The sequence below is a fragment of the Capricornis sumatraensis genome, chromosome 2 (assembly GCF_032405125.1).
Source record: "Capricornis sumatraensis isolate serow.1 chromosome 2, serow.2, whole genome shotgun sequence".
In the NCBI taxonomy this organism is placed as follows: Eukaryota; Metazoa; Chordata; class Mammalia; order Artiodactyla; family Bovidae; genus Capricornis; species Capricornis sumatraensis.
Window position 1 is genome coordinate 103,572,007 of NC_091070.1, and position 71,569 is coordinate 103,643,575.

At 43.2% G+C, this 71,569-nt stretch overlaps 2 protein-coding genes across 2 annotated transcripts; one reads left to right on the forward strand and one right to left on the reverse strand.

Moving 5' to 3' along the window:
- The first annotated feature begins 13,392 nt into the window (after nt 1–13,392).
- On the forward strand, nt 13,393–28,748 carry TADA1 (transcriptional adaptor 1). Its single transcript, XM_068965012.1, has 8 exons — nt 13,393–13,512; nt 18,674–18,765; nt 19,010–19,075; nt 22,137–22,234; nt 23,697–23,906; nt 25,138–25,289; nt 27,049–27,211; nt 27,654–28,748. The coding sequence occupies exons 1-8, from the start codon at nt 13,439–13,441 to the stop codon at nt 27,804–27,806; spliced, it is 1,008 nt and encodes a 335-aa protein (XP_068821113.1). The 5' UTR covers nt 13,393–13,438; the 3' UTR covers nt 27,807–28,748.
- A 1,805-nt stretch (nt 28,749–30,553) lies between these two features.
- Nucleotides 30,554–45,374, reverse strand: POGK (pogo transposable element derived with KRAB domain). The gene is made up of 5 exons (XM_068965689.1): nt 45,243–45,374; nt 39,650–39,776; nt 38,790–38,888; nt 35,739–37,222; nt 30,554–32,406 (listed from the first exon to the last, which is right to left on the reverse strand). The coding sequence occupies exons 1-4, from the start codon at nt 45,372–45,374 to the stop codon at nt 35,751–35,753; spliced, it is 1,830 nt and encodes a 609-aa protein (XP_068821790.1). The 3' UTR covers nt 30,554–32,406; nt 35,739–35,750.
- Nucleotides 45,375–71,569: the final 26,195 nt, after the last annotated feature.

Consider the following 71,569-nt stretch of genomic DNA (forward strand, 5'->3'; position numbering starts at 1 on the left):
TTGGAAGTGGTCAAACAGGAGATGGCAAGAGTGAATGTCGATATTCTAGCAATCAGTGAACTAAAATGGACTGGAATGCGTGAATTTAACTCAGATCGCCATTATATCTACTACTGTGGGCAGGAATCCCTTAGAAGAACTGGAGTAGCCATCATGGTCAACAAGAGAGTCTGAAATGCAGGACTTGGATGTAATCTCAAAAACGACAGAATGATCTCTGTTCGAGAATGGATCTCTGATCCAAGGCAAACCATTCAATATCACAGTAATCCAAGTCTATGCCCCAACCAGTAATGCTGAAGAAGCTGAAGTTGAATGGTTCTATGAAGATCTACAAGACCTTCTAGAACTAACACCCATAAAAGATGTCCTTTTCATTATAGGGGACTGGAATGAAAAAGTAGGAAGTCAAGAAACACCAGGAGTAACATGCAAATTTGGCCTTGGAATACAGAATGAAGCAGGGCAAAGGCTAATAGAGTTTTGCCAAAAGAACGCACTGGTCATCGCAAACACCCTCTTCCAACAACACAAGAGAAGACTCTACACATGGACATCACCAGATGGTCAACACCGAAATCAGACTGATTATATACTCTGCAGCAAAAGATGGAGAAGCTCTATACAGTCAGCAAAGATAAGACTGGGAGCTGACTGTGGCTCAGATTATGAATTTCGTGTTGCCAAATTCAGACTTAAACTGAAGAAAGTAGGGAAAACCACTAGATGATTCAGGTACGACCTAAATCAAATCCCTTATGATTATACAGTGGAAGTGAGAAATAGATTTAAGGGACTAGATCTGATAGATAGAGTGATGAACTATGGAATGAGGTTTGTGACATTGTACAGGAGACAGAAATCAAGACCATCCCCATGGAAAAGAAATGGAAAAAAGCAAAATGGCTTTCTGGGGAGGCCTTACAAATAGCTGTGAAAAGAAGAGAAGCAAAAAGCAGAAAAAAGGAAAGATATAAGCATCTGAATGCAGAGTTCCAAAGAATAGCAAGGAGAGATAAGAAAGCCTTCTTCAGTGGTCAATCCAAAGAAATAGAGGAAAACAACAGAATGGGAAAGACTAGAGATCTCTTCAAGAAAATCAGAGATACCAAGGGAATATTTCATGCAAAGATGGGCTAGATAAAGGACAGAAATTGTATGGATCTAAGAGAAGCAGAAGATATTAAGAACAGGTGGCAAGAATACACAGAAGAACTGTACAAAAAAGATCTTCATGACTCAGATAATCATGATGGTGTGATCACTCATCTAGAGCCAGACATCCTGGAATGTGAAGTCAAGTGGGCCTTAGAAATTATCACTACGAAGAAAGCTAGTGGAGGTGATGGAATTCCAGTGGAGCTATTTCAAACCCTGAAAGATGATGCTGTGAAAGTGCTGCACTCAATATGCCAGCAAATTTGGAAAACTCAGCAGTGGCCACAGGACTGGAAAAGGTCAGTTTTCATTCCAATCCCAAAGAAAGGCAATGCCAAAGAACGCTCAAACTACCACACAATTGCACTCATCTCACATGCTAGTAAAGTAATGCTCAAAATTCTCCAAGTCAGGCTTCAGCAATACGTGAACCATGAACTTCCAGATGTTCAAGCTGGTTTTAGAAAAGGCAGAGGAACCAGAGATCAAATTGCTAACATCCGCTGGATTATGGGAAAAGCAAGAGAGTTTCAGAAAAACATCTATTTCTGCTTGATTGACTATGCCAAAGCCTTTGACTGTGTGGATCACAATAAACTGTGGAAAATTCTGAAAGAGATGGGAATACCAGACCACTTGACCTGCCTCTTGAGAAACCTATATACAGGTCAGGAAGCAACTGGACATGGAACAACAGATTGGTTCCAAATAGGAAAAGGAGTACGTCAAGGCTGTATATTGTCACCCTGCTTATTTCACTTCTATGCAGAGTACATCATGAGAAACGCTGGGCTGGAAGAAGCACAAGCTGGAATCAAGATTGCCAGGAGAAATATCAATCACCTCAGATATGCAGATGACACCACCCTTATGGCAGAAAGTGAAGAGGAACTAAAAAGCCTCTTGATGAGAGTGAAAGAGGAGAGTGAAAAAGTTGGCTCAAAGCTCAATATTCAGAAAACTAAGATCATGGCATCCAGTCCCATCACTTCATGGCAAATAGATGGGGAAACAGTGGAAACAGTGTCAGACTTTATTTTTTGGGGCTCCAAAATCACTGCAGATGGTGATTGCGTCCATGAAATTAAAAGACGCTTATTCCTTGGAAGAAAAGTTATGACCATCCTAGACAGCATATTCAAAAGCAGAGACATTACTTTGCCAACAAAAGTCCGTCTAATGGTTTTTCCAGTGGTCATGTATGGATGTGAGAGTTGGACTGTCAAGAAAGCTGAGCGCCGAAGAATTGATGCTTTTGAACTGTGGTGTTGAAGACTCTTGAGAGTCCCATGGACTACAAGGAGATCCAACCAGTCCATTCTAAAGGAGATCAGTCCTGGGTGTTCTTTGGAAGGAATGATGCTAAAGCTGAAATTCCAGTAATTTGGCCACCTCATGTGAAAAGTTGACTCATTGGAAAAGACTCTGATGCTGGGAGGGATTGGAGGCAGGAGAAGGGGTCGACAGAGGATGAGATGGCTGGATGACATCACAGACTCGATGGACGTGAGTCTGAGTGAACTGCAGGAGTTGGTGATGGACAGTGAGGCCTGGCATGCTGGATTTATGGGGTCACAGAGTCGGACACGACTGAGCAATTGAACTGAACTGATTGTAAGGATGAAATAAAGCATCACAAAAATATTCTGCACACTATTTGGCAGATATTAAATTCTCAGTGAAGTTAACTTTATTATGGTTATTGTGGCAAAGGGGAGAAGTTCGTGGATTTGGTTCAGTAAGACTTGGGTTTCAGTCTTAACTCTGCCACTCTGTGTAACCGAGGGCAACCTAACTTTCCTAAGCCTGTTTCCTCACTCCTGGCATGGGGGCGGCAGCAGTTCAAACCTCACTGGGTTACAGTTAGACTAAAGGAGGCAGTGTATAACTTCAGCTGGCTTCTAGTAGACAGTCAGTCAAGGACAGCTATTATCATCATTACTGACGAGGAGCTGATGAGAAAGCAATTTCACAGCAGACTTTTTGCTCACTCTGTTCTTCTGGGCTCACGCTCTCAGGGTTGGGTAACCTCTGCTGGACCCCTGTACTGCTCTGCCTTTTTTTTTAAACCACTGCTGTAAGACCTCTTTAGTCCTCAGCTCTCCGATTGTTCCCAAATGTAGCAATTCAACAGTTTATTCCTGTAGGTGACAACATTCCCCAGAATCTAGCAATAATTTTGAGCCTACTGCTGTGAGGAACCTTATGGTGGCCCAATGCCACAGTCACTGTCCACCAGTTAAGCCTGAACTCACCAGAGGTCATTGAGCCCCAGCATCCGTGGAGGGCAAGAGAACTCCCACCTTTGGATGGTCAAGGGGGGTGAGTCCAAAGGCCAGGACTTCCCAGAGCCTCCTAATCTGTAGAGGGAATGCACATAGGTTAGGTGACCACCAGAGCCCTGTTGGCGGCCAGTTGCAGCATCCTGAGTTGTGAGTCCACGATGGGATGCCTGAGGCCCACTGTGCTCACCGTCAGCTGCAGCATCCCCGGGGAAGGATGAGAGCACATCACCCTCTGGTGGCGGCAGAGCACACATCAGCCAGGCCAGGCAGTGCAGTGTGCCCAGGGCTGTCTCTCCTCTGGAAGGCGGGCTGCCCTGCTACGGAGACAGTTCCATGTCCAGACCAGCTCTGAAATCTTGGCTTCTCAGAGACAGTTGCTGTGGTGCTGTGGCGGCACTGCCTGGCCTGCAGAAAGATTCCTCTACTCAAAGCCACGTAACAGTCCCCCACACCTGCTTCCTCCCGGAGGTGGGATCTAAAATCGAGTGGCATGGACCCCAGGACCTCGGCTTCTCTCCAGCTGCCCTTGGGAGCTGGGTGACAGTGCAAGAGGCTCTCCTAGCTGCAGGAGGGCCAGATGTGGGGGACATTCTTTAAACTGTCAGGGAAACAGCAACAATGTGTCCTGCATCTGCAGATATGCAAAGAAGGACGGTGATGTTAGGCAAGAGGGTCCCCATCTGTCTAAAGGAGCCAATCCTGACCCCAAAAACCATTAAGTTAAATTTGAAATTTAAAAAACCTGCCCTCTTCTCCACCAGAGCATATTCAGAGAGTTTCACAAGGAATTTTCTCAAACTTTCAGAGAACAAAGAAGCCTCACTCCCCTGTTAAAACATTATTTCAGGGACTAGAAACAGTAGGAAGACTTCCAATTCATGTCATGATGCAATATTTATTTCCAAAGACAGTACTCAAAAGTTTTAGATTGATATTACTTATGACCATAGATGCAAAAATCCTAAACAAAATATTCTCAAATATAGCAGTATATTTTAAAAATGCATCACAATCAAGGAGGACTTATCCCAGAAATACAAGAGTGCTTTAGTATCAGATAAAAATCTGAGTGTAATTCACCATATCAAAAATTAAAAGAGAAACACAAAACAATTCCCTGAATAGATGCAGAAATGCATTTATACATTCAGTGATAATCACGGTAAAAGTTTCAGCAAACTAGGAGTAGAGGGTATTTTTCTAAATATACAGCAAATATCATACTTACTGGTGAAATGCGAGGAGTGCCCTGAAAGCCAGGTGCAAGGCCAAGACGGCCACGAGCGGCACCGTCTGTTGTGGCTGTTTAGTCGTATGTCACGTGCAACCCTGTTGCAACCCCATAGACTGCAGCCCACCAGACTTCTTTGTCCATGGGGTTCTCCCCGCAAAAATACTGCAGTGGGTTGCCATTTTTTCTCCAGGGGATCTTCCCAACCCAGGGATTGAACCTGTGTCTCCTGCATTGGCAGGGCAACTCTTCACCACTGAGCTACCAGGGAAGCTATCATTACTCTGTTAGAGGATCTGGCCTTGAGCTGTTCCATATGGCCGTCACGAGCTACAGGTGGTTTTTCAAATTTAAATTTAACGGAGTCTCATTAGCCATATTTCAAGTGATAAACAGCCATATGTGGCTACCATATTGGACAACCTAGCTATGTAGAAAGTTCTATTTGCTAGTCATAGTCTAGCCAATATAACAAAACCAAGAAAATGAAATGAGAGGTCTACAGATTAGAAAGAAAAAAGAAGTTTCCCTTATCTGCAGACAATGCGATTGTCTACACAGGCCATCTAAGAAAACTATTAGAACCCACAGATAAACTACTAGATTTAACAAGAGTTTAGCAGTGTTACTTGGAGAAGGAAATGGCAACCCACTCCAGTATTCTTGCCTGGAAAATCCCATGGACAGAGGATTTCGAACATAATAAAGGAAAGAAGTAACAGACACAAAAGGTATCTTTACAAGAGCATCAACAACTTTTAAAGAAATTAGGCATAAAGCTAACAAAAGATATGCAAGACAGAGCTCCTTGCTCTGGAGGAAGCCCTGGCTCCCAGCAGCCTTGCTGCATCTGACAGGAGTAAAGAGTGGGCTCAGGACTTCCAGCAAGATAGGATGTTTGGTACAACTGCAGCTGTAACTTCAGTTAGCAAATCACCTGCTGGATTTCAAACACTGAGCCCTGGGCAAAACTTCTTAGACTGACTTATCAGGTTCCATCCCTGGAGGCTGGCTTTTCAGGGCGACAGCAGAGAGCAGCTCATCTTTCTGGTGCAGCACTGCGGCTTTCCCTCCTTCCAGAGGGTGCTGAGTGGAGCCTAATCCCCACCTAGCATAGTCTCCCTATGATATTAGCAACTCCAGGGACAGCGTTTCAGTCTGGAATCCCCACCTGTTCCCAGTGCCAAAGAAGTCTCCAGAGCTCAACCGCTGCTGCTGCTGCTGCTAAGTCGCTTCAGTTGTGTTCGACTCTGTGCGACCCCATAGACGGCAGCCCACCAGGCTCCCCCGTCCCTGGGATTCTCCAGGCAAGAACACTGGAGTGGGTTGCCATTTCCTTCTCCAATGCATGAAAGTGAAAAGTGAAAGGGAAGTTGCTCAGTCGTGTCCGACTCTTAGCAACCCCATGGACTGCAGCCTACCAGGCTCTTCCATCCATGGGATTTTCCAGGCAAGAGTACTGGAGTGGGGTGCCATTGCCTTCTCCGAGCTCAACCTCTATCACTACACAAAAATATTTTTTAGCATCTTGGAGAAGTTCTTATCTACAAGAAGCCAGGCCAAAGGCTTCAGCCAAGTTTTCCAAATTTCAGTTTGGCTAGCTGCTTACAAAGGTTTGAAGGTATTCTTTTTCAACCTACACAGTTTAGTAATTTACGTTCTGAAAAAAATATAAAGTGTGAGCCCACAAATAACTCTGATGTTATGCCCAGGACTAACTTCGTCCTTAATAGAAGCTCTATTTCATTACAGACTGCAGCATTCTTACTATCATAGGATCAGGGGGTCTTCACTGTCAGGCTCCCAGAGTGAGAAAAGGCAACATCCTGAGATTCCCTTGAAGGCACAGGAATATCCCAAGGAGACCTATGGAACTGTGCTCAAGCTTGGCTGCCCCTTTGTGTTCTCAGAAGCTAATTAGTGGTCCAGCTCTGCCATGTAGTGGTCCCTCTTAGCTGAAAGGTAAACCCTATCACTATTCTCAGTTGACTGTCCTAATTCTAAATCTTCTTTTAGTTGCAACAGCACTTATACTTTTGCTCAAACTCCTTTAACTGGGGAAAGAAAAATTTCTCAGATAATTTAAAAAGAGATTTTAAAAGTTAGACTAAGCTAACATTTATAGTTATTTAGATTTTATAATGTCAAGTACTGTACAGTTGATTGGCTTATAACTATCTTCTAGCTACTTTATAGATCATGCCTCTTCTTTCTAGTCCTTAGATGTTTGTTCCTCTATTGTAAGACCCACTAACTCTGGGGAAAATGCTTTAATCAAGTTAATTACAACCCGGATAGTACCAAAAGACATTGTAAAAACAGTGCTCCCTTCTCAGTACTCTAAGGGATTTCTGAGGTGTCTTTTATCAATATAATCTCTGGATGCCTTCTATTTCTCAGAGTCCTGGAACTTTAATCTCCAGGAGCTCCTGAGAAAAGGAAAGAGAAACTACAGTTAAATTCCTGTAGTACTGTTATGGACTGAATATATGCCTCCCCCCACCCCATTGTGGCTATGTTTAGTTATGAGGCCTCTAAGGAAGTAACTGAGGTTAAATGAACTCATAAAGATGAAGCCCTTATCCAATAGATTAGTTTCCTTAGAAGCAGAGACACTAGAGTGTGCGCACACACACACACTCTCTCTCCTCTGCCCCTTTGTTCCTCAATTCTCCTTTTTCCAAACATATCCTGAGGACAGGCCCCGTGAGGACATTAGAGAGGCGGTGGCCGTCCTTAAGCCAGGCGAGAGCCCCCACCTGAAGCCAGACTTGCTGGCACCATAATCATGGGCTTCCAGCCTCTCCGAGAGGCCTGTGAGGAAAACAAATTACATTACTTAAACCACCCAGTCTGTGATATTTGGTTATAGCAGCCTGAGCAAACTAAGTACCTATGAAACTTCAGAGGATTTTAAGCTGGGGCCCATGGATAGTACTTTGTTTCAATAAAACTTTTAATTGTAAACCTATGTAGCTTATGCATTTAGAAGTATTACTCCGAGAAGGGCTCAACAGACACTCACCAGAGGTCCATGGCACAAAATAAAGGTTAAGAACTTTGCTATATTATTCAGCTAGACATAAAATAAATATAGGTAGAGTCAGTGTGACATGCCTCTCAAGTGTCTTCCAACATAAATTTTACTAGGACCTGATATATTCTAGTCTGTAACCTTTAACTATGTTAAAATCTGTAGATCAATATTGATGAGGAAGAATATTACACAGAATTTTCTAAAAATTTTATTTTTCTACCAGACACATATGTTGAGTGTGAGCCTCAATGTTCTATAGTATAACTGTATATATAGGTACTATATGTGTGTACCATATGTACCAGAGTATACTATGTAATAGGGGCTTCCCAGGTAGTTCAGTGGAAAAGAATCCATCTGCCAATGCAGGAGCCACAGGTGATGTGGGTTTGATCCCTGGGTTGTGAAGATCCCCTGGAGAAGGAAATGGAAAGGACCCACTCCAGTGTTCTTGCCTGGAGAATGCTATGGACATAGAAGCCTGGCAGGCAATAGTCCCTGGAGCTGCAAAGAGTTGGACAAGACTGAGCTACTGAGCATGAATCATACTGTAGTATTAATAAGTATTACAAATTACTGTGAACATGAGGGCAATTTCAACAGGGCAACTAAAATATTATCAATAATATCTTAAAGCTAAACTGTAAAAGTCCTCCCAGTAAAGCAGAGCTGCTGACATCTGAAATGGAAAGAACTCACACGTTTGCAGACAGTGCTTTGAGAAGAAAGCTAAAGAATCAATGCCAATGAGTAGACTATCAAATGGATAGTCTATCAAATATTTATGCTGCATTAGGCGCTAGCCAGAATAAAGAGGTGGTTGTTGTTCAGTCGCTAAGTCATGTCCGACTGTTTGCAACTCCAGGAACTGAAGCATGCCAGGCTTCCCTGTGCTTCACTATTTCCCTGAGTTTGCTCAAACTGATGTCCATTGAGTCAGTGATGCCATCCAGCCATCTCATCCTCTGTCGTCCCCTTCTCCTCCTGCTTTCAGTCTTTTCCAGCATCAGGGTCTTTTCCAGTGAGTTGGCTCTTCACATCAGGTGGCCAAAGTATTGGAGCTTCAGCCTCAGCATCAGTCCTTCTAATGAATATTCAGGGTTGATTTCCTTTAGGATTGACTGGTTTGATCTCCTTGCAGTCCAAGGGACTCTCGAGAGTCTTCTCCAGCATCACAGTTTGAAAGTATCAATTCTTTGGTGCTCAGCCTTCTTTATGGTCCAACTCTCACAACCATATGTGACTACTTGAAAAACCATAGCTTTGACTATACAGACCTTGCTGGCAAAGTGATGTCTCTGCTTTTTAATACACTAAGTTTATTATAGCTTTCCTTGTAAGGAGCAAGCGTCTTTTACTTTTGTGGCTGCAGTCACCATCCTCATTGATTTTGAAGCCCAAGAAAATGAAATCTGACACTGTTTCCACATTTTCCCCATCTATTTGCCATAAAGTGATAGGACCAGATGCCATGATATTCATTTTTTTGCATGTTGAGTTTTAAAGAAGAAAGAGGAATCAGTGGTTTTATATATATGTCTAAGAAGTGAAAGAAAGTGAAGTCGCTCAGTCGTGTCCAACTCTTTGCGACCCCATGGACTGTAGCCTACCAGGCTTCTCCGTCGATGGGATTCTCCAGGCAAGAATACTGGAGTGGGTTACCATTTCCTTCTCCAGGGGATCTTCCCAACCCAGGGATCAAACCCAGGTCTCCCGCATTGGAAGCAGATGCTTTAACCTCTGAGCCACCAGGGAAAAAACCTAAATATCCTACCTGGGAGAAACCATAATCACCATCAATATCATCATCTCTAGAGCTGAGACATCTCACAACTCCATCAACATCCCATCCTGCTGCCAAAAAAACAAACCAGGACTTTACAAAATACAGAATTGGGAAGAATTACGAAAGCAGAGGCCAAACTTTGATGGATTTGTAAGTGAAATAGCCATGAAAATGGCCTTTTTGAAGGATTTTCCTTTGCATTATAGTCGTACACAATCATATTTATAATTTATGTAATTAGATTTTGAAAGATGTTGCATTAAAAACAGGCAATATATCAATAATACTACCAATCTTCAACAGTTCATCCTACTAATATGCAAAAATATGGATAACGTAAACACAGGACATTCTTATTTTATCTTGTCTGTTCCCAATAGCCTATTGAGTTGACTTTACTAGTTACTCTTACACTAGCCAGCAATTGGGAGAGAGAAAACTGCTATAGAATAATACATTAAAAAATATTTTTAAAACTAAATCTATTTGTGGAATTATTTACATTTTATAAAAGATTTTCACATTCTCTGAAGCTATTTAATCAGTTCAGTTCAGTCAGTTCAGTCGCTCAGTTGTGTCCGACTCTGTGACCCCATAAACTGCAGCACGCCAGGCTTCCCTGTCCATCACCAACTCCCAGAGTCTGCTCAAACTCATGTCTATTGAGTCGGTGATGTCATCTAACCATCTCATCCTCTGCTGTCCCCTTCTCCTCCTGCCTTCAATTTTTCTCAGCATCAGGCTCTTTTCCAATGAGTCAGTTCTTTGCATCAAGCGGCCAAAGTATTGGAGTTTCAGCTTCAGCATCAGTCCTTCTAATGAATATTCAGGACTGATTTCCTTAACGATGGACTGGTTGGATCTCCTTGCAGTCCAAGGGACTCTCAAGAGTCTCTTCCAAAACCACAGTTCAAAAGCATCAATTCTTCCGCACTCAGCTTTCTTTATAGTCCAACTCTCAAATCCATACATGATTACTGGAAAAACCATAGCTTTGACTAGATGGACCTTTGTTGGCAAAGTAATGTCTCTGTTTTTTAATATGCTGTCTAGGTTGGTCATAATTTTTCTACCAAGGAGCAAGTGTCTTTTAATTTTGTGGCTGCAGTCACTATCTGCAGTGATTTTGGAGCCCCCCAAAATAAAGTCTGTCATTGTTTCCATTGTTTCCCCATCTATTTGCCATGAAGTGATGGGACCAGATACCATGATCTTAGTTTTCTGAATGTAGAGTTTTAAACCAACTTTTTCTCTCCTCTTTTGCTTTCATCAAGTGGTCCTTTAGTTCTTCGCTTTCTGCCATTTAATGAAAGAAAAGTGAAAGTGAAAGTCGCTCAGTAGTGACTCTTGGACTGTGTCCATGGAATTCTCCAGGCCAGAATACTGTAGTGGGTAGCCTTTCCCTTCTCCAGGGGATCTTCCCAACCCAGGGATTGAACTCAGGTCTCCTGCATTGCAGGTGGATTCTTTATCAGCTGAGCCACAAGGAAAGGCCAAGAACACTGGAGTGGGCAGCCTATCCCTTCTCCAGCAGATCTTCTGACCCAGGAATGGAACCAAGGTCTCCTGCATTGCAGGCGGATTCTTTACCAACTGAGCTATCAAGGAAGCCCTGCCATTTAATAATTGTCTGTATAAGGTATGCATTTTTTACCAGTATTGCTATAACTAAAAAAAAATTTTATTGGAGTATGACTGTTTAGTTTCTGCTGTACAACATGAATCAGCTTTCTGTGTACACATAGACCCTCCCTCTTGGGCTTCCCTCCCAATCCCCACCCCAGTCCCACCTCTCTAGGTCATCACAGAGCACTGAGCTGAGCTCCTTGTGCTATACAGCAGCCTCCCAGGAGCTGTTTTACACATGGTAGTGTACATGTTATTGGTACTCTCCCAACTCAGCCCACTCTCCCCGTCCCGACTGTGTCCACGTGCCCACTCTCTACATCTATGACTTTATCCTGCCCTGTAGATAGGTTCACCTGTACCATTTTCCTAGATTCCATATATATGCGTTGATACATGTGTTTTTCTTTTAATTCAAAGACTGAAAATTAGTTTAAGGTAAACTATCAAATTACAAATGGTTTTAGTATTCATTTCTATTAAGTATGTGTTTTGGTTAGATGTCTTTGGTTTGTTATATTGTCTAACACTACAGTTTGAATGGACATTTACCTGAATAACTATACTGAAATGAATGCTAATAGGTGTGCAAAATGATGAGAGAGGATGGACTGTTTAACTGAGCTAGACGTGTAGAGGTATGCATGTTTCCAAGTATCGATTCCAAGAGACGAGTCATTTTGTTAGTGGACAGGTAGATGGGATAACCACACAGCCAGGGACTGTTCTTGACAGATATACCCAAACATCTGTGCCCCTTCCTAGTTCTGCTGAAGGGGCCCTTTAATATTTGAACCTGACTGTAAAAAATGTAGGCAGTCAATCATAGGTCTCAAGACTAGCAGAGGGGAGATATAAAAGGACTGAGACACAGGGTTTGTTACAGAAAGTCAAATAACCAGAATGTGAAGTAGATACTACGGGTGATGAAATCAGGCCTGTGGGTGCGTGAGGGGACAGGTAGGCTGAATCCAGGTCACAAGAAAATTTTAATGCCAGGTTAGGGGGACTGGAATTTGGTCAGTAATCAGTGGGGAGCCTTGAAAAGCATACATGGATAACTAGTTTTTTAAAAGTCAAAATTTCTCTAGAGTTTTATGACACAGGTAGGAAGCCTTTAACTGTCCAGTTCATCTTTGTATCCCCAGCACCCAAAAGAGAGCCAGGTGCATAACAGAAACTCATTGTCTACTTGCTGAAGGAAAGAAGAAGCTTTAAGGAACATCCATGGAGAAATTACACAAGATTTAAAAGCCATTTAGGATTATTTCAAACTTGGGGGAGGCAATTTGACAATATGTATCAAGACTCTTAAATACTCCTATCATTTAACCCAGTAATTCTATTTATGGGACTCTGTTTTAAAGTAATAATCCTAAATGAGGGAAAGCTTTATGCATAAGGTTTATTACAACACTGTTTTTTAAAGAAGAAATGGAAATAGTCTAAGAATTGGGAAACAAGTTATTGTGTGCCTTTCTCCTGTAGGGTATTTAATATGCTGTCAATAAAATTACGATAATAAAGACGATGTGATATAAGAGGAAAACACATATATTATTATATTAAGTAAATATAACGAAAACCCCACCAAGACGCAAAATTGAAGATAGGGTATGATTATAAATTATGGGAAGGGGGAAAGAGTTTGTCTGGGGGTGGTAACATTTTTTTTCTTTTATCCTTCTGTGTATTTTCCCTACTTGTCCTCATTATTTCGTTCACTTATCAAATATTTATTGACAGTCCACTATGTGTCAGGTACTGCTCTAGGAATTAGGGGAAACAGCAGTGAATAAAATACAAATCCTGTCCTCACGAACTTACATGTTAGTTGGAGAAGCCAGAAAATTAACAAGTCAATTAAATGAGTGGTCGGCAAAAAAATAAGGCAACGAAAGAGAATAAAATCAACATCATTTACCTTTTCACTTGGAGGGAGGAGATACTCATGCAGGTAAAAAGAGCGAATTAGAGACTCGAGCAGCGCTAAGACTGAGGGCCCAGGAGGCGCCAGCCCAGCAGGCGGCGCTGCAGTCCCGCGGCGGCGGCGGGACGGTGGAGCGCGAGGAGGCGGGGCACGCGACGCGAGGGGCGGGGGCTGGAGGACCGCGGAAACGCCGAGTTCGGCTCAGCGCTTTCCCTTCAGCAAGGCGGGCGGAGCTGAAAACCGAACACAGGTCTTCCGAGCTCCTGGGGGCGGGGCAGACGGGAGCGGGCGGCGTCGCCGCAGCCCAAGCCTTCGCGGAGTTGTTTTTTCGGTTGCTGGTCGCTGCGGCCGAGAGGTGTGAGGTCGGGCTGGTACGTGGGGAGCAATGGCGACCTTTGTGAGCGAGCTGGAGGCGGCGAAGAAGAACTTGAGCGAGGCCCTGGGGGACAACGTGAAGCAGTAAGAACTCCCCAGAAGCAGCCTCCGCGTCTCTGCGCGGGCGCTCCCCCGGCCTCTGGCTGCCCACCCATCGTGCAGTGACTCCACGCGGCCCTGGGCCTGTGCGCCCCTCGCGTCGTGGGCTGTGGGGCCTGTGGGTTTTTCCGGCTGGGGCCGGCGGGCAGCCCCGACGCACCCGGCTGGAGAGGCCGCCCTCCTCGGTTTGCTCGGGACCCGGGCGGGCGCCTTCCCCCGAGGCTCTGTCCTGGGTGGGGCGAGCAAGGCGTCCTCCACGCCTTCACGCCCAAGGGCCTGTTGGGCGGCTGCGGCAGGGGCGCGGGAGTGCGGGACGCGTGTGGCTGAGCAGCGGCCTAGTCCCACCCGGCACGTCTCTAGGCGCCCGGCTCCCGGAGGGCTCCGTGGAGGCGGAGGCTTATTGAGCTCAGGTGTTGCGCGGGAACTGTGGGTAAGACAGAGAAAGCCGTTTCGGAAGGCAGACAGACCCTCCGTGAAGTAGTCACTGAACACTGCTGCAGTTACAGTGATGATAGCAGTAGCGAACATTTATTGAACACCTTTTAAGCGCTCTAGATGTACTATCTCATCTAATCCTCGCAACAGAGATCTGAGGTAGGTACAGTTATCACTCCCGTTTGATAGATGAGAGGACAGAGATCTTAACTCTTCAAAAGTCATGGCAGTATTGCGGTCCTCGTGTCTAATTTCTCGCTCTGAAACCTTACCGGGGGTTGCAAAGGATCCCAGAAGCTCCCAGAGACTTTCACCCAGGTTATAGCAGGGGACCGAGTACATAGTTGGGTCAGAATCGCCGAAATGGCTGAGTGTAAAATCAGTAATTCAGACAAAGCCAAAGTCATAGGAGGAACCCTCCAAAGTACCAGGACAAATTTGGAAGTTTTCAAAACAGTATGATTACATTTTAATTTTTCTAAAATATTAGAAGCCAGTTTTAAACGTTTAAGACTATAATGCCTGTGTTGTTGCTGCCGGATGATTTGTGTGATATTCGGTACATTTTGCAGTACTCAGTAGGCATTCACTTTGAAATGTTTCTAGAGGTGCGAGGTGTTTGGGGGATACTTTCTTTTTCTCCACTCTCTCTCCTTATCTTTTAATTTTTTTTTATTATCACTGAATTGAAGTTACTTAACTTGGATGTCATACATGAGTTTTGGTTTTTCCTTCTTGTGAAATTTTGATGTGGCAGTCTACTTTTTGTCTTACCAAGATACACAGAATTCCCATGTAAGACTTCTTGGAACACTGATGGACTAAATGGAATAACTAAAACCAAAATATAGTTTTTAAAGATTATTTTAGTATTAGGAACAATAATAAATCAAACTAGAAACACTGGAATTAAATTTTAATATGTTATTTTGGGCATAATTATTTAATTTTTTATAAACATTGACTCCCAAAGATAAAATATTTTTACCTGAAGTTATAGTTTAATATGCATGTTGACTTTCTTTCTCTTTCCTTGCTTGCTTAATTAAAAATCCTTAATTATTTTAATGAGTAAAATAGCCTTTACTGTCATTAATTACTGTAGCTTATTTTTGTAATACCGCTGAAATTTACACTTTTTAAGCACAATAGACTTGTCACTCTTATATTTATGATGCTTACAAATATTTGAAAGTGAATGTTTTCATGCAGCAGTAAACTTGGCTCCTGTGTGTAATTGACTAATTAGATGCGATGATGCTCTCTGTGAAGCCACACTTGTCACACAGGTCACCAGAAATGTTGAAATTAGTGTTTCCTATTTGGTCTTTAAAGATCAATGTTGGCTATCAGATGTTGGTCAAATACAGATGCCGAAGCTAAATTTGGTGCATCTGTAGCTCAATCTCCATTAAGAATGCAATCAAAATGTACCTTTGTGTTAGGTAGAGTTAGTGGTACAGTGTTTTTCCTTATTAATGTTTTCCATTGTCTTTTTTCCCTTCTGCTCCTTAAAAAGTGCTTCTTGGTTGAGCAGTCTGTCCTACAATATTTTCTCACATATCCTACTTGAGTAGTTTGTCTTGGTTTGTACAGCCTGACCATTTAAATGCGGTTCTTGTTTGTAGGTAAAATATATCAGGTGTATAAGGATCTCAGGCACGAGTTGTTTCCTATTTTATGCTGTTGTCCTAATGTCCTTTATGTCAGGTTGTCTGCCCATGTCAGCTTCTAGAAAGACAGGAGCTTTGCTAACTTACTCACTTTGTATAGTACTCAGTAGAGTGTTGGGTTCAAATGAGTGCTTTGTTTTTTGGATGATTTAGCCATATATTATTTAATTTTCCCCAGGTTTCTGCAGTGCTTCCTAGTCCGATCCATTTATACTCATCACCCATTATCCTAGAGGCTGGCTTACTTTGTTTTCCTTATTTTTAAGGAAAACAATCAGTTGTCCATGGCTATACAACGAGTTAATACAGGGACCAGGATTGGAAGTGAGTCTTCAACATGATAGGTAGCCAGTGCTGGCTATTTGGGCTATAAAGTTTGAAAAGATAGCATCAGGTTGGCAGAGTCTTGCCTTAGTTCACTTCAAATATGAAGTATTTGAAAGTATCCTTTCTTGTAAAATAGGAACACAGAGTTTTTGAATAATGAAGTTTTTCTCATGTTACTCTCCTCTTTTGTTGTATAGAATGGGATAGGAAAGACTTGCTTTTCTATGGCACTTTATTTCATTTTAAATTGTTCTTGTCTTTAAAAAGGCAGAGGAATCATGTAAGTGTTTCCTATTGAGAAGGTTTTATTGACTAATGAATTTGACTCAGGTGAAATGTTGTGCCAGGTTCTAGAACTAAACTTGTTTTGCTGCTGAATGAAATGGGTCTTGGGAAACTTTAGGGCTCCATTAAAGTTATGAATTTTCTCCAGTGGGGTTGGGGTGGGGAGTACAGGAACTCAAAAAATTACATATATATAGTTATACAGACTTAAACTGATCGGTGTATAGGACAGCAGGAGAAACTGCCATGGGTATAATGATGACAGTGAGAGCATTAAACTGTCTTGTTTAGCACTCTGTTGTTAGAAACTCAAATGAGCATTAGAAAGTAGCTAATCGTGAATTGAAAGGTACTGTAAAAACATGTGCTAAGTAATTATTAGTCCTGTTTCATGAATGAGGAATAGCTTTCTTAAGCATCAAAACAAGGGGTGTGGATGTGAAAAATCAAGTACTTTACTCCTATTTTTAATAATGTTGTTAAGGTATAAAAGATTGGATCCTTTTTTTCCTACCAGTTAACTAGTAATTTTTATGAGTAGTGGTTGGTTTTCACTTTAAAAAACCGCACTCCTCAATCTATAAAACACAGAAACTTTAAAATATAAATCTTTCTTAAAATTGAGGTATAAATGACAGCTTTTCATTAGTTTCAGGGGTACCACATTAATGATTCAGTATTTGTATATATTTTGTAGTGTGGTACCACAATAGGTCTAGTTCATGTCTCTCATCATACATAGTTAAAAAATTATTTTTTTCTTGTGATGAGAACTTTTAATGCATTATTGATTAGGGGGGTTTTGTAGAAACTAACACCTGTGACCATCTATTTGTTATGTAAGTGAATATTGAAACACTCTGGTCAATAATATTCAGGTTAACAAAAGACTTATTACGTCTTTGAGCAGTAAGTTGTTAAGATCTACTCTCCGCAGCTTTCAAATAAACAATATTTGACAACTTTAATAATATTTTAAAATAATTTTAAGTGTATTTTCTGGAGAGTAGGTCCTTTAGAAAGGCAACAGTGAGGAAGGAAAGGTACAGCTATGGTTTTTAGCTGGTTGACTTATAGGTCAGATTCTGTGACTACTGCTCAGTCCATTTTAGGGAGGACTTTCCTCTTTTGACGGTATTCTGGCTCCTTAGGAGCTTAAACAACTGATTTATTTTCTCACCATTCCAGAGTCTAGAAGTCTGACATCGGGGTGTGAGCAGGGTTGTTATTTTCTGAGGCCTCTCCCTTTGGCTATTGCCTGCTGTCTCTTGTCTGTATCCTAATCCCTTCTTATAAGGACACCAGTCTCATTGGGTTAGGGCCTACCCTGATTCCTCCAGTTCAGTTCAGTCGCTCGGTCATGTCTGACTCTTTGGGACCCCATGGACTACAGCACGCCAGGCTTTCCTGTCCCATCACCGGCTCCCGAAGCTTACTCAAATTTATGTCCATTGAGTCGGTGATGCCATCCAACCGTTTTATCCTCTGTCTTCCCCTTCTCCTCCTGACTTCAATCTTTATCAGCATCAGGGTCTTTTCCAATAAGTCAGTTCTTTGCATCAGGTGGCTAAATTATTGGAGCTTCAGCTTCAGCATCAGTCCTTCTAATGAATATTCAGGACTGATTTCCTTTAGGATGGACTGGTTGGATCTCCTTGCAGTCCAGGGGACTCTCAAGAGTCTTCTTCAACCCCACAGTTCAAAAGCATCAATTCTTCGGTGCTCAGCTTTCTTTATAGTCCATCTCACATCCATATATGACCACTGGAAAAACCATAACCTTGACTAGATGGACCTTTGTTGGCAAAGTAATGTCTCTGCTTTTTAATATGCTGTTTAGGTTGGTCATAGCTTTTCTACCAAGGAGCAAGCGTCCTTTAATTTCATGGCTGCAGTCACTATCTGCAGTGACTTTGAAGCTCCCCAAAATAAAGTCTGTCACTGTTTCCATTGTTTTCCCATCTATTTGCCATGAAGTGATGGGACCAGATGCCATGATCTTAGTTTTCTGAATGTTGAGCTTTAAGCCAGCTTTTTCACTCCCCTCTTTCAGTTTCATTAAGAGGTTCTTTAATTCTTCTTCACTTTCTACCATAAGGGTGGTGTCATCTGCATATCTGAGGTTATTGATATTTCTCCTGGCAATCTTGATTCCAGCTTGTGCTTCATCCAGTCCAGCGTTTCTCATGATGTACTCTGCATTTAAATTAAATAAGCAGGTTACTTAATTACCTCTTTGAAGGCCCTGTCATGTTCTGTCGTACTAGGGGTTAGGGAGTCAACATATGAATTTGGGGGGAAACACAACTCAGTCCATAACATTAGGGAATGCAAAATTTCCTTCTTTTCTGGGAGTTGGGGGAGATAAAGTGAACTTGGGGAAGAAGCAAAACCTGAGGTTCTTAATATTGCTTCTGCCTCTGCAGATACTGGGCTAACTTAAAGTTGTGGTTCAAGCAGAAGATCAGCAAAGAAGAGTTTGACCTTGAAGCTCATAGACTTCTCACACAGGATAATGGTAAAATAATCTGGGGACTTATTTTACTGTTCTGAAGTTTTCCCAGATCTGCAATAGATTAAGTTAAAATTTTTTTTTGTTTTAGTAGTATGTAAGGTCATTTAAATAATGTGGATATTTAAAAGTAAATGTAAAGAATGGCAGAGTAGGGGATATCCAAAGTCTTTAGAAACTAGACTAAAACAGTGGTTTCGTATGTTGTGAATGTCGTATGCTTGACTTGTGGCCATCTTCCCTCTTCCAGTCCACTCTCACAACGATTTCCTCCTGGCCATTCTCACGCGGTGTCAGATTTTGGTGTCTACACCAGGTAAGGGAGTGCAGGTAACCTCTAGGGATGTCAGTCAGCAGAGCCACAAACTCGGGTGTACTCCCAGGCTCTCGCTGCCTCTAACAGACGTGTTTGCAAATGAAATGTTCTTAGAAGACAGATTTTATTATAAAGTGCTGATTCTTTTATAGGACCTTTTTAAAGCAGGTAATTTCACTGTCCTTACATTGACTTTTGGGCTTTACTGGGTTTCAGTTACTTAAGTAAACCAGAGGTGAGGAGGCGAGTAGTTAGTCAGGAGGAAGAAGCTGAGGAGAGTGAAGAGAGGGCAGTTGGTGGTTAGAAGAGGTTCACCAGAGATGCATAGAGGGTAAACCAGGTGAGGAGAAACCACAGCATGTGTTGAGAACTTGGGTTTTCCTGATCTTAATTCAGTGAGACATTAGCACCTGGAAGGTTAAGTGCGTCAGCCTGTGTTTGGCAAACTATTGGTGAAGAACAAAGGTAGTGAATAGCACCATGGTAGGGAGGTACATGGAAGCCACATCTGTCACTTCAGCCTAAGAAAATGGGTACAGACAATGATTTTTTGCCCCTAGTTTTTTGGAGGTTTAAGTGGTACAAGTCACCTCTTTCAATCTTATTTTAATCAGTCAGTCAAAACCAAATAAATACATTAAAAATTGGCCTCATGGTAAAGCTTATCCTGGGTTCTTGTATTTACAGGTACTATTGGTTTTTGTTGTTGCTTTTAAAGGGCCTGTGGTAATTCTGATGGTCATTTATTAAAAGCCCATGGTTATCTAGAGAAAGTGGAGTCACTCGGTTGTGTCCGACTCCTTGCAACCCCATGGACTGTAGTAGCCTACCAGGCTCCTCCGTCCATTGGATTTTCCAGGCAAGACTACTAGAGTGGCTGCCATTTCCTTCTCCAGGGGTTCCCCCAACCCAGGGATCGAACCCAGGTCTCCTACGTTGCAGACAGGCACTTTACCATCTGAGCCACCAGGGAAGCCTCTTTTATCTAGACATGGCTAGTATTTTGTATCATCTCCCTCTGCTAAGCTCTGTTGTAAGATGGAGAATTCAGATAAGATATCTTAAAGGCCTGTTCTTCACACTCAAGAGAAGTTACCTTGCTGGGAAGAGTGGTAAAGAGCATTTGTTTATGGAGACTGGTGTTAGAGCAGGGAGGCTGCTCTCCACCCCTCACCATACCCCTTGCTGCACATTGTCCGCTATGCCTGATGTTTTATGTAATTTAAATAGAAGTGGACTTTTGCCTGTTAGATCATAAAGATAATCCACTGTATTGTTTAAAATTTAATTTGATCAGAAAAGCCAACATTTTGTGAGGCTGGATCTTACTTTTTTTGCCACACACCCAAAAGATTCAGTGGGACGATTGGAATTAAAAACTTTGGTTGATAGGCGTCAGGAGACTTGGGTTCAAGTTTAAGTTTTGCCACTAGCTTAGGTGATATATTTAATTATTGAATGTTGAGAGCATCCATGAGACCGTAATATCTACCCTACATGGTTATAAAAAAGCAGGTGAAAGAACGTGTAAAATTTCTCTTAGAAATAAAAAATGCCAAAATAATATGAAGTGATATTAATGTAGATGGCTGATTTTAATTAAAGCCTTTGATACTCTTGAATGTTTGTTGTTGGTTGTTTAAAAATAAATGAAGATACATTGGAATTTAAGAGATTATTTCTCCATCAAACACCCCAAATATCTTTCCTTAAAATATTTGTTGGCAACAAAGAGATGATTTCTACTAAAAGTACAATATAGAAATATAATTTTTGTGTGTGTTGATAATTGTGGTCAAATTGCTTACTATTTCTCGAAGCCAGGCAAGAAAGATGGTTTTAATGATATTATTTGTTGACTGCTAACAGCTGTGTCCTAGATACTTTCTGTGCATTGTCTTTTTTCTTAAAATTCTTTGGGATATTTTTTTCAAGTGTATATAACTTTGATTTTTTTGTTTGTTTAGCTTGGTCTTTCTTACCATGTTACAGATGTCTATCAAATGTCTGATGATTTGTGTTTAAGAATGAAGCATAAAACTGCCTGGAGATGCCCTTTAGAGTGACAGGAAGCCAGTGTTACAGTGGGGCTGTGCTTGAGGGTGCCAGCACCCATGCCAGCCACCTCAGTAAAGCCAAGAAGTTTTGTTTTGCTTTAACTAGAGAAGAGTTCTCCGTCCTCCTGTGGCGTATGCCCCCCTGTGCACAGGGGTGAGCGGGGCTGCTTGCGTGGGGCCAGGAACAACTGTCCAGTGAACTCGGAAGGGCCTGTACTTGGCTTGGTGCTGTACTCGTGTTGTCTTGAAGTTCTTAACTTTTGATCAGGGGACGCATCTTTTTTGTGTTGTACTGAGTTCAGTCCTGGATGTGAGGGAAGGCATTTGTATGGATGACTTTTCAACATAGATACTCCATTAATCTTGTTTGTAGCTGTATTCTCCCTCCTGCTTTCCACTGGACTCAACTACAAATTCAGATTCTATATGGATGTCTACTGGTCAGGTTAACTTAGTTCCATCTATTCACCAAGCTTGCCTAGCTTAGGCCGTAGCTTCCATGTGTCCACTTTGTAAGTTGGCTCCTTTTTAGCCTATCCTTGGAATTTGGTGAGATCTCATCTTGGTCTGCCACTCATTTTCCTCTTAGTCTCTGTTGTGGACATGTCATTTACTTTTTCCTACTGTTGTTTTTAGTAGGGTCTTGGAAGAGAGAAGAGACAAATAGATGTGATCTGTTTGCTGTCTTGAACTAGAAAACTCTGTCCTCTTTTCATAATGTTACTGCTACTATTAAGCAAACAAGCACCCTATAGACAGTTAAAAACGTGAAAAACAAATTTGTCTTCCTAAAAGAACAATTTTGGTTACAGCTAGGAAAAAAAAGTGATTTGAGAGAATTTGAAGTTTTTTAGAGAAGCAGAAAGACATCTGAATTTAAGCATTTATTGTTTATTTTCATCATTTGAGCATCTCATACTTCTTTAACCCAAAGGGTAAACAGAACTCAGCAGTTATCAGTTGTCGTTCTTTTCTCTTATGATTGTTATTTTTCTGTCTCACAGAGGGTGCTGGATCTTTACCCTGGACAGGGGGTTCTGCAGCCAAACCTGGAAAACCAAAGGGAAAGAAAAAGCTTTCTTCTGTTCGTCAGAAATTTGATGTAGGTTGTTCTTCAGTAAATCTTGGTAATGACTGATTTAAGAACTGTTGTGATGGAACTGGCTTTAGTTTTTTAATGAATATTACAATTCTGGTAGGAAAGTTGAAAAAAGGTGAACAGAAAAACACGTTATTTGGGGAGGAAAAGATGTTATTGAATTTGAAATTGGGACTCAATCTTTGAAACCCTCTTTACCAAAGTGTCTGAATTTTTATAATTCTGGTTTGTTACTGCATAATTATTAATGTGTTGTCATTAGTATATAATAATTTTTCAGTGATTCAAGGACTATACCTGTGTTTTTTTTTCTCTAAAATATCTTTGGGAATGAATAATGTTACCCAGATTGAAGACTTCTGTTTCAAGGGTCCAGGAGGCCTAGAGGCCTCCAGCAAGATCCTGGTGATGCCCTGGTAAACCTTGAGCCTTCTGGGGATCCTCAGAGAAATCTTGAAGGCATTGGACTATGAAATTTGTAAACATTTCAGAATAACTTGCTTTTTCAGGTTTATATCCAGGGAACAAAGTTTCCCTATCCCTTTTATAGATTTGATTGGGTACTTTATTGATTAATATCAACAAACATTTATTTACTTCTACTTTTTGCTCCATGTTTTATATCAATAATATTAGATCTGGAGGGCATCAGCATCTCCAGAGAGGCATACTTGCTTTAAAAAAGCATGTTTGATATGAAATAGTTCTGTACTTGGAAAATGGAAAAGCAACTTGCTTTTATAATACAGACTTCAAACAGGACAAGCCATATTTGCTACAAAATCTTGTGAGCTGGACTTAACCAAAAGCTACAGAGGCGTATCTCCTACTGATGAGGGAGAATATAAATGTGCTCTAAGCATCTCCCAGAGCAAGGCTGGGGTTTTATAAGTGGAAAAGATTGGGAAAGGCTATTTTTTTAAAAAACTAATGACTGTCTTAAAAAGATTCCGTGTTGAGAATTGTTAGTGGAATATAATGTAACTGAAGAGTTACACTAGCCTACATTATCTTGGAATATTTGTTATTAGATCTGTTATGTTGGTAACAGAAATTACCAGTCTTCTGAAACATTCACTGTATATTTCTGCGTTCAGAATCTGCTTGCTTACCAGTGTACTTAAAATGTTTTGACTTGTTTGAAAATAGTTTTATATCTTCTCCTTCTCCCCATTTGTTATTTTTAGCACAGAGCCATATATTCTGTGATTTCTAAGGAATTAATTAAATAGGATAAACTACTGTGCATACTATTGCTATTCCCCTAAACTCATATCTTCATTATAGATATGTAATGGTTGTGAATCTGTGATTATTTGCGCATGAGTTCCTGTTTTTTTAACTTGTGGTTTAGTTTTGATGGCATTAATTTGTAGGATCGCAGGTCCAATTCATTGGTTACTCTTGTTTGCGTCTTATTACTTGCCATGTAATGAATAATTTTGAAAAGTTTTCTTACCTATAGCATAGATTCCAGCCTCAGAATCCCCTCTCAGGAGCCCAGCAGTTTGTGGCAAAGGATCCCCAGGATGATGATGACTTGAAACTTTGTTCCCACACAATGATGCTTCCTACTCGGGGTCAGCTTGAAGGGAGAATGATAGTGACTGCCTACGAACACGGGCTGGACAACGTCACCGAGGAGGCTGTCTCAGCTGTGGTCTATGCGGTGGAGGTTGGTTTGCTGGTGTCAAAAACACTCCTATCGATTGAATGTGACAGGCTTGTGTGTGTTATTCAGAGTTAGTACTGCAAGAAAAGAGCTAAAATGTAACTCTGATTTCAGAATTGCCTTGCTGAAATGGTTTTCTCTTGAGGGGAGAAACATCACAATCCAAACAGTTGCCTTCAGTTAACAGACTCAGCTTTTCAAAAGGTTACGAGTGGCATAACACTTTTGATGTTTAACTTGTTAACAAGGGGACAGTTTTTAAGCAAAAAATTGAGATTGAGAATCCTAAAGATTAGAATCACTTGACTTTGCTGTGGCACAGCATTTGAAGAGCATTATTAGGCGTGGTGTCCAAACTGCGGGATTCTGTCTTAGCACACCCTTTCATTCATTAATTTCACTCATTCAGTCACTAGACAAAACGTACACTGGGGTCTACACGGGTACTGACAGGTGACGTTGGGGCTTTCCTTTCGGTTCTCTGAGCCTCTGTTTCCTCGCCTGTACCTCAGAGATTATAATAGCTATCTCATGAAGTTTTAAGCTACAGATGGTACCATGATGTCCTGACGTGAGGTGATCTTACTGGCATAATTGAAATACCATGCCCCCTGGCTCTGCTGTTGATAATGGTAGTCTGGGACTCGTCTGTCTCTGTTTTCACAGACCGTCTCTAACCCTCTCTTAGGCTGTCACAAAGGTGAAGAGATGTCAAGTACCTAATATCTATTTATTTCCTGTATATAGCTGTCTTTTATGTGGCTTTTGAGAGAGCCAGGATTCTATTTATGCAAGGATTTTAGTAACTGGGCACTATAATATATTTCTGATCTTAAAAGATTTTGTACCATTTTCAAACAAGCTTCAAGGTAGTTCGCTACTTTAAAAAATTACTTGTTTTTGTACTTCTATTTAAAGCTATCTGAAAATCATTTTTGAGAGAGAGGAGCCAATTTAGAGGGGTAAAGACTTTAACACATTTCCATAGAGCAGGCTCATCTCAAGTAGAGCTGAATGAAACAGTCACCGCCCTTCACTCTTGGCTAGACCCTGCCGCTCGGGTGTGGCCTGCGGCTTTCTAGTGAGCATTCACTTGGCTTCAGCACTTCCTTGCCGTTCTCACGTCTCCATTCATTAAGTGCCAGTAAACAATTGTTTGGTAAATGGAAGTTTTATGGTTTGCTTTTAAGACAAGTTCATGCTATTTTTCATTTTTTTTTTCTTGTTTTTACAGAATCACCTTAAAGACATACTGACATCAGTTGTGTCAAGAAGAAAAGCTTACCGATTACGTGATGGTCATTTTAAATATGCCTTTGGTAGTAATGTGACCCCACAGCCATACCTGAAAAATAGTGTAGTGGCTTACAACAGCTTAATAGAAAGGTATACGAAGTTTCCTGCGATTTTTGCATCTATCCTTTCTAGTTGGTTATGCTACTCTTACATAATAGACCACTGTTAAATAATTGGTTATTGAGTTTCTGTGAGTCTAGGGTATCTCTGAGAGCAGTACAGTTTTATTTTCTCAAGTTGCTTTCTTATATAACTAGTGAACGCTTTTGGTACTCTGTAGATCAAAAGTAAAGTTGTAGAGTTTGGCCGCGGCGTGTGCTTTAATGCGAGTGGCCCCACTCTCTGAGGGCAGTGCACCTTGAAGGCTCCTGGGGCAGCACCTCCTGGTGGTGGGAGTGGGCCAGCTGTCACTCGGAGATGTGGCCTGTGATTGTTGGGTCAGGGTTGGGTTTCTTGATGGTGGGAGGAGCAGTGGTGGGTGTGTCTCCAGATCCTTACCTGGCATTTGTAGCTGGAGCTCACGATGGTGGCCTGGGCTGGGTGTCATCGGTTGCTCTTGGCACCCTCTTGAGCAGATCTGGTCTTTCAGCTCCGATCTCTGGAACCTCTCTGCACTGTGGGCTCCCAGGACCTCTATGCTGTCCTGAAACATCCCCCTGAGATGACCAGGATTATCTTCCCTTTGTTGTCTCTCTTCAGGGAGAAGAGAGGGAGAAAAAAGCATGATTGGGAAGGCTGGCTGGAGTGGTGATGGGGAAGAAGTAACCGGCAGGGAAGGCCGGTGGCACGATTGTGGTGGGGTGTGTGGTGGGAGAGCTGAGCAGGGAGTCGGGGCAGACGGTGCTGACACCGTAGGGAGGGCCTGGTGCTGGCGCTTGTTTCATGGCTCCGCAGACCTCGACACAACTCACAAGGCTCTTTTTGGAGAGCACTGGCTTAAATTGGGTTCACTATTTCAGACTGCCATAGGTGAAGATTTACTTTCTCAACCTCGTTCAAGCATATCTGTTGTCGATTATTTGTTCTCCTTTGTGAGTCATTCGTCTTTAGAGAAAAACAGCCCCTTGTGTTGGGTGAGTGCTGGAGCAGTGTCTGAGCCTGCCAGGCCTCCAGCCGCCCTCTCTCCCTGCCAGCCTGTCTCTGGACGGCTCCTGCCTCATTCTTGGCCACCTGTTTCTCCATCAGGGCTGCGTTTGTCTGGTGCCGAAACCCACGCTCACACTCCACTTGTGCTTTCCTCTGAGTCCCCTCCTTGCTGTTTCACCTCCTCTGTGTTCTCCAGAATGGCATAGCTTATCTTCTGCTGTATTATGATACAAAAATCATGCTTGTCTTGCCAGTTATATCTGGGTTCTATTTGGCGAGCTTGGCAAAATTTGGTGTATTTTCTCTACCCTCCAGTTTTGCCCGTTGCTTCTTTTGTGCTTTATCTTTCCTTGCTTGTTATTTTTTGATCCTGTTGTCTTTCGTTTCCTCTCCAAGTCAGTTTGCAATTTCATTTTCCTTTAGTTAGGCTCTATTATTTTTTTTCCACCTAGAAGCTCTTTAAGGGCAGGAAACAATTTTGACTCTGTATCCTGACTTAACAAATATTTTGACACTTGTGGAGGGAGGAGGGTAAATGCAGTTGCACTGCATTTTATTTCCAGCCTAAGGGATGGGCTGCCTTTAAAAATGAAATTGTAGGTTATTCATATATACACTGGCTGAAAAATAATTGGATTTCTGATTCCTTTTGAGATATGTTTTATAAGAAGTTTTCTAGCAGACCATCCCTATTCTGGGTGTTCAGTGGCTCTGGTTGTTCCCTCTTTCTTACTGGAACGTTTCTGGAACGTTTTGTTTTCAGCCCTCCAGCCCTCTCCGCTCCTTGTGCTGGTCAGAACCCAGCGTCCCACCCGCCCCCCGACGATGCTGAGCAGCAGGCTGCACTCCTGCTGGCGTGCTCGGGGGACACACTGCCCGCATCTTTGCCTCCAGTGAACATGTACGACCTTTTTGAAGCTTTGCAGGTAACCCTTGGCACCTTAAGGTTTATCTGGGTTTATGGATAGGTTCAAAGTTTCTTCAAGTCTACAAAGATATTCTCTAGCTTTTCCATTTCCTGACTTTTGTTTTTCAGTTTTTGTTTGTTATTGAAGCCATTAATACTAGCCTTATTTTCCAATCCTGCTCTCAGGAATTCTTCCTAACTTACCTCCCCCATTCCTCACCTTTCCAGTGAAAGGAAACAAACAAAAAAAAACTTTGTTCCCTTATTTTTCCTTCAGAGCCTTGTTATTTCCTTGTTTTTTTGTTATCTGTTTGGGTTTCATTAAGTTCTGGCTCAAAACTTAACAGGTTTGTGTCTTTTGTGTGAGTGTTTTGTTGATACAAACCTTACTTTCATTTTCTGTGTTGGAAAAATAAGTATACTGAAGTATAATTGGAGACATGCTGATGTTTTTATCCCAGGTACACAGGGAGGTCATTCCTACCCATACCGTGTATGCTCTCAACATTGAAAGGATCATTATGAAACTCTGGCATCCAAATCATGAAGAGCTGCAGCAAGACAAAGTCCATCGCCAGCGCTTGGCAGCCAAGGAGGGGCTTTTGTTCTGCTGAATCAGGACCTGACGGTGTGGGACCCTCAGCAACCTCATTGATTATTGGATTGAATGTTTTGGTGATTCACGTTTCAAGACTTAAGTGTATAGTGTAAATATAATCTTTCCTATGGAAATGAGACAGTACCTTTTGTGTTGCTACTGTGACGCCATTAATATAAATCTGATTTTGATAATGACCCATCTCTCTCTTGTGTATGTGTGTGTGTTCCAGTTATGGGACTAGGCACTGAGAAAGTTCGGTGCCTGGAGTAGCGATGTTTGGGCATCTGAGCCCTAGTATCCTGTGGTCTTCATGTGAGGTGGGTGACATTCTAGAACAAAGAAGCTGTTATAACTTTGTCTCCACAATCAGGAGGTTGTTTGTTTGTTCAGAGACATCACATATTCTGTATCTGGCAAGTCTAAAATTTCTGCTTTTCTCCTGAACTGTTTTTTTTTTTTTTACTGATTTTGACAAAATGTTAAAAATTGGTTATCTTTGTTAGTAATCAGTTTAATATACTTTTTTTGTGTGTGACGAGTTCTAACAGATAGAGTTGCCTATTACAGTTTCATAGAAAATAAGACTTAGAAATGCTTTGCTGTTTGATGAGATAGTCTTTTCTTTAAAAACCAAATCAGAATAATCTCTTAGGATGTAATTAACCTTATAAAATATCTTCTCATAATTCCTTTCTTTTAGAGTTGCTAGGCCCAAAGACTTTGATTGGTAGGTTCATCTGTTCATTATTCCTGTAAACTGTTGTAAGTTCAAGTAAACATACTGGATTTTTACTTGGTTAATTCTCCTGTTCCTGTGAACTATCCTTCCAAATGGCAGTGTTACTACCAAGTTTGTTTCTTAAAAGATACGTGACTTTTTTATTCAAGAGATGTTATAGGTAGATACACTAGAATGTACAGATGGGTTTCAGTTCAGTCAGTTCAGTCGTGTCCGACTCTTTGCGACCCCATATAAATAATATATGTATAGATAAGTATGTGTGGTTCAATATCTGGATCTGTGTATTTGTTTTTGTACTTTAAATGCAACAAATAAATCTTTTGGGAGAAAACTTTTATTAAACATAAGGAATACTGCCTTCAGAAATATGAAGAAACTTGCTTTATGAGATCTTAGCAGAAGCTTTTCAAAAGAATGTATCAGATGAGAAAGATAAAAAACAGGTTCCAATTAAGGTGTGTCATCACTTCCTTTTGTGATATATAGATTAAGACAAAATAGCTTAGTTTCAGTTCTTGGCACAACTCTGAAAAGTCATTTAGAGTTTTAGATAACTCAAGAATTTTTAGGATTTCTAAGAATTTGAACTGATACCTAACTGCGTGTAGTGGATCCATATTATATCTTGAGCCTCAATGCTAAGTATGTACTACATTTCATGTGTTCCATAGATGGAGAGACACCTAGACGTCTTGAACATGCCCTGCTGCTCATTACAAGGGCAGGTTCCCAGTGAAATCTGGTAGCAGTGGACCTCCACAGAGAATTCCTCACTAGCTATGGGACCTGGCCTGAGTCCCTACTCATCTGTTCTCGTGGGACCATAGGGCACCAGAGGACTCCCAAGCCTGGGGCCTCACTCCTAAGGCCCGCTTCCCACGCCAGCTTTCCTCAAGTATCATTTGTACAGTGGAGAGAGGAGGTCAAGCGCATGGCAGGCAGGCGGAAAGAGTGATTGCTACTTAGGATGTTTCAAGATAGACTCTGAAATTCAAATACCCCGGTTCCACGAAACACTGCCTCCAGCGCTAGCTCCATTTTGGGATCCTCAGTGCAGTGCATCTTTTATAATTAGTTTCTTCAGAAATCCTGAGTGCTTCTTACTAGGCATCATTTAGAAAAATAGAGGAAGAAGGCAATTAGAAGTGAGATAATTTGAGGCTTAGAATGAAGCTTATTTTTCCTTTAGAGATTTCAGTCATTCTTTCAGCTATAGGTGTTATTGTTCAAAACCAGATTTGGTAAGGCCCGCTTGTCTACCAGGCAGCAAGTGCTGGTTTAGCACATATTCTTACCACCTTCATCATCCTTCCTGGGATCAGTCAGGCACACAGTTCCTCTAACACTTCTGCCTAAAGTGATTAGCGTGTTGCTGATCAGGTTTCATGAAGTGACTTCTAAATGATTGCTCACTTTGACCATATAAAAATGCCTATGTTTCATTGTGTCTTTGACTTAAACGAGAAATTCCTCCAGTTTGAATAATGGTTTGGAAGTCAGACTTAGATGCTATGGCCAACAGATTGGTTCAGCATTCAGTTCTCATAGCTTAATAAAGGAAAAATATCTAGATTATTATTGGAGTGTAGCCTAATATTTAATTCAATCAACTGGGATGGTAATTAGTAAAAGCACAATATTAAAAGGCATATAGTTTCATCATACTTTCATTTGAAAAAATATTTATCAAAACAGGACCAAGTTTTTTATTCATCAACCTGCTAGCATGTTTCCATTCTTTTAATATCCCTTTATGGATTTCCTTCATTGATTGGTAACATACCATTCCTGAAAACAGTCACTAAACATGACAGGGAAAAAGCTATTTTTGCTAGGGCCCTTTCCCCCACCTTTAAAAGCCAGTTGGAAACCACACATATTTACCTTTAAAGATACCATCAGTAATTACACTGTCATCCCATGAACAGACTTTTTTATTCAAGAATATAATATATTGGTACCAAACTGAGTGGAGAATGAAGTGTAAATGAGAGTTTGAAATGTGGCTTTTTAAAAATGCTAGCAGATAATAAACCACCAGAGCCTATTGTCTTTATTATCAAAGTTTATTGTTAAGAGTCAGTTCCTATCTACTGGGGAGTACAACTATGCCTCAATATGTGCTATAGTATCCCTAGGGTAATAGCCATTCTGCAAAACAGCTGTACTGGGGCTCTGTTAGGCATAGATCGTAAGTCAGTGGAAGAGTGAGCCCAGAAAACCCCGACAGTAGAGCCATTACTCTAGGAAGTTCCAGTGCTGTGCAACCTGTAAGGCATCGTCTGTCAGCTGATGAGACTCAAGGAGGTGTTGGTGGAATGAAACAGGAGTTGAAGCCATTTTCTACTCTTCTCTGCAAGACAACTATGGCTCCAGTGCAGGAACCAAAAACTAGGTCTTCATCCTTTAAGCTCCCAAAACAAGTAAAACAGGACATAAAGAGGAAAGGGCCAGGAAGCAGGATAGTGGAGGATAAATTAAGTGGAATTGGAGGGAATGAAAAGTAGCTGGATTTAGATGCCATTTGAGATGATAAAAGAATACAGTGCAGCTAAAAGCAAATAAGGAAACAATTCAAACTTTGAAAAGTAATTGGACACCAGAAGTTAAAGTTCCCCTCTTGGAGGAAAACTGGTTTTAAAAAACGAGGAACGTGGGTCACTAATAATAGGAATGAGTACCTGAGTAGAAATAGGTGTTTCAGGATGCTGAGAAGATTATACAAATGAGCTGGGTCTATAGGAAGGAAAAGTGGTTATGGTAACCTGTTATCCGGATCTGACATTGGAATGACGTTTCTAGCAATGGCTTTGTCTATGAGGTTCTGGCATATTTTTTTGTAGCACAGGTAGCTTTGATGGAATGTTTTAATAACACCCAACTTATGTGGGAATGCAAATTAGTGTAAAATTTCAAGGATCTCCCACCTATTTCTGCGGGACAGAAGTTTAGAAGTCCTGAAACAGCTGTGGCTAAAGGCCCAAGCCCTCTTACCACCCTTGTGATAAAATATTAAAGGAATTAACCAAACAGTATCAGGTGAGTCAATGGGCTTTGTACCATGTAGACAGCAGATAATTTATGGTGACTTCTGCAGGCAGCCTGAGAAACAAAAGAGCTTGTGTACTGAATGCTACCCTATCATTAAATATAATAATAATGAAAAATAGGGCCATTAAATGAGACCCTAGAAAAGTCTAGCTGCCAACCAGATTGGGAAGATAAATAAAGTAGCAGTTTATTTTAATCTGTATTTTCCATACTAACCTAGTTTGTCTGTAGAAAAGCCATCTGCTGGCACTAGGCCAGTATGTCTGAATTTTGTCATTATTAGCATCTCATTTTTCCAAAAAGAAATGAGTAAGTAGCACGTGTACATAAATGACCATTTCTACAAAGCCTTCTCTGCAGTCTTGACCTGTGTGGGGACAGGTTCTACTGATGGAAGCATTTTTAGAGGCAGAAGGAAAAACATTAACTTGAGGTTTTCTCCAAAGAAAGAATACCAGTGGAGTTGGGCCCATATGATGAGTTTCTTGTTGGTGTTGAACAAATGGTTTCTTCTCTAGGAAATACGTTTGTTCACACCTATTTACAGGTTCTATAAATGTAATTTCTAAAACAAGAAATGAGGCAGAAGCAGTTTCTGTTCTAATCACGTCTCTGATGAAATGAAGGGTCCTCAACTTTTCGGACTCCTCATGGTGTGGGATGGGGCTGGGCTCTATCCCAGGGCCGGATGCTCAGGCTGCTGTCCAGATCTGGGTTATTTCAAGCCCCACAGCCTTTTCCTGCTTCTCCCTGGGCATTCAGGCTGCGAGGAATCTTCCTGAAGCTTTTCCTCCCCAAATGTTCCAAACAGTTCTATTTGCTAGAAAACAGAATATAAGTATGAGTTAACCTTTGGATTTTAGACACTGTGTAACTTCATGAACATAATTATTCCATTAGTCACATTTCCAAACAGATGAGAAGAGGCCATTTTATGCCCATATATCTCCTCTCAGATGTCTTGTTCACTGATAATCCTGTCTACTTCTATAACTTCCTCGGCTCAAAACCAGGGCAACTATACAGAGACCTGTGGCTGTCAAGATGAGCCGAAACTCATGGTTCTGATTGGATGTAAATGCACAGCCCATGTCCACAGCTGTGCCCCAGCCTTGTTTTCTTCCTTTTGACAGTTTTTGATCCAGTCCTATGGGTAGCATATACCTTAGCAAATTAAAAATACACAGAAATGTCATCTGCTTAAAATCCTTCAAGCTAGGCTTGAGCAGTACATGAACCAAGAACTTTCAGATATACAAGCTGGGTTTCAAAGAGGCAGAGGAACCAATGATCAAATTGCTAACATCTGATGGATCATGGAGAAAGCAAGGGAGTTTCAGAAAAACATCTACTTCTGCTCTATTGACCATGCTAAAGTTTTTGACTGTGTAGATCACAACAAACTGGAAAATTCTTAAAGAGAGATGGGAATACCAGACTACCTTACCTGTCTCCTGAGAAACCTGCATGCAAGTTAAGAAGCAACAGTTAGAACTGGTCATGGAATACCTGACTGGTTTCAAATTGGGAAAGGAGTATAGCAAGGCTGTATATTTAACTTATTTAACTTATATGCAGAGTGTATCATGTGAAATGCCAGGCTGGATGAATCACAAGTTGGAATCAAGATTCCCAGGAGAAACATCAACAATCTCATATATGCAGATAATACCACTCTAATAGCAGAAAGTGAAGAGGAACTAAAAAGGCTCTTGTTGAGTGAAAGAGGAGAGTGAGAAAGCTGGCTTGAAACTCAACATTAAAAAGAACTAGGATCACGGCATTTGCACTTCATGGCAAATAGGGAAAAAGTAAAAACAGTGACCAATTTTCTTGGGCTCCAAAATCACTGCAGACAGTGACTGCAGCCATGAAATTAAAAGACGCTTGTTCTTTGGAAGGAAAGCTGTGACAAACTTAGCATATTGAAAAGCAGAGACATCACTTTACCGACAAAGGACTGTATAGTCATAACTATGATTTTTCCAGTAGTCATGCATGGATGTGAGATGATGATTGTGTTCAGTTGTGTCCCGACTTTTTGTGATCCCATGGACTGCAGCCCACCAGGCTCCTCTGTCCATGGGATTTTCCAGGCAAGAGTACTGGAATGGGTTGCCATTTTCCTCCTCCAGGGGATCTTCCTGACCCAGGGATCGAACCCACATCTCTTGTGTCTCCTGCACTGGCAGGCAGATTCTTCACCACTGCACCACCCGGGAAGCTACAGGCCAAGGGACTCTCAAGAGTTCAGCACCACAATTCGAAGGTGGCTGAGCGGCGAAGAATTGATGCTTTCAAACTGTGGTGCTGGAGAAGACTCTTGAGAGTCCCTGGGACTGTAAGGAGATGAAACCAGTCAATCCTAAAGGAGATCAACACTGAAGATTCACTTGGAAGGACTGATGCTGAAGCTGAAGCTCCAATACTTTGGCCACCTGAGGCAAAACAGATTCATTGGAAAAGACTGATGCTGGGAAAGACTGAAAGCAAAAGAAGAGGGTAGCAGAGGATGAGATGGTTAGACAGCATTAGTGACTCAACGGACATGAATTAGAGCAAACTCTGGAAGACAGTGGAGGAAAAGAGGAACCTGGAGTGCTGCAGTCCATGGGGTCACAGAAAGTCAAACACAACTTAGCGACTGAACAACAACAATGGGGTGGGGGAGGAAGGTAAATATGGTAAAAACTAAAACTCCTATTTGATATTCAGTGGATGCAATATAATGGTTAGCAGGCTGACTTCATAAAGGGAGGCTGAATTCATAGATTAGAGGACATGAGGGAAAAAAAGCAGTTTTAGTGATTTTGATCGTAAGAACTTCTAGTACAATTTGATTTGGGCTTCCCTTGTAGCTCAGCTGGTAAAGAATCTGCCTGCAATGCAGGAGACCTGGGTTCAATCCCTGGGTTGGAAAGATCCTCTGAGAAGGGAAAGGCTACCCACTCCAGTATTCTGGCTTGGAGAATTCCATGGACTGTATAGTCCATGGGGTCGTTGGAAAGAGTTGGACACGAGTAACTTTCACTTGATTTGGGGGCAGAGAAGGAGACTTAAGTCACTCTTCAGCTTACGCAGCATGAAGTGGGGGTGTCTGACAGGAGATTTCATTTAGAGAAAGCAGCAAGTAGGATGGAAATACCTAATTATACTTTACAGGAAAGAAATATCAAAATACATTTAGGTCCTTTGTAAAAGGAGTGCTCTCTTCATATTAAACACTGGAGGAACAAGTGAACTGAACAAATTAGGGAAATAACAAAAAAGAATATGTGTCTGTTCTCTGTATGCTGCCCACTGTAGGTGGTCACTTTCCGCTCAGGGGTGTGGGGGGAAGAATCATTCTACTGGTGTTTGGTAGTCCTCCACTCCCAACTTCCTATTAAAGTGGTGGCCCTTCTATACTTAACTCTGAAAATGCCAGGCCTTATTGTCTTCAGACTTCACTTACTGGAGTCCTAGATAAGCATTCTGGTTTGTTTTTTGGTACAGAATTTCAGTTTAAAAATATCACCCTTCACATGTCTGTGAAATTATTGTAATTGTTTATTCCATGTGAATGTCGTCATGAGGATAAGATGATGCTTTAAAACAGACATTTGATGTCCCAGGGAAAAGCGAACATAAGCTATTTCTTTCATTCCCCACTGGGCTACTGCAGACTACCCCAGACGGAAACTGGAGACCCAGGAGACGCAGTTTGAAGGTGCACACCTCCTTACATCCCAGCCCTCCGGGCTAGCCAAGGTGAGCACAGTTGCTTCAAGTGAATCAGGTACACACGATGGCCCTATATATTAATCATTTATATGGGGAAGAAAAATTTTGGTTTTGCAGACAAAACTTTTTAACGGAGTCATGTCAAACTATGCTCCTTCAGGATTAAATAATTTCAGCATTATGGCTCTCAGATTAAATGTTCAGGCAGCTCACTCATTGTTCACTTCACGCATTATACAAAATACCCATGAAATAAGCCAGGCAACCAAAGTTTCCTATGAAGGAGAAAATGCTGACGGCTTGCTACCTGCAGCACTGCACTGTGGGGTCGAAGAGTTCTCAGAAAGAACGGCAAGAAACAAAGGGCTGTTTGTGAGACCCGACGTGTCCCGCGGGGACGGCGCCCAGCGGCCCCTCCCGGCTGCTCACCTCGGCTTTCCCTCAGCGGCTCTCTGCCAGGCTCTCAGTGTCACACTCCTTGGGCGGCTCCCCTCCGCCTGGCAGCTCACTCTCGATTTCCCACAGCACGTCATCCTCATCCTCCAGGTTGCTGGAGATGTGGCACTTCTTGAACCCTTGGACGATGGACTCGCTCGAGATGCTATTCCACGCCACCATGACCCACTCCAGAAAAAGGCCCAGCGGCGGCTTCTTGGCGTTCCCGGTGGGGCTCAGCGCCAGGTTCCCCGCCAGGAGCCAGTTGGAATACTGGGCCCGGACACTGTCGTTCAGTGGTTTGTAGACCACCACATCCAGCACCTGCAGCTGCGAGGTCAAGCCCCCCGGGATGATGACCATGTCAGTGTTCATGCTCTCCATGGAGCTCTTCACCGAGTCGGTGGCGTGGCCCCGGAAGCCATTCAGGATCAGCAGCCCTCGCTGCTTGGGCACCGCGCCCGTCCTCCGCCTCCACACCACCTCCAGCCAGTCCTGCATCAGATCCTCCGTCATCCATCCATACCGGTGGCAGCGGATTTCCATGCCACTCGGGAACTTCCCAGGGGGGATGTACGTGCCCCTCAGAATGATATATGGAGGTAACTTCCTCCCATCAGCCAAGACACCAAGCATGGCTGTGATTTTCAGTTTCTCCCTCCCTGGCGTCTTGACCAAGACAGGCTTTTCCCCCTGGTTGTCCACAGTCACCCTCGAGGGCACCTCTAAGCAAATGGGCGTCTCGTCTGCATTTCCCATCTGAGCCACCTGGTAGTCGTGTGCCCTGCGCAGAGCCAGGACGCTCCGCTGGTAGGTGACAAGCTTCTCGGTCAGGTCTTCAGGCAGCTGCTGGGGCACGGGCACCTTATGCCGCAGAGACAAGTCATACCTCCGCATCATTCTTCGACACCAGCCCAAGCTAGCCTTGAACCCTTTCTCTGGAATGTTCATCTCCTGGGCAATCTCCAGCGCTTTCAGCTGCATGGCCTCCCTGGTGATAGGGTCCCCTTTGGCCTGCATGTATCGCACATACTCGGCCACGCGCTGGTCCACCAGGGCGAAGCGCCCGTTCTTGGGGCCGCGGAAGGCACGCCGCATGGCGTGGGCGTTCTGCAGCTGCGGCTTCACTTTGCGCCAGTCGCGGACATTTTTCTCCAGCACCCCAAACTGCTTGGCCGCCTGGCAGTTGTTGGTGCTCTCGGCGTACTCCACCACCATTAACTTGAACCCTGCGTCGTAACTGCGGCGCATGCCCCGGCTGAACTGGAACTTTCCGGCCAGGTCGTCAGCCGAGAGGTCGTACCCGGGGAAGCCCATGGCCATGTAAAAGGGGTAACCCTCGCCCCACTCGGGCAGCTCTGTGATGTCCCGAGGCAGACGGAGGCCAAAGCCATCCAGGTGCTGAGGCTGGGGAAACTGCGAGGCTGCGTTCATCGGGCCCGCCCAATCTGGGGGCTTCATGTCGGATTCTTCCTTTTCTGGAAGACATACAGGGAGGGGTGAAGATAGTGCCCATCAGTCAAATGATTTTGGGGTCATTCCTTGATTTGTTTTTGGTCAAAATACCAAGACTACCTGAATCTGAAGTTCACTAAAAGCAGTCACTTTAATAACAGATACTTCCAAAGTCCTCACCCCCGTGCCAGTTCCCATAGATGACCACATCTACTTCTCACAATAACTGTTTCTTTACTCTGTCTTTGCGGATGAGTGAAGAAAAATTCAGTAACGCATCAAGGTGGCAAAGCCAGAAAGTGGCAAGGGCTTGCAACTGAACACGGGCACCAAGCTTGAGTAATGTACTAACTGTGAGGGCCACGCCTGGGCCAAAATAACCTTTACCTGGGTGAGAAGCCAAACACAACCCATTCTACACATAGTGTTACAGAATTGTATCATCATGAACTGAATCATATCCCTTAAACCAAGAAAATCTATAGCAACACCACACTTAGCAAAGTTAAGCTTATAAGGCAGAAGTATGGTTTTTGCATACCCATGTCAGAACTGGGTTTCACTGTATGTTTCTATTTAGAGAGTGGTCACAGAAATTTACTATTACTCAGGGATATTACCATATCTCACCAAAACTAAGAACCCATCAATTGCAAGATGTACCATTACATGCCGTTAAGAAAAAAAAAAAAATGCCACTAGTGAAACTAACATGCCATCAGTTTTAAGTGTTAGTCACTCAGTCATATCTGACTCTTTGCGATGCCATGGACTGTAGCCCAGGTTCCTCTGTCCATGGAATTCTCCAGGCAAGAATACTGGAGTGGGTTGCCATTCCCTTTTCCAGGGGATCTTCCCGATTCAAGGATTGAACCTGGGTCTTTGGTATTACATGCAGATTCTTAACTGTCTGAGCCACCAGGGAAGACCCACCAGTTTTAAGAAACATTCTCAATTGCAGAGATGTTAAAGTGATGAGAGAAATACATCTTTTAGAATCAATGAAATACAGTATTTTAAACTATTACTTATAGAGAGAAGGCAAATAAAATCACTCTGGCTATTGGAAGCTGTATTTATCCAACTCCTGCTCAATAGCTGTTTCTCAGTACAACACTGTATGCTTCTTTAGACGCATTTGCTCAAATGTGTACTACAGCTGCCACTGCTTTTTCCATCCAAGATGAAGCAGACAGGAAGTCAAGTAAATCACCCTGGATGCATGCTTTGCCACGCTGTTTTTCTTAGCTTTCAGAAGTGTGTTGTATGCTCCCAAGGCACTCAAGATGTGCACTGGGCCAAAGCCACACAAACTTCAATTTCATTCACCTGCATACGAGCTTGCACCTTGAGATTTATAACCCGCAGTTGACAGATGGAGAAACGGACAATCAGAGACGTGGATGAAGTTGCCGAAGGTTACACAGCATGGGAAACAAGGAGATTTCGAAACTCCAAAGCCCATAGTCTTTCTGCCTCAGAACCTTGCCTTACACTTAAATACCCCCAGAATGTACCTTAATGTAAACTTAAAATCCATCTTCATAATTCTCCCACTGGATGCCTTCTGGATTGGGTTAATGATAGTACCTGCAAAGGTTCCTCCTTGGAGCTGCCATTCATCAGAATTCTGAGACTCCTCCTCCCTTTCCAACCGAGTGATCATGTCAGGCTTAGGGAATGGGAATTCTGTTTACAGGAAATAAAACAGGTTAACAGCTGTGTTACTGTCTTGGAGAATTGCCAAAATAAGTACTTTGTAGTACTTAAGCAAACCTCCCCTCCACTCTCACCCCTACCGTCTTCTCAGTATGGAGATTTATGAAAGGCAGTAGAGAAGGATTCAGGGATACTTAAAGAAAAAATATGATGGGAAATAGGTCTGTCCAAGGGAATTTATGGATCTCTGATAATGAGGGCCCGGACTAGCAATGACAAAAAGGAACTGCATTTAGCAGGGAAGTGGGTGTATGCAGCCATTGATCTAATGAGCATTCCAGTACCTGCACGAGCCAAGTGGGGAAATCCCTCCAAATGGTTAGACTCTAATAATATCAGTGCTGGAAGGGAAGCAACAAGGATTCTTTGGGGATATGTCCCCAAGCTTCTGAGGCTGACAGGATAACAGCGAGGCCTGCCTTCTCTCCTAGGAACGTATAAAGTACAGGCCCAGCTCCACAGTGACATTTCTTAGATGTCTTTTTTTTTTTTGATAAGTACGCCTGGGTTGAATGAGGATGGTTCTGAGAGCTGGCATGAGCTGCTGAGTAGGAAGACACAATATTTATATCCTGCCTAAGTCAAAAACAGGAAATTAAACGGGCACAGGCATTGAGGGGACAGAGTCCAGGTTCAGGAGAGAGGTATGTTGGATACACCTGAGAAGAGAGACACAGAATCAATTCTCTGGGCTCAGCGCTTCTAAGAGACAAAGGAAAACAAAGTTTTACCCAGAGACAGGACAGTTTCATAATTCATCCTCATGACCTCGCGGTAGAGAGCCTTTTGTTGCTCCGTCAAAACTTCCCACTCCTCATCGGAAAAATATATGGCCACCTCATCGAACAGGGCTGGCACCTGCAACGGTGAACAGGCTTTTCTCAATGACTCGTCGGCACGTGTAGATGCAGATCACACACCACTATCTCACAAGGGCGGGCCTGGGCCTGGAGACACATCAGTCCTCACACGGCTCCCAGGTGCAAAATCTGGATGTCAACAAGGTCCACTGTGCCCTGCTGAGTGCTTGCCACACTCCCATTCACGGATAAGGAGAGCAGAACCCTGAGATGAAAACTCCCCACCATGGATCAGCAGGTCGAGAGACTGGATCCTCACACGAAGCAGGGAGAGCTGATCACAGCGAAGCCCCCACCCAGAGCCAGTCGACTACAGGAAGGAACATCCTGAGGCGGTTCCCCTGCCAACACAGCCCTGCTGTCTCCCTCAGTCACAGACCCTCAGACCACGGGGTGCTGGGGGTTGCCTGGGCACTAGTCTCCAGCTGCAGAGCGCTAGCCCCAGTGTATGACTCAGAACCCAAAGCTGCCTGGGGAGGAGCCGGTGAGAGCAGGGACCTCATCTGGCCTTTTCCACTCCATAAGAGGACAAGGAGGAGGAAAGAAGGGCTAATTAGAGCTTCAATTTATGTAATGAGATACTGGAGCAAACTGGTTTGCTTTGATGCCTAGACCCACAGCAGAAAGCCCTAAAGACAGAGCTCCACTCTCCGCTCCTGTACCTCCCTGACACTGTGGGCCAGTGGGAGGGGGTGCCCACGTGGTCGATTGCAGCCAAGCCACCCAGACCAACCTCCTCTTGTTCAACTCTTTTCTTTTACTGTGTGTCATCTTGCAGTCATTAAAAATCCTATTCCAAAGCTCATATTCAGTGGTAAAGCATCACTGGGCTGCTGTGTTCAGAGCTATTTCCCGTGGCGCAGTTTAGAGCCTGGGGGGATCATGTTGATGTTTTCCATCAGCTTAGAAAAGTTCAGTGTCTGCACGGCCTGCAGCTTCTTCAGGTGTCTGGCCATCAGTCATTTAGACCTCCTGGCCTTTCCGCCTTATTCACAAAGTCCACCCCATCCCTCCCCACCCTCACAGCCCCTTCCACACAGGGAGAACTTCCTGCGAAAGGCCCTGTAACTGCTTCATTTATTTCCCCCCAGAACCCCATTTAAACCAGGAGGAAACTGGCTCAGAGTAGCCCTGTTTCTGGTCTAAAATCCCACAGCCAATAAACAATAGGGTTGAGGCTGGGACCCAGGATGTCTGACTTCAAGGCTCCAGCCCTTACAGAGGGCAGAATAGCCTCCCTGGTACCCAGCTTGCATGCTCTCACTTCTACCCCACACGCTCAGTGGAACTTTGCTCCAGCAGTTCCTTAACAAACCATTCCCACTCCTCCAAAGACCAGGAGGTCTCCACACGTGCTGCTTCACAAGTCCTTCCCATTCTTGGCCTGGCTGACACCCACCCACCTTCCAAGATTCAGCCCAGATACCCTGTTCCCTGGGCAAGCTGGCCTCAACCCGGGCTGTGTACCTTGTAATGCCCTGGGCTCAAGGCACTAATCACACTGCAGGATCCTCTTGGTTTACCTGTCTGCTTCTTTCACTAGAGTATCAGCTCACTGAGGGCAGAACCTGGGCTTATTTTGTTTTGTTCCCCTAAGCCTAGGACACTTCCTGTAGAAAGTAATCCCTTGAAATGCTGTTTTTGAGTCAAAGATTTAAGTATACACTCTCTTCGTTCCTCTTGTTCTACCTGGAATAGTTTCAAATAATCATTAAAATTTGTCTGTCACAAAACTGAGCCTACTCTTTGGAGTAAGAATGGACAAAAATGCCTAGTGTAAAATACCAGGAGGTATAATGGATTGGGTCTCCGGGCTCTGCTCAGATTTCATCAATCTGGAAAGCCAGGCATCTAGGAATTTTCCATCCCACCCCATCCCACTTCCCAGGCTTTTGAACAACTCTCCCTTTGGCCTTTTCTCTCCCTAGGAAATTTCAGATCTAGGCTATACCTATTTATAGTCCCTTTCCCTTTGCTGAGAAAACAGGACACAGGACTGGCTGTGCCTGTCATTTCAGAAGGGCGATCCCTATCAGCCCTCATAGAAGGTAACACGTACCCAGTGTGGTAAAAATACAGCAGCCCTGGAGTGGTGAGAAGGCACCTGGAGGCTGGGCTTGGATTCATCCATGTACGACTGAGCCATGGAGGGTCCTCAGACAAGCCCACACGATGCTTCAGAGGCACACGGTGTAGTGGCTTAGTAATTCTGCTCACAGCAACCTTCTGTGAGAACTGAGCAAGCCTTCAGCTAGGCCCTGCCGTGAGGGCCTCCCTGCTCCCTACAGAGGCCTTTTATCTGGCCAAGCACAGCAGAAGGTAAACAGGGCCAGCCCTGGGCCAAACTCAGAAATCAGGCAGCCAGCGTCCAACCCCCAGACTCCCACCCTTGCTGGGTCTCACAGGTAGGGGCCCTCGATCCCTGCCCTCCTCCCTTCCTAGAAGGTCAGGGACTCATCAGATGGGTGTACTTCCTCCTGCTTGTGTGTGCTGCCTTGCTCGGCCCCAAGAGCTGTCATTCCAATGCTTATCTAACTATCCTAGAGTACTTACATGCTGCCCAGGCATGCTAACGAAGCTGTATAACCACTCAACAAAGACAGTGGGGCTCTTAGGGCAGAGGCCTGGGACCAGTGCACTGATAGAGTGCCTGCTGTATGCCAGGCACTGTGTAGGGCATTCCTTCTTGCACTCGTATTGAATCCTTTAGATAAGACAAGGATATGGGGATCACTACCCCAGTTTTATGGGTGAGCGAATGGCTGATAAAGTTAGCAAGTCTGACTCCCATGCCCACACTTTCTCAGCAGGTCACTTAGGCCCCTTCCTCGTGGCAGTAGCAAACCCCAGGGTCCCTTAAGAAAGATGAACCGAGGACTTCTTCCTTAGAGCTTCTAAGGAGAGAGTTCAGACTCCAGGGCGCAACATACACCCCCGAGTGGCTGGCTTGAGCCTGGGGCCCGCCCTGCTTCTCTCAACCGTCTCCTCCACTCCCTGACACGCACCGCAGGCTCCAGCTGAAAGAGCTACTGCCGACTCTACACAGAAATTTTTTTTCCAGTGCCTGTGCTCCTGGCTTCCTAGATAGCAAGATCTTCCCTTCCCTTGGCTGGTTCCACCTCTGCCTAAGACTTGGTTCAAAGTACATGTTCCCTTTTCTCTACCTGAAATTGTATTTCTACTCCAATTCTCCCATGCAATATTACCCTTATAGCATGGTTCTTAAGATTGAAAGCTTTTATTGATTACCCTAACACAGCTTACAGCCAAAACACATACGTAAGAGACAGATTTGATAGTTTTCTTCTAGTTGCCCTGGAACAGGATTTTTTTCACTCAGCACCGCTGACACTTCTGGCCAGATCATTCTCTGTTGCAGGGGCTGTCCTGGGTATCACAGATGTACGGCAGCATCCCAGGCCTCTACCCAGGAGATGCCAGTAGGCTCTCCCACTTCCCAAGTTCCACCACAAGTCATGACAACCAGAAATGTCTCCACCCTGATGTACCTGGAAGGGGGCAAAACTATTTACTACTCAAGACCAGGTCCTTGCCTGTTTTTTCCAGGAGTTCTCCAGCCTGTAGGAGAGACTGTCCAGACCTGACATCTACCACAGAATTCCAAATACTGTGCAATTAATCAGATTTACTTTCCTGTCTTCCTCATAAAACAAGTATTAATAATTCCACGAGACTAGGAACTTTGTCTTAATAACACCCAGCACTGCGCTGAGTAACTGCAGATGGATGGCAGGTTGCTTGGATGCCACACATGCCAGTCCTCCTCCTCCAGCTCCGCTGGTTACTTCCTTTCCCAGCCAAGCATGGGCTTCACCTTGCTCTTTTCTGAGTTGTCCCAACAGACTCTAATGCTTGCTTCTACTGCACCTGTTTTGCATGCTTCTCCATTCTGTCTAAATGTTCTCGGTTGGCCAGTATAGCCTCAAAGCATCGAGTTCTTGCTCAGGGCTAGATGGGATGACTCCTGCTCTCTAAAATCTCCCCAGCTGCAGGGATTAGAACTGAGGAGGACAGCAGCAGGGTCTGAAGAGACAGAAGCAGTCCAGCTTCAACAGCTCGACTGGCAAACCCACAGCCTGGAGTCGTATTTTTTTTTTTCCTTCCTAATTGAGTATAACATACATACAACAAAATGCACTACTTTTAAGGTTCCAGCTCAAGAGGTGTTTTTAAGAACAGAAGTCAGCATACATGTGTATCCCAGGGGCAAAGCAGATAACCCTGCTGTACCTCATGCAGTGGGAGGGGAGTAGGACGAGATAGTTTGCAAAGACCATGATTCTATGGATACAGATCTCTCATTGGAAACAAAGCATACTATGTATACCGATGACATTCATACACAGCGGAAAACTAAGCAGAGAAAAGGAATGTCATTTGGTGCTTATTTAAAATGTTTACCATGCATGCTGAGTTATCATGAAGTCCAGTAAGTACTGTAAATGATGCACACAACTGTAACTATAAATATCTGTTGCATTTATACTTTAAATTTGAATTGTATCACACGACAATGTTTGTATACGCTCCCTACTCACTGCTGCCTACTATCCCAATCCCTCCACCCAGGGCCAGCTGGAAATGCAGTTCTCTCCTGTGTCAACTACTGTAGAGGTGTTCACACAGAACCAACCGGCCTCATCCCATAAAGCTTTCCTCATATCAGCTCAGTACCCCAAGACTTAAATGGTTTAAGTGGTTCCCTTCAATCAGTAGTAGGTGACAAAGATTTTCTCCTCACCCCAAATTTGGTCAGCCTCTGAGCCCTCTTCTCCACTCGGCCTCTACCCTGGACACACACACCTGCTATGGTCCACAGTCTGCACAGCCCAGTTTTAGCAAGAATTCCACTAAGTCAGTTTAGAAAGAATCTCCCCCTGATGATGGCTCCTCTTAGCAATTTTCCATTCACTGAGCCCTATGCTTTCTTCCCTGGCTATAAATCTCCACTTGTCTTTACTGTTGAGCTCTCTCCTGTTCTCTTCTCTCTCCTGTTATGCCAGTCTTGAAGCCCATCTCAGTAGTTCTGAATATTAATATATTCCTTAGTATATTCCTTATTATCTAAACAAGTGCCAGAATAATTTTTCTTTTACACATGGGTCTGCAGACATTTAGTTGATATCTACAAGGCGCCTGGCATTAAGCAGGATATAGGGAATCCATGGGTACAGGAGAGAGACACAGCCGTGGCCTCTTGGACTTCCAATCTTGATGGTGATACATTATGTGGCTAAAGAGACAGTTCTCATAACTAGCTTCTCCATTCTTCGCTGTGCCTTTTAAAGCCACAGAACTGTTTTCTCAGGAATGCAAACACACCGGACTGGGCTAAGCTAGGCTATTTTTACTTCCTGTGGCTGCCTGAGGAAGAGACTTTACAAACCTGGCTCCCAGGCCTGCCCCTCACAGCTGTTTGAGGACCCCACACCTTCTTACTTACCCATCCACCCTCTGAGCAGATTCGGACTTTTTGCATATCTGTGGGGCCATCCTCCGGTTCCCGGCTCTGAATCTCTTCTTCTTCTTCCTCTTCTTTCAGGGTCAAATTGAGGGGGCAGGCTGTGGATGCCATCTCTGCAAGCAAGATTCAGTTCAGAAAAATCAGGTGCTAGTGTGAACTCTTCAAAGCCTGTGAAGGCGACAGCTCAGGTTACACAAACCTTTTTAGCCCCAGAACAGTTCAGGGGAACAAGAGAAAGGGAAGAGCCAGGTCTGGGGAGGAAGGGCTTCAAGGAAAGCGTCAGGAAGCTGGAAGGTGACATTTAGTTATGAAAAGAAGAGGGTTGCAGGCAGTCAGCATACCTGGCTGTGTTCAAATATTTAAAAGACTGGAAGAGAGACCAGACTGGTTCTGTAGAGACCCAAGGGCATAACAGGTTGGTGGGTAAACATTCCAGGAAGTTTTATTAATGCATCAAAAGGAAGAACTTTCTCATAGCCAGTGCCACCCAAACATGGAATCAGCAGCAGGTGTGTTGGCTTCCTGTCAATGAAGGAATTTGAACTCATAGTGCACTCGCTCAACTGGGTTGTTCCTACAGGGCCAGTTCAGTGTCAGGAGGTTGGTTAGCCCATAAGACCTGGATTTTCCAGAGTCAAAGGTTTTGTCCATGAGCCAGGTCAGAAGATAGAGTCATTCTACCTTTAAGTGATTTTCCAAGCCCAGGACCCTTAGTGAAGAGTAATGCTTGGATACCCAAGAAGAGGCAGAAATCACCAGGGTCTGGGGCCCACCCCTACAGGCAAAACTCATTGCATCTGGAGAGCAAATTCTCTCTTCTGCAAATTCTCTTTCGCTCAGCTCCTACGCCAGTACAAAGCCCGCGCTCCTGCCCTCTAGGGGCGCGGGCAATTCCTAGGTGTGAAGTGAGTGTGCATCTGGTGGGCCGCATCCTCCCAGGCTTCCAAAGAAAAGATCCTTCCGGAGTTCAAAGTCCGCTTCCTCGGTATTTTCAAAAAGGACGGGCAAATGCAGCAAGATACGTCTGGGGCGGGTGAACAGGCTTCAGATCCCTGGAGCTGCGGCCAGAACTTAGCTACGGCCTCCCCGGCCAGCTCCCAGGAGGTGGGGGCGCCGCCCCACAGCAAAGGTGCGGTTTAAGAGGTCCCCGCCGCCGCCGCCCACCCGCACGGCGCCCCGCCCGCCGCCGCTGCCGCGCCCCCGGGGCGCGCTCGGGTTTCTCCAGCCATCTTGTCCCATTTCCCTTTCTCCGCGGCCCCGCGCCGGGAGCGCTCCCGCCGCCTGCCTGCCCGCGCCCGGCCCGGCCCGCCTCCCCACCTGGCCCGCTCCCGGCCCCAGCGCACCTGCCGAGCGGCCGGGGCCGGCGCCGCCTGCCTCCCCCGGCGGGCCCGCAACAAAGGCGGCGGCGGCGGCGGTGGTAGCAGCTGCAGCGTCGGCGCCCCCGCCCCCGCCGCGGCCCAGCGGCCTGGGGCCCGAGGGAGGGGCCGCGCTGCCCCCGCCCCGTCCGCCCGCGCGCACTCACCGCCGGGCCGAGCGCCAGGGCGCGGGCCGGGGCCGCGGGTGCAGACGCCGAGGGCTGCGTCCCGGCTGTCACAGCGCCATCCTTCCCGTCTCTCTGGCTTCCCGTGCGCGCGGCCCCTCGGGAGGGAGGGGAGAGGACACGTGGTGGGAGGAGGGAGGGTCCGGCCGGGAGCTGAGAGTGTTGGGAGGCGAGGGGAGGAGCGCGGCTGATGTCAGCGGGCTCGGCGGCGCCGGGGGACGGCGTCCGCGCCAGCTCCCGACCCTCCTCCTGGCGTGGCTTCCGGCTGGTGAGCGCCCTGCCCTCCTCGAGGCTGAGCTCCTGACCCACTGGCAGGCTATACCTCGCCTGCCTGAACAGTCTTGCACTCTGCCCTCTTTGCTCCCCTGGTGCAGTTTCCAGTGCACCGTCTGTGACCTCGGCATAGATGAGGCAGGAAGAGCCCGTATTTACATTTGAAGTGAACGTAGCCTGGGTGCACGCGTTCCTGCGCTTATTTGCATGAACCACTGCTTTGCGCTTAGTTAGATGAGTAAGTACTCCGGGTACTCGGGCCGTGCTTCAAGGACTGTGTTATGAAGAATGACCAGCAAGGGCATGAGGAAGAGTGAGGGGTGTTGGATTTGGGGGGAAGCCTGCATATGCACATTCTGGCTGGCCTGTCAGAACTTTGTTGTTACGGTTCAGTCGCTCAGTAGTGACCTACTCTAGGACACAATGGACTGCAGCACGCCAGGCTTCCCTGTCCTTCACCGTCTCCTAGAGTATGTTCAAACTCACGTCCGCTGATGCTATCCAAGCATCTCATCCTCTGTCTTCCTCTGCTGCCTTCAATCTTTCCCAGCATTAGGGTCCTTTCCAAGGAGTGGTCTATTCTCATCAGGTGGCCAAAGCATTGGTGCTTCAGCATCAGTACTTCCAATTGATTATAAAGGGTTGATTTCCTTTAGGACTGACTGGTTTGATCACCCTGCTGTCCAAGGGACCCTCAAGAGTCTTCTACAACACCACAGTTTGAAAGCATAAATTCTTTGGCGCTCTACCTTCTTTATGGTCCTACTCTCACATCCATACATGACTACTGGAAAAACCATAGCTTTGACTAGACGAATCTTTGTCAGCAAAGTGATGTCTCTGCTTTTCAGTATGGTGTCTTGGTTGGTCAAAGCTTTTCTTCCAAGGAGCAAGCGTCTTAATTTCACAGCTGCAGTCACCGTCTGCAGCGACTTTGGAGCCCAAGAAATAAAATCTGTCACTGTTTCCATTTTTACCCCACCTATTTGCCATGAAGTGATGGGACCGGATACCCTGATCTTAGTTTTTTGAATGTTGAGTTTTAAAGCCAGACTTTTCACTCTCCTCTTTCGCGTTAATCAAGAGGCTTTTTAGTTCTTCTTTGCTTTCTGCCGTTAGAGTGGTGTCATCTTCATATCTGAGGTTATTGATATTTCTCTCAGCAATCTTGATTCCAGCTTGAGCATCATCCAGCCCAGCATTTTGCAAGATGTACTCTGCATATAAGTTAAATAAACAGGCTGACAGTATACAGTTTTGATGTACTCCTTTCCTGATTTGGAACCAGTTCGTTGTTCCGTGTCCAGTTCTAACTGTTACTTCTTGATCTGCATACAGATTTCTCAGGAGGCAGGTCAGGTGGTCTGGCATTCCCATCTCTTTAAGAATTTTCCACAGATTGTTGTAATCCACACAGTCAAAGGCTTTAGCATAGTCAATGAAGAATAAATAGATGTTTTTCTGGAATTCCCTTGCTTTTTCTAGGATCCAACGGATGTTGGCAATTTGATCTCTGGTTCTCTGCCTTTTCTAAATCCAGCTTGTACATCTGTAAGTTCTCAGTTAATGTACTGTTGAACCCTAGCTTGAAGGATTTTGAGCATGTGAAATGGATATAATTGTGTGGTAGTTTAAACATTCTTTATCATTGCCCTTCTTTGGGATTGGAATTAAAACTGACCTTTTCCAGTCCTGTGGACACTGCTGAGTTTTCCAAATTTGCTGGTGTATTGAGTGCAGTACTTTCACAGCATCATCTTTTAGGATTTGAAGTGGCTCAGCTGGAGTTCCATCACCTCCACTAGCTTTGTTCATAGTAATGCTTCCTAAGGCCCACTTGACTTCACACTCCAGGATGTCTGGCTCAAGGTGAGTAATCACACCATTGTGGTTGTCTGAGTCATTAAGAGCTTTTTTTGTGTAGTTCTTCTGTGTATTCTTGCCACCTATTCTTAATCTCTTTTGCTTCTGTTAGGTTCATACTCTTTCTGTCCCCATCTTTCCATGTACCCGTCTTTGCATGAGTACCCATCTTTGCATGAAATGCTCCCTTGGTATCTCTAATTTTCTTGAAGAGATCTCTAGTTTTTCCCATTCTATTGCTTTCTATTTCTTTGAATCTATCACTGAGGAAGGCTTTCTTATCGCTCCTTGCTATTCTTTGGGACTCTGCATTCAGATGGGTATATCTTTCCCTTTCTCCTTTGCCTTTCATTTCTCCTCTTTTCTCAGCTATTTGTAAGGCCTCCTCAGACAGCCAATTTGCCTTTTTGCATTTCTTTTTCTTGGGGGATGTTTTTGGTCACCACTTCTTGTACAGTGTTACCTTCCTCCACATTTCTTCAGGCACTCTGTCTATCAGATCTAATCCTTTGACTCTATTTGTCACTTCTACTGTATAATCATAAGGGATTTGATTTAAGTCATACATGAATGGCCTTAAAAGGCTTCTGCCCCTACCTAGTCAGCTGTGTGCTGGAACTAAAGATAGCTGTTCCACCTCCAAGGGCTTATTCTGAGCCCTTGATGGGACCACTGTGACCCACAAGATGGCAGAGTAGAAGGACATGAACTCATCTTCTCCTGTGAAAACTCCAAAATTATAACTCACTGCTGAACAACCATCCACAGGAGAATGTTGGATCCCACCAAAAAAAGACATTCCATCTCCATGGGCAAAGAAGAAGCCCCAGCAAGATGGTAGGAGGGGCATAATTACATTTAGAATCAAATCCCATACTCGCCAGAGATGCTTGGAGGGCTCAAACAAAATCTTGTGAGCCCAGAGAGACTGAGCCAGACCTGCTGTTGAGTGTTTGAGTGTCTTCTGCAGAGGTATGGGTCAGCAGTGGCCTGCCACAGGGGCAGGGGCTCTGGGTGCAGCATACCTGGGTCACACAGCATGTGGCATAAGCCCTCTTGGAGGAGGTCGCCAGTAACCCTGCCATAGAGTTGCTGAGCAGATGACCCAGAAAGTGCAGAACAATTATACCAAATAAATTATTGCACTGTTAAGAAAATTCTAGGATCCACAACAGATTTCCCAACCTGGGGATCTGACCAAGGGGCTGAGAACCCCCAAGCCATTTGATTTTGGAGGCCAGTGGGATTTGATTACAGAACGTACACAGGATGGGGAAATAGACTCTTGGAGGGCACAAACAAAACCTTGTGCACACCAGGACCCAGGAGAAAGGACCCTACCCCACAAGAGACTGACCCAGACTTGCCCATGAAGGTCCAAGATTCTGGTTGAGCTATGGGTGGATAGTGGCCTGTTGCAGGGTCGGGGCACTGAATACAACAGTACATGCCCAAGACCTTTTGAAGGAGGTCGCCATGATCTTCATTACCTCCACTACAGTTTTGTCTTAGGTCAAACAACAGGGAGGAAACACAGCCCAGTCCATCAACAGAAAATTGGATTAAGGATTTACCGAGCATGCCCCTTTCCATCAGAACAAGACCCAGATTTCCCCACAGTCAGTCTCTCCCATCAGGAAGGTTCCATAAGCTTCTTATCCTTATCCCTCAGAGGACAGACAGAATGAAAATGACAGTCACAGAAAATGAATCAAACTGATCACATGGACCACAGCCTTATCTAACTCAATAAAACCATGAGCCATGCCATGTAGGGCCACCCAAGATAGACAGGTCACGATGGAGACTTCTGACAAAATGTGGTCCACCGGAGAAGGGAATGGCAAACCACTTCAGTATTCTTGCCTTGAGAATGCCATGAACAGTATGAAAAGGCCAAAAGATATGACATTGAAAGATGAACTCTACAGGTCAGTAGGTGCCCAATATGGTACTGGAGAAAAGTAGAAAAATAACTCCAGAAAGAAGGAAGAGACAGAGCCAAAGTGAAAACAACACCCAGTTGTGGATGTGAGTGGTGATGGAAATAGTCTGATGCTGTAAAGAACAATATTGCATAGGAACATGGAATGTTAGGTACATGAATCAAGGTAAATTGGAAGTGGTCAAAGAGGAGATGGCAAGAGTGAACATTTTAGGAACCAGTGAACTAAAATGGAGGAAATATGTGAATTTAATTCAGATGACCATTATATCTACTACTGTGGGCAAGAATCCCTTAGGAGAAATAGAGAACCCTCATAGTCAACAAAAGAGTATGAAATGCAGTATTTGGGTGTAGTTTCAAAAATGACAGAATGATCTCTGTTCATTTCCAAGGCAAACCATTCAATATCACAGTAATCCAAGTCCATGCCCCAACCACTAACACTGAAGAAGCTGAAGCCAACGGTTTTATGAAGACCTACAAGACCTCCTAGGACTAACATGCCAAAAAGATGTCCTTTTCATCATAGGGGGCTGAAATGCAAAAGCAGGAAGTCAAGAGATACCTGGAGTAACAGGCAAATTTGGCCTTGGAATACAGAATGAAGCAGGGAAAAGACCAAGAGAACGCACTGGTCATAGCAAATACCCTCTTCCAATAACCCAAGAGAAGATTCTACACATGGACATCACCAGATGGTCAATACCAAAACCAGACTGATTATATTCTTTGCAGCCAAAGATGGAGAAGCTCTATACAGTCAGCAAAAACAAGACCAGGAGCTGACTGTGGCTCAGATCATGAACTCTTTATTGCCAAATTCAGACTTAAATTGAAGAAAGTAGGGAAAACTATTAGACCATTCATGTATGACCTAAATCAAATCCCTTACAATTATATAATGGAAGTGAGAAATAGATTCAAGGAATTAGATCTGATAGACAGAGTGCCTGAAGAACTATGAACGGAGGTTTGTGACATCATACAGGAGGAAGTAATCAAGACCATCCCCAAGTAAAAGAAATGCAAAAAGACAAAATGGTTGTCTGAGGAGGCCCTACGAATAGCTGAGGAAAGAAGAGAAGCTAAAGGCTAAGGAAAAAAGGAAACATATACCCATTTGAATGCAGAGTTCCAAAGAATAACAAGGAGAGATCAGAAAGCCTTCAGTGATCAATGCAAAGAAATAGAGAAAAACAATAGAATGGGAAAGAATAGAGATCGCATCAAAAAAATTAGAGAGACCAAGGGAATATTTTATGCACAATGGGCACAATAAAGGACAGAAATGGTATGGACCTAACAGAAGCAGAAGATTCTAAGAAGAAGTGGCAAGAATACACAGAAGAACTATACCAAAAAGATCTTCATGACCCAGATAATCATGATTATGTGATCACTCACCTAGAGCCAGACATCCTGGAATGTGAAGTCAAGTGGGACATAGGAAGCGTCACTACAAACAAAGCTAGTGGAGATGATGAAATTCCAGTGGAACTATTTCATATCTTAAAAGATGATGCTGTGAAAGTACTGCACTCAATGTACCAGCAAATTTGGAAAACTCAGCAGTGGTCACAGGACTGGAAGAAGTCAGTTTTGATTCCAATCCCAAAGAAAGACAATGCCAACAATTATTCAAACTACCACACAATTGCAGTCATCTCAAATGCTAGCAAAGTAATGCTCAAAATTCTCCAAGCCAGGCTTCAACAGTATGTGAACTGAGAAGATGTACAGGCTGGTTTTACAAAAGGCAGAGGAACCAGAGAGCAAATTGCCAACATCCATTAGATCATAGAAAAAGCAAGAGAGTTCCAGAAAAACATATACTTCTACTTTATTGAGTACACCAAGCCTTTGACTGTGTGGATTGCAACAAACTGTGAAAAATTGTTGAAGAGATGGAAATACCAGACTACCTGACCTGCCTCATGAGAAACATGTATGCAGGTCAAGAAGCAGCAGTTAGAACCAGACATGGAACAATGGGCTGGTTCCAAATTGGGAAAGGGGTACATCAAGACTGTGTATTGTCATCCTGCTTATTTAACTTCTATGCAGAGTACATCATGCAAAATGCCAGGCTGGATGAAACACATGCTGGAATCAAGATTGCCGGGAGAAATATCAATAACCTCAGATATGCAGATGACACCACCCTTATGGCAGAAAGCAAAGAACTAAGCAGCCTCTTGATGAAAGTGAAAGAGGAGAGTGAAAAGTCTGGCTTAAAACTCAACATTCAAAAAACTAAGATCATGGGATCTGCTCCCATCATTTCATAGCAAATAAATGGGGAAACAATGGTAACAGTGACAGACTTTATTTTCTCGGGCTCCAAAATCACTGCAGATCATGACTGCAGCCATGAAATTAAAAGATGCTTGCTGCTTGGAAGAAATGCTATGACCAACCTAAACAGCATATTAAAAGGCAGAGACATTATTTTGCCAACAAAGGTCTGTCTAGTCAAAGCTATGGTTTTTCCAGTGGTCATGTATGGATGTGAGAGTTGGACTATAAAGAAAGCTGAATGCAGAAGAATTGATGCTTTTGAACTGTGGTGTTGAAGAAGACTCTTGAGAGTCCCTTGTACTGCAAGCAGATCCAACCAGTCCATGCTAAAGGAGATCAGTCCTGGGTGTTCATTGGAAGGACTGATGTTGAAGCTGAAACTTGTTGCGAGCAAAATGACACAAAGACAAAACACGAGACACACAAGAGACAGCCAATACACACTCCGGTCGGAGGAACAGAACTGTGCAAAACTAATTGCGGTTTATGATTATAAAAGCCCCCTAGGCAGAATTCCAGACTGCATGAATAAGCCTTTTCAGTACAGTACAGGTGCATACATGTTATCGTACAGCAAAGGGGAGTGAAATCCCTTTCTGCTGCAGAGTCTGTCCAAAGCCCTCTTCTCCTTCTTATCACAATAAAGGAGTGCTCGCTCATTTTCAAGGGACCATTAAACTCAAGGCTGTGTCCAGACTCTGGCAGAACGCCTCGTTTGCAAGGACGTTCAGCCCGAGCAGAGAGACCCGTTTGCAGGCACATCTCTGCTACCCTAATAACCCTTCATCTCCCCCTTTTTCATTTGCTTTTATAAATTGTAGCATGGTCTGTATCTTCTCTGCTTCGCACTTTAGTTGTTTCCCTTTCCGCCACCGCCGGAAGACTAGAAAAGCAACACAACATAAAAGTAATATAAACACAGTGTTCCCAAAGGTAGTCCCAATTAGTGAGGATACATGCCCTAATGGATTTAAGTTATTCATTCCCTCTTGAAGACTTTTCAGCAAATCAGACCCCGTAATGTCAGGTAAAGTCCTGCTAAAAGTAGACAAAATTTGTCGTTCCAGGTCCATAATCTCCGTAGTGAGATTTTGATGCCCAGTCAAGGATCGTTTTACTTTATCCCATCCTTCACTCATGTTAAACGATACAGGTGTTATACAAAACAGAGAAGAATTCCAATCACATTTCAACACACTTCGTGTAGATAAAACAGCCAATTGATCTCCAAGCCAGGAAACGGTGTGTTGAAGATTGAGCACGTTGGTAGCAAGTTGTGCATCCAAATCTCGCTGTTGTTGACATAACAAATGAGAGTCTTTATGCCAGTCCTGAATAAAATCAGCTGTTTGAATTCCTTGGTGTAATGCAAGACCTGCTACCACCGCTGTTGCAGTTACTGACGCGACTGCTAGAATCGAAGCAATGACCACACTGAGCATACCTCGAGATCGGTGTAGCAAAGTCTGTACAGCGGTTACTAGATGAGAAACAGCAAAAGAATCTGACCACGGCCGATTCAGATTTATAGGTAACCGTACCTCTGTCTGAGCCTTAACAATTACTAACGAGAAATTGGAGTTATAGTCTCGTCTTTCAAATTCTTCCCACCAAGACTGATTTACACATTGAGTTAGATTACAATAGTCACATGACACAGACCACACAGTATCATTCCAGGTCCAATTCCCATATAACAATGCAAAAGGATATTTTACACATGCCATTGCGGAATAAGATTTATTAACATGTAAATTAACATGGAATGGACCCGAAGAGTCACCACTGTCCAAAGTATAGTTTCCTGACCAGATAGTGAGATTACCAGAAACTGCCCATAGTTTCCAAATATCTCCTTGAATATGCGGATATCCTTGCAATTGTAATTGAGGAGGGACAAGTGCAAATTGCTGCCATTTAGCTGTTTCATTACCATTACCCATCAAAGTGCTATTTGCACGATGCCACCGAAGAGATTTATTTGACCATTTTTCTAAGAATTGCCCATGATCTGGACTCCAATCTACAATGATGCCCCCAGAATAATTCATGACTTTAAAGGGTCGATGACCTCGGCAACGTTCCCACTCCAAAGATTCTAGAGAAGGAGCAAAAAAGTTAACAGGATATAGCGACATGAGTTTTCCGTTATGAATGTCTATCAGTTCTGTCGAGCTGTTAAAGCCCCTGGTGGAAACAAGCACAGTAAAAGTAGCAAAATGGTAATTATTGTACTTTACCCCCCATGAATTATATGGATGATGAGAATGTTCCTTGGTGCACAGACAAAAGGGGTGCCCTCCTATGCACAAGGGAATACCTTCCATGACAATGGTCAAATTACTAACATTATATTGTTGTTTATGATGAGATAGTTGTTCTATTCCCCTGCAAGCTGGCCGGGGAAAGAAGGCAGTCTCATAAGCACATACCTGCACTTCTGGTTTCCCCCAGGAAACTGCTCTTACTAATGGGGGATTAGGTATATATGCCCAATATGTATGATTACTTGCCGATACACCGATTACCTGACATGTCACCACTGCCATCATGGCAAGCAAAAGATTGGTAGGATTCAGAGGTTGCCCCACCTTCATTAACATCTTCTCTGCTTCCTGGGTCAACCTCTTCATTTGACCCCAAGTAGGAGGTGTTGCTTCCCTTGTATGGAAAGTAAAGCTTCTCTGCATAGTAAGCTCTTTGAATTTTTGAACAAAGGGATCAGCCATTGTTGATTTTGATCAATCTTGCTGGGGTCCAAAACCTGTAATTATTAACAGAAATGAAAGCATACCCTAATCCCAAATATATTAATGATGCTGGGATCCAACCTTTCTCTTTATCTTTATACCAAATAGGTGTATTCAAGATCTTTTTATCCTCTTCTTTCCCTTGAAAATGCAACTCTGCTGCTGATAGATTTCCCTTGCTCCAAATATTCAAAAAATTTAGGGTAAGTAAGGTTTTATTCAGAATGTCTTTAGGTTTCATGAATCTCTCTTGTTTCTCCTCTTTTATTTTTTCAAGATAATCATGCAAGGTATGATTAGCTCTTTCAATGATAGCTTGCCCTTGACTATTATAAGGAATACCAAAAGTATGAGTTATATGGTATTGAGATAAAAAGTGAGCTAATTTATCCATATGTGTAGTCAATTTTTTGGAAAAACTGTTAGGTAAGAAAACCCATTCTATTAATCCTTTTTCTTGAGCAATTACACCAGATGGAGAATAAGGGGTATGAAATATTATAAATGAAATAGGTTGAGACGCATGTAAGTAAGTAAAAAAAGCCATCATTTAGTCGTTGCTCAACAAATTGAAGTTCCTGTAAAGCCAATGGGGTTAAGGTCCGGGGGCTATCCAGAGCTGTATCTCCTTCTAAAGTAGAAAACAAATGTTGTAATTGATAAGTAGGAATCCCAAGTACCAGGCATAGCCAATTAATATCTCCCAATAACTTTTGAAAATCATTAAAGGTTTTGAGATGGTCTCTTCTAATTTGCAACTTTTGGGGCCTTATTCTATGTTGTTCCAATATTGTCCCTAAATATGAAATAGGAAAGTCCTTTTGAATTTTTTCCAGGGCTATTTGCAAATTGTATAGTCTTAAAGCCTCCTGTACTTTTAAAAAGAATTCATCACGTTCAGCAATACTAGGAGCTGCTAATAGGAGATCATCCATATAATGATATAGAATATAATTGGGGTATACTCGATGGAGGGATTGTAAAGAGCGAGCTACGAATTCTTGGCATAAGGTAGGACTATTTATCATTCCTTGTGGTAAGACTGTCCATTGATAATGCTTAACAGGCTGAGCATGATTAAGAACAGGAACTGTAAAAGCAAATTTATCTCTATCTTGCAATTGTAGGGGGATGGTAAAAAAACAGTCTTTAAGATCTAGCACCATTAAGGACCAATTCTGAGGAATAAGAGCTGGAGAGGGGAGTCCCAATTGTAATGCTCCCATAGGTTCAATACATTTATTAACTTCTCGTAAATCAGTTAACATTCTCCATTTTTCAGATTTCTTTTTTATAACAAAAACAGGAGAATTCCAGGGGGAGGTAGAGGGCTCTATATGACCAAGTTGGAGTTGTTCTTGTGCTAATTGTTCGAACGCCTCGAGCTTCATTTGTGGTAATGGCCACTGCTCAACCCATTTTGGAGTATTAGTTAACCATTTTAATGGGAGTGCTCGAGGAATTTGAGCAGTGGCTACTTGTTTTCCAATGGAATGGTTACAGAAGCCCCCGAAGGAGAGAGAAGATCTCTTCCCCATATATTAATAGGTATATTTACAATATAAAAGGTAACAAACACTGATCCTCCATTATGGAATTGACATTGCAAGGGATGGGTACTCTTCCAGACATCTGCAATGGAGCCCAATCCCATCAGCATTAAAGGGCTTTTTTCTTTTTCCCAATCTTGGGGCCATTGTTGAGAAGAAATGACTGAAACATCCGCCCCTGTGTCTGCTAGTCCCTCAAAGTCATTTCCTTGTATAACCAAGGAGAGAACAGGGCGAGAATCTTTGATAAGCATTTCCCAAAATATATGTCGCCCAGTACTTTCAAATCCTCCTGTCCGTTCATTAGGAAGAGCCAAAAAGGGGTGATAAGGTAGGAGAAGTATTTGAGCAATACGTCCCCCAGCTAACAATGAAAGCGTGGTAGAAGTAGGGACCATAATTAAAATTTCCCCAACATAGTCAGAGTCTATTACCCCAGGAATTTGGTTAAACCTCTCAAAGCTGCACTGCTATGGCCTAATATCAAGCCAAAAGTGCCCTTAGGCAGTGGTCCAAATACATTTGTTTTTAATTTATAAATGCCTCCCCCTGGTGACAAAAGAATATTATCAGCTAGTGGCAAATCAGCAGCAGCACTCCCTGAAGTAGCAGGCCATAAGTCCAAAATCATCATCTGAGGTCCTTTTAATGGGGCATTGACTCGTAATGGTTGCTGGGAGGGAACAGGGTTGGGGCAGGTGGGATGGCAGGAGGGCAAGGAGGAGAAGTCCCTGGAATTGTTCCTGGGCCCCAAGGACTTAGGCCGGCAGGATAGTTTCCCAGTATCGGGTTGCCCATTTTGTCTGTTTTAGATCTGCATTCATTAGTCCAATGAAACCCAGCAAAGTCCAGGAGGGGTCTTATTCTTCCCAGCAAGAGATCTGTCTAGGAATTGCACCTTGATCAGCTTTTAATTTCCGACACTCTCTTTTCATATGACCAGGTTTTCCACAATGGAAGCAGTTACCTCCCTTTTGTGGTCTCATAGGTTTGGCCAAGGCTGTAGCAAAGACATTAGCCTGATGCTCAGCTCCTCCTACTCCCAAGTAGGCTCTGATATATTCAGCTATACATGCACCCTGTCCCTTTAAAGGTCCTAGTATAGGCTTGCATTCAGGATTTGCATTTTCAAATGCTAAAGTTTGTAATAATATCTCTGAAATCTCATCCCTCCCTACAGCCCGTTCCACAGCTACCCTCAATCTTGCTAGAAAATCAGTATATGGCTCATTGGGGCCTTGCATTGTTTTAACAAAGGAGGGCTGGGCGTGGCCAGTAGGCACCACACAGTGCCATGCTCGTAAAAAGACCTGGCAGACTTGTTGTAAGTCCTGATCAGAGTACTGAGCCTGTTCTCTTAAAGCCCGATAAGGGCCCTCTCCCATTAGCTTCTCCTCGAGAGGACCAGGGGGATTCTGTCCCTCATTAATCTGAGCCTGCTTTCTAGCATCTTCTTCCCACCAGCTACGAAGTTGCAACCATTGAGAAACCTCCAAGACAGCTTGGGCAATAGATTCCCAATCTAATGGAATGATCAATTTGCCTCTTCCCAATGATTCCAGCATAGCCAAAACAAAGGGAGATTGAGGACCATACTGCGCTACTGCAGCTTTAAGATCTTTAAAAAATTTATATTCCAAAGGAGTGTATTGAACATTTATCACACTGTCATTTTGCTGTCTCTGGATGGGAAATAATTGTGGAGGATTGATAAACCCACCAGGGGGAGCAGACAAATCATCATCATGAAGCATAGACAAAGGAAAGGAGAACCGACGATGTTCCCTGCCCACATTGGGCCGACCAACCGCAGTGGGGAAAAGAGAAGCACAAGGAGGAGCAGAAGGCGCAGATTTCCTCTCCTCCTTACAGGATTTCCACCACTCCTGGAATAGATGGGTCATTTCTTTAATCCCTTTGCCCTCCTCTGACAAAACCGATGAAGCCTCCGAATCTGATTCCGAACTATCAGATATTTCACCATTTACAGGAGGAGGCTCATTTGTATCCTTGCCTTCAGGTGATGCAGAAGCCCCACCAGCGTCTGACACATCCTCATAAATTATTTCTCCCCTCCTTGAAGCATTAGATGTAGTTTCATTATCAGTAGAGAGCAAGGTCAAAGCCTGTGTTATAGCACTACACAAAGTCCATAACTTCAAAGGGATCTCATTACCCTTCTGATGTTGCTTTCTCAATTCCTTTTGCATTATTTTCCATTCCTTCAAGTTTAACTGTAACTTAGTTTGATATTGAAACCAATGACAATATTGCTCCACCAAGCGAAAGAGCTCACTCAATCGACGAGTCGAGGCTTTAATGCCTATGGAGTGGAGAAGTCCTTTGACTAACTCCATGTATTGTGTCTGTAATGATGATGAGGAATTCCCCATGATTTTCTGAAAGTTCCCCTGCTAGGGTGAGGAATTCCCCATGATTTTCCCGAAAGTTCCCCTGCTATGGATTTAAAATCACCCCGGGGTTACTCACCCTTTCGGTTTCACTTGAGCCCCACGTTGGGCGCCAAATGTTGTGAGCGAAATGACACAAAGACAAAACACGAGACACACAAGAGACAGACAATACACACTCCGGCCGGAGGAACAGAACTGTGCAGAACTAATTGCGGTTTATGATTATAAAAGCCCCCTAGGCAGAATTCCAGACTGCATGAATAAGCCTTTTCAGTACAGTACAGGTGCATACATGTTATCGTACAGCAAAGGGGAGTGAAATCCCTTTCTGCTGCAGAGTCTGTCCAAAGCCCTCTTCTCCTTCTTATCACAAGAAGGGAATGCTCCCTCGTTTTCAAGGGACCATTAAACTCAAGGCTGTGTCCAGACTCTTTGGCAGAACGCCTCGTTTGCAAGGACGTTCAGCCCGAGCAGAGAGACCCGTTTGCAGGCACATCTCTGCTACCCTATTAACCCTTCAGAAACTCCAATACTTTGACCACCTGATGTAAAGAGCTGACTCATTGGAAAAGACTCTGATGCTGGGAAAGATTGAGGCCAGAAGGAGAAGGGAACGACAGAGATTGAGATGGTTAAATGGCATCACCGACTCAATGAACATGAGTCTGAAGAAGCTCCGGGAATTGGTGATGGACAAGGAAGCCTGGTGTGCTGCAGTCCATGGGGTCACAAACTATCGGACACGACTGAGCAACATACTGAACTGAATGAATGGCCTAGTGGTGTTTAGAGCTTAGTATGTGATATATTAATATATGTTGAAAGAACTTTCTGATTTTTGTAGTTGTTGCTGGTTAAATCCCAAGTATGTAATGCCATTGAGGGAGTAACTTTTTAGAAGAATCTTCTCCAAAATGTCCAAAGAATTTGCATGTAGCTCTGTGGATGAAGCAACAGTTAGAACCGGACATGGATCAACAGACTGGTTGGTTCCAAATAGGAAAAGGAGTACGTCAAGACTGTATATTGTCAACCTGCTTATTTAACCTCTATGCAGAATACATCATGAGAAACGCTGGGCTGGAGGAAGCACAAGCTGGAATCAAGATTGCCAGGAGAAATATCAATAACCTCAGATATGCAGATGACAGCACCCTTATGGCAGAAAGTGAAGAGGGACTAAAGAGCCTCTTGATGAAAGTGAAAGAGGAGAGTGAAAATGTTGGCTTAAAGCTCAACATTCAGCATTGGCTTAAAGCTTAAAGCTCAACATTCAGCAAACTAAGATCATGGCATCACATCATGGCAAATAGATGGGGAAACAGTGGAAACAGTGTCAGACTTTATTTTGGGGGGCTCCAAAATCACTGCAGATGGTGACTGCAGCCATGAAATTAAAAGATGCTTACTCCTTGGAAGGAAAGTTATGACCAACCTAGACAGCATATTAAAAAGCAGAGACATTACTTTGCCAACAAAGGTCCATCTAGTCAAGGGTATGGTTTTTCCAGTGGTCATGTATGGATGTGAGAGTTGGACTGTGAAGAAGGCTGAGCGCCGAAGAATTGATGCTTTTGAACTGTGGTGTTGGAGAAGACTCTCGTGTCCCTTGGACTGCAAGGAGATCCAACCAGTCCATTCTAAAGGAGATCAGTCCTGGGTGCTCATTGGAAGGACTGATGCTGAAGCTGAAACTCCAATACTTTGGCCACCTCATGCGAAGAGTTGACTCATTGTAAAAGACTCTCATGCTGGGAGGGAATAGGGGCAGGAGGAGAAGGGGACGACAGAGGATGAGACGGTTGGATGACATCACCGACTCGATGGACATGAGTTTCAGTGAACTCTGGGAGTTGGTGATGAACAGGGAGGCCTGGTGTGCTGCGATTCATGTAGTCACAAAGAGTTGGACATGACTGAGTGACTGAAGTGAATGGAACTGAACTGTGGATGATACAACAAAAGTGAGCAGTGAAGCCCTGAAGCCCATCTCATTCCAGAAAAAAAGATCTCAGGTTTGAGGTTTTGTTGATATCTCAAAGAGGAAATTATTCTGACACTGCTTAAAGTGAAATAGTAGGATTTGATTCGGGATTACTGATATAGTTGGCAATACTATTGCAATTGAGATAAGCTCTCTGGCTCAATACAGGAAAAACAAGTTGGGGGATCATCACTCGCACTGAGTGGGGGGTCAGTGGATGGAATACTAAGAGGAGACATGAAGGGTAGAAGGATTCTTGCTGATGGCAAGCTGGGTTGATTGATATCCAAGATGGGGGATTCTCTCTAACCTGACTTAGCAGAATTCTTGCTACAAATGGACTTGGCGATCCTGGGACCAGAGTGAGTGTGTGTATGTGTCCAAGGTAGAGAAGAGGGTTCAGAGGAGCTTGACCCAAATTTGGTGAAGGAGAGAGTTTTGTCACTTTTCAGACTGTCCTTTAGACATGAGTCGCTGGCAGGGAAAGATTTCTCCAAGTTTTTGTCACCATTCCTGTATTTACGTGTGACTTTGACTTCTCTCTGCCATGGAGAGCCTACAGTGGGACCGTGTATCACTTAGTATATGAAATATAGTATGACAGTCGTGTCTTTGAAGAGTAATTGTGGCAGACAACCCAAGACCAAAAAAGTCTAGTCAATGGAGAACATTTGATTCACATATTGGGACAGATGTTAAGATTTTTTTGTTTTTACAAAATATTCTTTTCTATATAAATTTAACATTTTTAAGGGTAAGAGTGACATTTTAGCTCACACTGACTGAGATTCCACTCTTAAGTTTTCTGAGAAAATAGCTGGTTCAAATGAAATGGTCAAGAGGGAATCAAGAAGGAGAAGAATACTAGGGACACTGTTGGTATCTCGCCTTCTTACAAAAAAAGTATTAAGACAGAGTATGAGATAACCAAAGAGAAATGTTATGCTAGGATTTGAGTCTCTAAGAGCCCGACTGTTCTCATGCAGTTTTAACTAGCTTTTTCCTGGGAAGATGCCAACCAACAGTGACCCACCTGAATTCTTGACTTTGAACTCCTGGGGTGGACTGCAGCACGCCAGGTTTCCCTGTCCATCACCAACTCCTGGAGCTTCTTCAAACTCATGTCCATCGAGTCAGTGACGCCATCCTCTGTCGTCCCTGTCTCCTCCTTCGGATCCAAGATTGGAAGCAGAGGAAGAGAACCAAATTGGGGGAGGAGTGTCACTGCTGGCTCCATCTTTTTCTTCCCTGGGATTCTGGCACTTCAGAGGAAGACCAAGATAGGATCTCTAAATTCATATTCCCAGTAAAGCCTCAAACTGTTCCTGGGACATCATGATAAAGTGCTAAGGGAAAACCTTCTTGGGACATTTTTTAGAAGGTTTAGGTTCCTGGAGAGGCAGTTTGTTGTTAGAGCAACTCAGAGGGTGAAGGAACAGGTAAAGGATTTTCTAGAGAAAAAGGAAAGAGAATTGTGATACTGACTGTGGTGGAGTAGTCTCCCCTTGTTAGCAGGGGACATGATCCAAGGCACTTGGTGGTTGCTTGAAGCCACAGATAGTACTGAACCATTTTCTCTTCATGTCTTCCACCCACAAATTTAATACCTTTTCCATCTTAACTAAATACTATCAGACACTGTGACTGTAATTTTTACAGTTTGAGGTGCAACAGCAAAACTAGCATGAGTTTATTTTTCCTTTTTCCCCATTTCATGGATAGAAGATTCATTCTTACCATATGTTAGAAATCTCAGCATATGATTTTTTTTTTACTTATTGAGTTTAGAACTTTTATCTTTTCACTTAAAGGAAGCACTTTATGGTTTTTCTTTGGCATAACCAAATTGCCAGCATCACTACTCTTGTACTTTGGAGCTGTTATCAAGTAAAATAAGTATCACTTGGACACAAGCACTGATATACTGATACAATCAATTTATAATAAAAATGGCTACTAAGTGACTAACAGAAAGGATGTGCTGAACAAAGGGATGATTCATGTCCCAGGCAAGATGGAGGGGAGGGTGCAAGACTTCATCATGCCACTCAAGTGATGCACAATTTAACATTTATGAGTTGTTTATTTCTGGTATTTTCAGACTATGGTAGACTATGGGTAAGCTAAGCTATGGAAAGTGAAACTGTGGATGAGGAGAAAATACTGTACAGACTACAAATAGACTACCAAATATATAAAGGCTCAAACAATAGAAATTTATCTTTCACTTATTTAACAGTCCTTTGTGGGTATTCCTGGTCCACAGGTGACTCTCCTCCATGCTGGCATTTATGGAGCCAGGTTCCTTTCATCTTGTGGCTCTGCCATACCTCCAGGTCTTGTAGTTTCCTTCATCCACCTGAGTGAAGAGAAAAGAGATAATGGAGAATTTACACCTTTTTTTTTTTAAGCCCTAAAGTGACACACATCTCTTTTGCTTACATTCTATTAGTTAGGATTAATTACATTTATATGAGGAGGGGCTGGGAAATGTAGAATATATCTAGGCAGTCACTGTCCAATGACAGTTCTACACATTGTTAAGGGGAACCTGGATTTTTGTCTCTGCCACAGGGATGCTTTTTTTTCAACACTTGAATTATTGTACTCCACTCTCCTCTTGCTTTTAAGATTTTCTTTTTGTTTTTCTGTAGTTTGAATAGGATATTTTTAGGTGTAGTTTTTTGATATTTTCCTGCTTGGTATTCTCTGAGTTTCCTGGATCTATGCTTTGCTGTCAGTCATTGATTTGGGGGAATTCATTATTATTACTTAAAATATTTCTTTCATTCCTTTCTCTATTCTCCTTCTGGTGTTTTTGTTATGTGTATGGTATACCTGTTGTAATCTTTTATAGTTATTTTTTGCCTGTTTTTTCTTTGCTTTTCAGTTTGGGAAATTTCTACTGACATATCTTCATGTTCACTGATTCTTTCCTTGACTGTGCACAAACTACTGACGAACCCGTCAAAAGCATTCTTGATTTATATTGCACTGTTTTTTATTTTTAGAATTTCCTTTTGATACTTTCTCAGAGTTTCCATCTCTCTGCTGACATCATCTGTCTTTTCTTACATATGGTCTACTTTTCCCAATAAATCCCTTAGCATATTAATCATAGTTATTTTAAATTCCCAATTTGATAGTTCTAAAATCTCTGACATATCTGAGTCTAGTTCTGATGCTTATTCTGTCTCTTCAAGCTGTGTTTTTTTGCTTTTTAGCATACCTTGATGTTTTTGTTAAAACCCAGACATGAATCATTGGGTAAAAGAACTGAGATAAATGGACCTTTACTGTGAGGTTTAACATTTATTGGGCTATGATTAGCCTATACTTGCAGTTTTCTATAGCTGAGATGTTAGACCCTAGAATTTCCTGAGTGTCTTTGTTTTTGTCTCCTTTGTTGTCTTTGGATTTCCCTAGAGACTCTTTCTTTAGGCTCTGAGCCCTGAAGTTCTTTTAGCTATAAATCTATGTTATCTATTTATTTATTTTTAATTCTTTCTTTTTTCTAAAGTGTTGCCAATCCTGAACCCCCCTCCTGCCTCCCTCCCCATCCCATCTCTCTGGGTCATCCCAGTGCCCCAGCCCCAAGCATCCTGCATCCTGCATTGAACCTAGACTGGCGATTCATTTCTTATATGATATTATACATGTTTCAATGGCATTCTCTCAAATCATCCCACCCTCTCCCTCTCCCACAGAGTCCAAAAGACTGTTCTATAATCTGTGTCTCTTTTGCTGTCTCGCGTGCAGGGTTATTGTTACCATCTTTCTAAATTCCATATATATGCGTTAGTATACTGTATTGGTGATTTTCTTTCTGGCTTACTTCACTCTGTATAATCGGCTCCAGTTTCATCCACCTCATTAGAACTGATTCAAATGTATTCTTTTTAATGGCTGAGTAATACTCCATTGTGTGTATGTACCACAGCTTTCTTATCCATTCATCTGCTGATGGACATCTAGGTTGCTTCCGTGTCCTGGCTATTATAAACAGTGCTGTGATGAACATTGGGGTACACATAACAATAACAGAAATCTATGTTATTGTACCATACAGGAGCCTCTTTGATATGGTGAAAACTATTGGGGGAGGATAAGCATTTCATAATCTATAATCAAGTCTTCATTGTTTAAGCCTGCATCCCTGAGCTATGACCTCCACAAGTACTTCTCAGCCTTCTTCTCCTTCCTCCCTAACTGAGACAGGAAGAGAAGTTGGCCTTGCGTCTTGCCCTTCTCCCAGGTCAGTTAGGCTCCGGTAAAACAAAGTTGGTTAAGCTCTGGTAAAATAGATTTCCTTAAAAGCAGGCTTTTGTTAAAGAAAACAAAGCACTCTTTTAAAATGGTTACGTTCCCCCTTTTCCTTCTGGATGTAAGAAGGGATTTTTCTCCCATATTCACCCTGAGAACCTGGTGAGGCTTCTAGACATAAAACTCAAAAATGTGGGGGGCTCCCAGGCACATTTATCTCCTAAACTAACCCAGGCCAAGTCTCCAGTAATTAGTCAGTTGCCCTTTCTACAAGGCTCAAGCTGCAGCTTCTGCTCCTAGTAAACTACAATTCTCTGTATTTTCCTGTCTCTCCAGGGTTGTAGTTCTTGCGTTTTGGGGGTTGCAGTTTTTCCTGTAAACTCAGTTCCCTGATATATCTAATACTTGTTGATTTTCAGTTTGTTCAAGATATTTTCTTTCTGTAAGAATAAGAGTGATGACTTCCAAGCTCTTCACATGTCAGACTGGCCAGGGGTTCTTTAAATAGGGAAGCTATTTATATTTAAGTTGGAGATAAGGCTATGGCAAGAATCTCCTACTTTACTTTATCCTCAGAGATGACACAGTATAAGAGCTAATTGTCTTTTCACCATCAGAGCTGAGCTCAGTACAGCTCATTCATGCTGCTGCTGCTTCTTTTTTGACTGCACTGTACAGCATGTGGGACCTTCGTTCCTAATCAGGGATTGAACCTGTGCCCCCTGGTTTGGGAGTGTGGAGTCTTAACCACTGTTCTTAACTCTCAGTTTATATGTTATGTCTACAACTTTCTCCCATTCTCTTCTGTAATATTTATTTATTGCTTCTAGTCTTATTCTCTGAAGTGGTTCAAACCAAATCTAAGATTTAAAAACTTCTGTTCCTTCAAAAATCTCCCCAAAGTTCCTTTTTTTCTTCAATAGTCCTTCATAGGACATGGTTTCAAGTTTCTTGTTCTTTGAGATTATTTATGATTTATTATAGTTCAGGATTTTCCTGAGACTGTGGGTCTTAGTGGTACATGATCTTCATAGTAATTTTCTATGTGCATTTATTTTTTCTTCTTTCTACAGACAGAAAAGTCTTTTTACTGGAAAGTAAAACGCAGACTAGTTCTTCAGCAGGAAATAAAATCTTCCCGAGAAGTGAGTGCTAGCTCAGTTTCTCATGTGTCTTGTATAAGGGATACTGAATGATATAGTACTGTCCTCAACAACATTGTCTGCAAAAATGTAGTCTCGAAATTCAAACAATGTAATTGCCAGCTTTTGCTGCACAATGGATGTTAGTGGATGTATGTGAGCAGAGAACTGACCTGTGCTGGCACAGTGGGGTTTGCCTCTGATGAACCAGTGATTGGCTATGAAGAGATTCCCCTGGGTGGCTGTTCCTCGAACTTGGTCTCTGGACCTTACATGTGGAGCTGACATTGACTCAACCCACAGCCTAGAACCAAGCCCAACCAATTCATTGCCTGAAGCAGACAAAGCTGCCATGGAAGCCCAGTCCAGATCATCTGATACATAGTTGACTTCAGTTCAGTTCAGTTCATTTCAATCGCTCAGTCGTGTCCGACTCTTTGCGACCCCATGATTGCAGCACGCCGGGCCTCCCTGTCCATCGCCGATTCCCAGAGTTCACTCAGACTCACATCCATCGAGTCAGTGATGCCATCCAGCCATATCATCCTCGGTCATCCCCTTTTTCTCCTGCCCCCAATCCCTCCCAGCATCAGAGTCTTTTCCAATGAGTCAACTCTTCACATGAGGTGACCAAAGTACTGGAGTTTCAGCTTTAGCATCATTCCTTCCAAAGAAATCCCAGGGTTGATCTCTTTCAGAATGGACTGGCCGGATCTCCTTGCAGTCCAAGGGACTCTCAAGAGTCTTCTCCAACACCACAGTTCAAAAGCATCAATTCTTCGGCGGTCAGCCCTCTCCACAGTCCAACTCTCACATCCATACATGACTACTAGAAAAACCATAGCCTTGACTAGATTGACCTTAGTCGGCAAAGTAATGTCTCTGCTTTTGAATATGCTATCTAGGTTGGCCATAACTTTTCATAGTTGACTTAAGGACCAATAAACATGAAAACACTTTTCATGTAAATCACTGAGTTTTAGGAGATGGACCAGGCTTGTCAGCTGACCATTTGATATTTTAATAAATAAAATAGATTTAAGGGACTAGATCTGATAGACAGACTGCCTGATGAACTATGGATGGAGGTTCATGACATTGTACAGGAGACAGGAATCAAGACCATCCCCAGGAAAAAGAAATGCAAAAAAGCAAAATGGCTCTCTGAGGAGGCCTTACAAATAGCTGTGGAAAGAAGGGAAGTGAAAAGCAAAGGAGAAAAGGAAAGATATACCCATTTGAATGCAGAGTTCCAAAGAATAGCAAGAAGAGATAAGAAAGCCTTCCTCAGTGATCAATGCAAAGAAATAGAGGAAAACAATAGAATGGGAAAGACTAGAGATTTCTTCAAGAAAATTAGAGATACCAAGGGAACATTTCATGTAAAGATGGGTACAATAAAGGACAGAAATGGTAGGGACCTAACAGAAACAGAAGATATTAAGAAGAGGTGGCAAGAATACACAGAAGAACTGTACAAAAAAGATATTCACAACCTGGATAATCACGATGGTGTGATCACTCATCTAGAGCCAGACATCCTGGAATGGGAAGTCAAGTGGGCCTTAGAAAGCATCACTACGAACAAAGCTAGTGGAGGAGATGGAATTCCAGTTGAGCTATTTCAAATTCTGAAAGATGACTCTGTGAAAGTGCTGCATTCAATATGCCAACAAATTTGGAAAACTCAGCAGTGGCCACAGGACTGGAAAAGGTCAGTTTTCATTCCAATCCCAAAGAAAGGCAATGCCAAAGAATGCTCAAACTACCACACAATTGCATTCATCTCACACGCTAGTAAAGTAATGCTTAAAATTCTCCAAGCCAGGCTTCAGCAATATGTGAACCGTGAACTCCCTGATGTTCAAGCTGGTTTTAGAAAAGGCAGAGGAACCAGAGATCAAATTGCCAACATCTGCTGGATTATGGAAAAAGCAAGAGAGTTCCAGAAAAACATCTATTTCTGCTTTATGGACTATGCCAAAGCTTTTGACTGTGTGGATCACAATAAACTGTGGAAAATTCTGAAAGAGGTGGGAATATCAGACCACCTGACCTGCCTCTTGAGAAATCTGTATGCAGGCCAGGAAGCAACAGTTAGAACTGGATATGGAACAACATACTGGTTCCAAATAGGAAAAGGAGTACATCAAGGCTGTATATTGTCACCCTGCTTATTTAGCTTCTATGCAGAGTACATCATGAGAAACACTGGGATGGAGGAAGCACAAGATGGAATCAAGGTTATTTATATAAATATACATGATATCAGTTCAGTTCAGTTCAGTTCAGTCGCTCAGTAGTGTCCGACTCTTTGCGACCCCATGAATCGCAGCACACCAGGCCTCCCTGTCCATCACCAACTCCCGGAGTTCACTCAGACTCACGTCCATCGAGTCGGTGATGCCATCCAGCCATATCATCCTCGGTCATCCCCTTTTTCTCCTGCCCCCAATCCTTCCAGCATCAGAGTCTTTTCCAATGAGTCAACTCTTCACATGAGGTGACCAAAGTACTGGAGTTTCAGCTTTAGCATCATTCCTTCCAAAGAAATCCCAGGGCTGATCTCTTTCAGAATGGACTGGTTGGATCTCCTGGCAGTCCAAGGGACCCTCAAGAGTCTTCTCCAACACCACAGTTCAAACGCATCAATTCTTCAGCACTCAGCCTTTTTCACAGTCCAACTCTCACATCCATACATGACTACTGGAAAAACTATAGCCTTGACTAGACAGACCTTAGTCGGCAAAGTAATATCTCTGCTTTTGAATATGCTATCTAGGTTGATCATAATTTTTCTTCCAATGAATAAGCGTCTTTTAATTTCATGGCTGCAGTCGCCATCTACAGTGATTTTGGAGCCCAGGAAAATAAAGTCAGCCACTGTTTCTACTGTTTCCCCATCTATTTGACATGAACTGATGGGACCAGATGCCATGATCTTCGTTTTCTGAATGTTGAGCTTTAAGCCAACTTTTTCACTCTCCTCTTTCACTTTCATCAAGAGGCTTGAGTTCCTCTTCACTTTCTGCCATAAGGGTGGTGTCATCTGTATATCTGAGGTTATTGATATTTCTCCCGGCAATCTTGATTCCAGCTTGTGTTTCTTCCAGTCCATAAATAACCTCTTAGTTCTTTTTTTTTTAATATTTAGTTTTAAGCTAGCTCTTTCACTCTCCTCCTTGACCCTCATCAAGAAGCTCTTTAGATCCTCTTCACTTTCTGCCATTAGAGTAGTATAATCCACATATCTGAGGTTGTTGTTTCTTCCACCTATCTTGATTCCAGCTTGTAACTCATCCAGCCTGGCATTTCTCATGAGTGCTCAGCATATAGATTAAACAAACAGGGTGAGAGAAGACAGCCCTGTTGTACTCCTTTCTTAATCTTGAACCAATCGGTTTTTCCATAAAGGATTCTGTTGTTTCTTATATAGTAATCATTATTTATGGATCTTTATACATTGTGAACACCCTCAAGGGTTTTTTTTTTTTTTTTAATAGTCTGGGTTTGTGAGGAACCTTTTGCCAACACAGCTCTCCTAAAAACTTTGCGAGTTTTCTAAGTATTTGATTACAATCTGCATCATGTGTCCAAAGACACATCTTTCATTCTTTTGGGGAGATGGCTCTGTCTCTATAGACACAGTTAAGGAAATTTAGTGTGCTTCCAGCTTCTGGGCCAAGTTTTTTAATATTTCAAGTGGTCCTTTTGTGCAGCTGGAAGGATCTATGATACTTTTGTCCTTTCCAAGGTCTTAATAAGAGCTGTACTTTTGATTTGGGTTTTTTTCTTGAGGTCCTATTTTAATATCCACTCCTGTGATTTGATGAGAAGTAATTTCTTTTCTCATGAAATTAAAAGATGCTTACTCCTTGGGAGGAAAGTTATGACCAAACTAGATGGCACATTCAAAAGCATAGACATTACTTTGCCAACAAAGGTCTGTCTAGTCAAGGCTATGGTTTTTCCAGTGGTCATGTATGGATGTGAGAGTTGGACTGTGAAGAAAGCTGAGTGCTGAAGAATTGATGCTTTTGAACTGTGGTGTTGGAGAAGACTCTTGAGAGTCCCTTGGACTGCAAGGAGATCCAACCAGTCTGTTCTAAAGGAGATCAGTCCTGGGTGACCTTTGGAAGGAATGATGTTGAAGCTGAAGCTCCAGTACTTTGGCCACCTCATGCGAAGAATTGACTCATTGGAGAAGACTCTGATGCTGGGAGGGATTGTGGGCAGGAGGAGAAGGGGACGACAGAGGATGAGATGGCTGGATGGCATCAC

What these genes read in the sequence shown, in the direction of transcription:
- TADA1 (XM_068965012.1), top strand. Translation starts at nt 13,439, where the DNA reads ATGGCGACCTTTGTGAGCGAGCTGGAGGCGGCGAAGAAGAACTTGAGC. An exon ending in CTGGGGGACAACGTGAAGCA is followed by an intron (nt 13,513 to 18,673) that starts GTAAGAACTCCC and finishes CTGCCTCTGCAG; the next exon opens with ATACTGGGCTAACTTAAAGT. An exon ending in ACTTCTCACACAGGATAATG is followed by an intron (nt 18,766 to 19,009) that starts GTAAAATAATCT and finishes TCCCTCTTCCAG; the next exon opens with TCCACTCTCACAACGATTTC.
- POGK (XM_068965689.1), bottom strand. Translation starts at nt 45,374, where the DNA reads ATGGCATCCACAGCCTGCCCCCTCAATTTGACCCTGAAAGAAGAGGAA. An exon ending in TCTGCTCAGAGGGTGGATGG is followed by an intron (nt 39,777 to 45,242) that starts GTAAGTAAGAAG and finishes TCACCGTTGCAG; the next exon opens with GTGCCAGCCCTGTTCGATGA. An exon ending in CCAAGGAGGAACCTTTGCAG is followed by an intron (nt 37,223 to 38,789) that starts GTACTATCATTA and finishes TATGTCTTCCAG; the next exon opens with AAAAGGAAGAATCCGACATG.